Source organism: Arachis hypogaea, chromosome 1 (genome assembly GCF_003086295.3).
Source record: "Arachis hypogaea cultivar Tifrunner chromosome 1, arahy.Tifrunner.gnm2.J5K5, whole genome shotgun sequence".
Lineage (NCBI taxonomy): Eukaryota > Viridiplantae > Streptophyta > Magnoliopsida > Fabales > Fabaceae > Arachis > Arachis hypogaea.
In genome coordinates, this window is record NC_092036.1 from 110,639,195 (window position 1) to 110,711,283 (window position 72,089).

The 72,089-nt window shown below is 32.5% G+C and overlaps 6 protein-coding genes and 1 long non-coding RNA gene across 8 annotated transcripts; 4 read left to right on the top strand and 3 right to left on the bottom strand.

Annotated features, from left to right (window-relative positions):
• Positions 1–3,252: 3,252 nt before the first annotated feature.
• LOC112709943 (SUN domain-containing protein 1) lies at positions 3,253–7,995 on the top strand. Its single transcript, XM_025761953.3, has 2 exons — positions 3,253–4,520; positions 7,410–7,995. Exons 1-2 carry the CDS (start codon positions 3,447–3,449, stop codon positions 7,716–7,718), a joined length of 1,383 nt encoding a protein of 460 aa, XP_025617738.1. The 5' UTR covers positions 3,253–3,446; the 3' UTR covers positions 7,719–7,995.
• Positions 7,996–8,953: 958 nt separating this feature from the next.
• Positions 8,954–15,627, bottom strand: LOC112709951 (U11/U12 small nuclear ribonucleoprotein 65 kDa protein). Of its 2 annotated transcripts, none has more exons than XR_003156586.2 (11): positions 15,262–15,627; positions 14,077–14,148; positions 13,118–13,345; positions 12,289–12,370; positions 11,975–12,148; positions 11,598–11,762; positions 11,344–11,514; positions 10,399–10,486; positions 10,115–10,173; positions 9,914–9,992; positions 8,954–9,727 (listed from the first exon to the last, which is right to left on the bottom strand). XR_003156586.2 is itself a non-coding variant. In XM_025761965.2 (11 exons), the coding sequence occupies exons 1-11, from the start codon at positions 15,411–15,413 to the stop codon at positions 9,644–9,646; spliced, it is 1,341 nt and encodes a 446-aa protein (XP_025617750.1). In that variant the 5' UTR covers positions 15,414–15,627; the 3' UTR covers positions 8,954–9,643. The 2 variants fall into 2 exon arrangements, 1 of the variants encoding a protein (XP_025617750.1); XM_025761965.2 differs by having other exon boundaries at positions 9,914–9,979.
• Positions 15,628–17,779: 2,152 nt separating this feature from the next.
• LOC140183853 (uncharacterized) lies at positions 17,780–18,307 on the bottom strand. Its single transcript, XM_072233425.1, has one exon. It carries the CDS (start codon positions 18,305–18,307, stop codon positions 17,780–17,782), a length of 528 nt encoding a protein of 175 aa, XP_072089526.1.
• Positions 18,308–23,986: 5,679 nt separating this feature from the next.
• Positions 23,987–25,338, top strand: LOC112709957 (protein EMBRYO DEFECTIVE 514). Its single transcript, XM_025761985.3, has 2 exons — positions 23,987–24,505; positions 24,800–25,338. Exons 1-2 carry the CDS (start codon positions 24,143–24,145, stop codon positions 25,094–25,096), a joined length of 660 nt encoding a protein of 219 aa, XP_025617770.1. The 5' UTR covers positions 23,987–24,142; the 3' UTR covers positions 25,097–25,338.
• A 7,830-nt stretch (positions 25,339–33,168) lies between these two features.
• Positions 33,169–35,250, top strand: LOC112709961 (eukaryotic translation initiation factor 5A-2). The gene is made up of 5 exons (XM_025761998.3): positions 33,169–33,799; positions 34,103–34,225; positions 34,353–34,409; positions 34,706–34,780; positions 34,869–35,250. Exons 1-5 carry the CDS (start codon positions 33,677–33,679, stop codon positions 34,971–34,973), a joined length of 483 nt encoding a protein of 160 aa, XP_025617783.1. The 5' UTR covers positions 33,169–33,676; the 3' UTR covers positions 34,974–35,250.
• Positions 35,251–47,703: 12,453 nt separating this feature from the next.
• Positions 47,704–49,162, bottom strand: LOC112709978 (uncharacterized). The gene is made up of 2 exons (XR_003156590.2): positions 48,752–49,162; positions 47,704–47,935 (listed from the first exon to the last, which is right to left on the bottom strand). It is a non-coding gene; the product is annotated as an uncharacterized lncRNA (long non-coding RNA).
• A 3,386-nt stretch (positions 49,163–52,548) lies between these two features.
• LOC112709970 (uncharacterized) lies at positions 52,549–54,838 on the top strand. The gene is made up of 3 exons (XM_025762009.3): positions 52,549–52,917; positions 53,253–53,375; positions 54,248–54,838. The coding sequence occupies exons 1-3, from the start codon at positions 52,581–52,583 to the stop codon at positions 54,385–54,387; spliced, it is 600 nt and encodes a 199-aa protein (XP_025617794.2). The 5' UTR covers positions 52,549–52,580; the 3' UTR covers positions 54,388–54,838.
• The last annotated feature ends 17,251 nt before the right edge of the window (positions 54,839–72,089 follow it).

The following is a 72,089-nucleotide window of genomic DNA, read 5'->3' on the forward strand; positions in this document are numbered from 1 at the left end:
ATCCTCCGTTCGCATACAAGTGCAGAGGTCCCCAGATCTTGACAGTAAAGCACCAGCATCATCAAGGACCAGTTACTGCATTTTTCAGAGGATCTATGTGTGCTTGGAAGCATGCAAGCAGAGCTTCCAGCATTGCAAGGATTTCATTGGCCTAGATGGCTGCTTTTTGAAGACACCCCAGGGAGGACAGCTGCTAACTGCAATTGGGTGGGATCCCAATGACCAAATGCTGCCGATTGCGTATGCGGTTGTGGAAGCCGAGACGAAGGACTCATGGAGTTGGTTTCTAAGTCAGCTTGCATCTGATGTTGGGCTGGATAAGATGGGAAGATCTACCTTCATGTCTGACCAACAAAAAGTAAGCAAAGTACACTAAATTTATAGAGTGAATCACTTCCATTCAATTCTCCCTAATTACAATTTCCTTGATTTCATGCGTGCAGGGTCTGTTGCCAGCATATGAGGAGGTTATACCTGGTGTGGATAATCGGTTCTGTGTGAGACACTTGTAAAGCAACTTCAGAAAGAGGTTTCCAGGATTACAATTGAAGAAACTGATGTGGAAGTGTGCTAAGGCAACTCACTGGAGGGATTGGGAGAGGCACATGGCCGAGGTGAAAGCTGTGAATCAGGAGGCCTATAGGTATCTAATTGCTATCCCTCCTAGGTATTGGTCTAGATCTAGGTTCACTTATAACTCTAAGGTAGACACATTGGTTAATAACATGTCCGAGAGCTTTAATTCTGCCATTGTTGATGCTAGAGAGAAGCCTATAGTCACCATGTTAGAGGAAATAAGGGTAAAACTAATGACTAGGTGGGCAGAAAATAGAGAACTTGCACAAAATTATTTAGGGACAATCTTACCTAGGATTAGATTCAGGTTGGAGAAGAGATCTAGGTCAGCTGGGGATTGGAGACCATACTGGTCTACAGCTTCGAAGTATGAAGTGGTGAACGGATTAGAGAAGTTTGCGGTGGACTTAGGATCCCATGAATGTTCATGTAGAATTTGGCAGATGAGTGGCATACCCTGTGTCCATGCTATCAGTTGCATCAAGTTCAAGGGACTAGACATAGAACCTTTTGTGGCTGGGTGTTATAAGAGAGAAGCTTACATGAGGTGCTATGACTCAATTATACATCCCTTGAATGGAGTAGATCTTTGGGAGAGGACTGCACACCCTGATGTTATGCCTCCCCCCTATCGAAGGCCTAGTCACAGGCCGGTGAAAAAGAGGAGAGCAGCTCCTGGAGATGAAGAGCAGAGCAGCCGCACTCAACTATCAAGGAAAGGAGAGACACAAAGGTGCTCTCGGTGTGGATCTGTTGGGGACAAAAGAAGCAGATGCCCTAAACCTATTGAGGAGTTGGTATGATTTTTAATTTGTCTTTCTTCTATTAATTGTAGTTTCAGCTATTGTTGCTATCCCATTATTAAATTGTATTTGTTTGTGTGGCCCAGCAGTCAAAGAACAAAGGAAAGCAGCAGAAGGGAAGCACCAAGACAAACCATCTACCTGCCAAGGGAGGAAGGAAGACTGCCTCTTCCCAGCCCAAAAGGAAAGCTATTTCAGCAACTCAGCCACCCTCTGCAGCCCAATCCAACAATGCAGCTCAGCCCAAAAGGCCTAGAGGTAGGCCCAAGGGAACTACTAAGTCCAATTCCTCAACCCAACCTGCTCCACAGCCCAACAAGGTTGCCAGCCCAACAAGTTCAGCACCTCCTTCATCCTCATCACAGCCAGCCACCACAACTATTCCTTCATCTCAGCCTACCCTTACCACATCTTCAAGCCAACCTGTTAGTCACTTCTCTGCTAGGCTCTCTGGAGCACCTCACATCTCTCCAAAGAAACTGAAGTTAATGGCAAAGTTGCCTCCAAGAAAATGGGAAATGCTTTAGGATTAGGAAAATGGGATATGCTTTATTTTGGGTTATGTTGTCTTTTGTGTCTTCTGTTGGGTATTTTGTGCATGTTGTCTTATTTTGGGTTATGTTTCTGTGAACTTTGCTGGGAAAGTGCAGTGTGACTTGTTAGCTACTTCTTGCTATGTTATGTTTCTATCAACTTTGCCTATGAGCATCTATGTGTTGTACTTGGTTGCTGGATTGGACCAGCCAACCCTTTTGGGATTATCTATGTGCCTGAAACATTTTTTATTATCCATGTTATTATGACATTTACCATATTCACATGAGATTGTCTTTGATTCAAGTTTGTTATATTGTTAGGAAATTAGTCAGTAATGGAAAACATGTATTTACCAAGCAGAAATCAAATTCACATAATTGTCATTTATACATGTTGAGAACCAATTCAACATAACATATTCATACTAGGTATATCATTGTCACCTAATAACTTACCACCAAAACACTTCTCACCAAAACACAGTCAACAAAACCAACCCTAAAAGAATTTACCAACAACAACAACAGCATCATACCCAAACACCCTTTTCATACCAGGTTCAATGGAATTACACACTTAGGCCTAGACATAGAAAAATTCTGCAGCAACAGAAACAGGAACCCAGCCCACCCAACAAACCCTAACAGAGCAACGACCATTAACTTCCACTCTGCCGCTCTCGTCCTTGATTTCAGGGAGGCAACCTTCTTCTTCATCCTTGCAATTTCTAGGTTTCCCACCTCTGTCTCCGGCTCTGCCCAACGAAAGAAGTTGCAGCCTTCATGCACCTACACAAAATCACCGTCTTCAATCTCCACTTCTCAACCCAAATAACTCAACTCAGAAGAAAAGAAAGAAAAACAAACCCCATAATAAACACAGCCCCAAAATCTGCACCCGTAGCTCTCCTTGGTCCCCGAGGTACGCAGCACCGGCCTCTCACCATGGGAACAGAGCAGCAACGCACCATGCGAGGGAGATTTGCTCCGAGACGATATCGAGCTTTTGGCAGCCATGGCGTTCTCCCTCTTCGACGTCGACGACGGTGGTGTCGGCAGCAGTTCCAGAATCAACCAACTTGCCCTTCTTTTTGGGGGTTAACATATGTTTATTGCCTTTATTTTTATATAACCATTCTTCTAACTACCCTAACGATGCAAAGGGCATTTATGTCCAAAAAAAATTTTAAGGACGAAGTTACATACAAATGCAACATTAACAACGATTTTAATGACAAAAAAACAAGAGAGACGAATTCGATTCTGACACTAAACTTAAGAGACCAAAATCGTACTTACCCCATTTTTTTATTAGTATCAATTAGAAGACTTCATCTGAAATTGACTGCTCTTGAATTGAATTTCCACCGTGTCAAACAAATACAAAATAACATAGAACTTCATTTTAAAGAAAAATAGAGACTCTGGTGTTTGCCCATTTGCTTTCCGATCTCGCGCACTCTCGCTCTCACTCAAAATTCTCAATTCATCACCTTCTTCTTCGTTCGCAAATCATAAATTAGGGTTTCAAATGTCGGCATCTTCGGTCTCTATTATGGCCACGAACCCGGAAGCGCGTCAGCGCGCGGTCAAGAAGGTCACCACCGCCATCGAAATGCTCCCCACTGATGTCGCCGTCTCACCCGCCGGGACTGCCGGGGAAGGAAGGCAACCTTCCTCCGTCCGAGAAGGCCACGACCTCAGCCACCAATCGATCCGTACCGGTGCCGTTCTCCGCCGAACTTCAAACGATTTGGTCCCAGCGAAGAAGGCCTCCGCTGGAGGCGGCGATTCCACCGCCGCGCCGCAACGGCGGACCCGGAAGCTCGTCCCGAAGGCTAAGAAGCCGCGGTGGCTGACGGTGCTGAGCGTCATGGGCAAGAATATCGGGCTTCTGATTGTTGTTTGGTGCTTGGTTCAGTTGATTCGAATGTTCATGGCGAAGTCCAGCAACGCTGGCATGGTTTCCGGAGACGGTGCTGGCGTAGCTGGCGGTTACGCCTTGGCAGAATTCGAGGGCAGGATCGCCGACATTGACGATCTGCTGAGGATGGTACAGAAGCGGGTGGATGTTGTGGACAAGAAAATTGAGGAGAAGGGCGCTGCTTTGGAGAAGGAGTTGAAGAAATTGGAGAGATTGGAGAAACTTGAAGCGGCGAGTAAGAAATTGGAAGGGAATTTGGCTACATTGAAGGCAAAAGATTGGATTCAAAAGGGAGAGCTTGATAAGGTTGTTGAGGGTTTGAAGAAAGTGAAGGCAAGTGGGGGTTTGGATATAGATGAAGTGAAGGAATTCGCGAGGAAGATGATTGAGGAAGGGATTGATAAGCATGCTGCTGATGGGATTGGGATGGTGGACTATGCATTGGCGAGTGGTGGCGCCGCCGTCGTGAAGCATTCGGAGCCGTTTGATGTGGGAGGGAGAGGGAACTGGTTCTCGTTGTCTGCTAAGAATGGTGTTCACCCCAATGCCGAAAAGATGTTGAAACCGAGCTTTGGCGAACCGGGGCAGTGCTTTCCATTGAAAGACAGTAGCGGGTTTGTTCAGATCAGGTTGAGGACTGCCATCGTCCCTGAGGCCATCACATTGGAGCATGTTGCAAAGGTGACTTTCTTTGTTCTGATATTTCCTACATGCATTGTGCGATCAGTTAATATGTTGTGTTCTCTTAGGTGTATTCAGTAATGTGGTTTTCGAGGGTTAATGCACTAGTGTTATTATTATTTGCAGCGGGGTTTTGGAGGTTTTTTTCAATCACTCAAAAACCTCATTTTCAGGCTACCCAAATTTGAGGTTTTCATTTTATTTCAATTAAATTTATTATTTTATTCCTAACAAATTGTAAACATATATAGGAAGTACTTCAAACTCTTTCTTTCTATCATTTAGGGTGAAAAAATCTCAAACCCTCCCTTCACTTCCCCTTCCTTCCCCTTCAAAGTCTTTCCTTTTCTTTCCGCACAACTCGCCAACTCTTAGTGTTCCTTGGTTTATTAAAATTTTGGGGCAATTTGGATGTTTGTTTTGGGCATTGATGCATTGTGATTTTTCATATGCATATGGTCGTCCCATATTGATACACATGCCTGCTTTTTTAATTTTAGTCAGTTCATAAATTTGCAGAATGTGCCAGTGGAATTTAGTCTAGGCAAGATAAGTTTTGGCCTTCCTGTCAGTTATAGGCTATGGTAGTTTCTGAATTAAAAGTTGTTGTCTGCAGAATATGGAGTTTTTTCTCCTTGTACTTTTGTATTAGACATGACAATAATGTAAATATTGTCATAATAGCCTTTGAGATGCACACTTGATGTTTCTTAATCTAGTATATGGTTGAAGAAACAATTGAAATGCTATTTAACTCGTGAATATAAGGTTTTTATACTTTTTTATATTCCCTTTGAAAGAGTTCTGCATGTCAAAGGCAAATTGAGATATCTTAGTGCTTCTTTGGATTTTTCAAAGTGCAATGCGTGCGAGGTTGTCTTGTTGATGTAGTTATGTTACATGAATGATATTGAACTACTTACAGTTGTATGAGAGTAAGTATGTGAGACCTTTAGTAATGCAGTGGTTTTCCCTTTATGTAATTGCTTGAAGGTACTTAATTTTGAATAAAAAATTACTTCAAACTTTGTCATCCATCATATTATTTTGCATGTTTGTTGTACTAAAGTAGCTTTAGATGTCTGAGTGTGACTAAATAGTTCATCTTTTCTTTAAAAGTCACTACATGCTTCATAATTATGACAAATTAACATTTTAACTAGAAGTTAAATGTCTGATTTCTTGCTCATTTGGTGTCTATTCATTTCTTCTGTGAGCTGTGAACAGGACATTGTTTTTTGTTCACAGTATGTATGACAAAGATAGTTTTCATTGTAAATTCATTTGATGAAGGTTCGCATTATTTGGTGAGTGTTTGCAAAACCAGTGCAGTTTCCAGTGCTAGATTGGTAGTTCTTTTTTAGGATTTAGGTAAGGAGTGTCCTAAGAACATTGGTTAAGAAAGTAAAAGAAGAAAGTCTTGGTTTTCCCAATGCATTAAATACATAGAAAACTTAAAATATTAACATTTACTTTGTATTTTCTGGAAATACTTTCTTCTTAAAGTATCCTTAACTAGTGCCCAGAGCACTTGTTAACAAGATCCTTTTTTCATAGTCTTACTAGCACGAGGTCTTTATTAATTAATTGGGCTTCGTTGTTTTTTCTAGAAGCGAATGTAATCAATTTTAAGTGGTAGTTTGTCCTCTCTTAGAGTACCCATCATCATTTCTATCAAGCGTTTACCACAGGTTGTACCAATTCATGTCGATATTGGATATAAATAATGAAACTAATTTGAAGGACCAACTATAACATCTCCTAGCTATCACGGAGCAGTAACAATTGAATTAAGTTGTATTTTATCTGAAGAGGATTAATCTGTGCTTCAGGATTTTTTTTTTTTTTTTTTGCAATATAGTCAATAAAACACGCAAAAGAGGGGGAAGAAGCAGATTTAACGATTTTTGAAATGATTATGTACTCTGTTTCGATTTTTACATATATGAATATTTTTGCGAAAATTGTTGTTGCACATATTATGGGAAGGATGCTAGAATCTTGGTAGTTTTGTCATGCATAAAGAAGTCCAAGGAAACTTCTAAGCAGAACTATCAAGGTAGATTTGGATTTTACTGATTTTGATTATAAGCATATAGGATACCCTGCCATACCTTAAGACAAGGGCTTGATTGTTGTGTGAATATACCATGCCTTGCTATTTGAGTCAAACTATTAATATATAGATTTTAGTAGTTCAACTATGGGTTAGGATCTTCTCATGTTTGCTATCAACGTGGCCTGCCTTGTCATTTCAGAGATAGATGCTCATAGATGGAGCACTCTTATAAATTAGAATAGGTTATGGATGCACTATCACTTTATCAGTCTATCATTTTTTCTGGTTAAATCATATCTGGTCAATGAAATCTCCGAGATCTTCCACCTCAATTGATTTCCATCTCAATTAATGTAGTGTTGTTTGTCTGTTGGTATCGTATTTGAGTTGTCCTGATCTTCTACATTTTGCAAGTGGCAGTTACATTTTTTTTAGCCCAATTGGAGAGAATATCTGCTATAGCATTAAAATTGCTGAATTCAGTGTGCAGTATCGAGCATTTACTGTTAGATCGTAATTTATAATTGCTAGGTAGAGCTCTTATTTAAGCATATTACCAACTAACAGCAACAACAAAGCCTTATCCCAATGGGTGAAGTCGGCTGATATTACCTACTAACTGCCATGCTTTTACAATCAACATAGTTGAATTTTTTATCATTTTATTTTATTTTTTATTTAATTTTTTTGCAATGGGCAATTAGTTTATGTGATCTGTTTTTCTGTTGTCTTCATACACAAGTTTTTGCTACAATATTTATATTTCATTAATTTTTCCACATCCTTTTAATGCCATTAATTTTTGGTACTAATATTTTTCGTTTCAACAGAGCGTTGCATATGACAGATCAAGTGCTCCAAAAGACTGCAGGATCTCCGGTTGGCTACAGGGGCGTAATATGGATTCCGTTATTCATCCAGAGAGGATGTTTCTCCTATCAGAATTCACATATGACCTTGACAAGAGCCACGCTCAAACTTTCAAGTTGCTGGACTCGGCAAGTTCTGTTGTTGTCGACACAGTACGGCTCGATTTTACCTCAAACCATGGAAGCCCTTCACACACTTGTATATATCGCTTGAGGGTTCATGGTCACGAGCCCGAAATAGTTTCAATGATGGCTACACAATCATTATAATGCATATCTTATTTGCTTGGAATTTGATCAAATGCCCGTGTAATTTTGTTAATGTTCAAGTATTATTTGTTCAGATAGAGATTAGGAAGGACTCTGTTATTGCACTAATGGTCCTTACAGTGTTTCTGCTTCAGATTGATTTTGTATGTAGTGTAAGATCCCTGAGTTAGGTAGATGGTTGATTGAGTATCGCGAACTTTCGTTAATGTGTCTTATTTAACCTTTCGTTCAACGATGAGCCAAATTAGCCATCAAAGTTAAGCCACTTCTTTACTAATGTGGATGTGTTTCTATACATTTTGTACATTCAAGATTCAACATGTCTGTAGATAAATCCTGTTTTCTTTCCCCTGGTTGGTAAACTAAACCCATTGTTTTAAGTGAGGACACCATTATTGACAGGAGTGTTAGCTACCTGCTTTATACATGGTTTTATAAGAAAAAGGGTTAACCACTAAAAACGTTCTCAAAATAATGCTCCTAAAATCTCCTAAAATATTGTCATCGACAAAAATAACTTCCATTTTTTGTATTGGTAAAAATACCTTTTAATAATTTAAAAGAAGGTTTTGAAAGTTCAGGATGAGAGTGGTGTTGGGGATCTAAAAGATTTGGGGATCACCATCATGAATCATTTTGAAATCGGGGTTTGTCTTAATTAAAATTTGAAAAATTAGTGTTTTAAATTAGAATAGAGTGTGTGGGCCATGTCATCCTTTCCGATGGTCACATATGCCTTCTCTATTTGCCTCATCAAGCATTCACGTTAATAGAAAATGTTTCTCTTGACAGATGAGTACTTCATCCACGTTTTCAAATTATTGAAGGATATTTTTATTGATATAAAAAATGAAAGCCAGAATATTTCGAGAACATTTTAGTACCCTAATAAAATATCAATCATTCATTTAAACAAAATTATACACAAACAAAAATGGTTCGCAATTCATATATTTTAATTATTTTTAGTTACTTTAGAAACAGACTTTCACCGATAATATAAATTACATTTGTAATAGCTATGTAGTGAGAATAAATAAATGCAAGTTATTTGTAAAATTTATCAAAAAATTCTTGACATAATTTATACTTATATACTAAATCACAAGAAAGCAATAATCATTTGCATTTCTTAAATTTACGAAGGTGGTCTTGTGATATGTGACATTATAAACATTTCAACAATAGAAAACATCAAGAAATCAATGCTATTTAGAGGGAGACAAGATATCAGGGGGAAATGAAGAACTGAATTCATCAAAGACTAAACTATTCCCCAATTTTGGTTCAATATATTCTGGTCACTGTGCTTTTCCCACAATGTTATGGGTCCATTTATCCATCTATAAGAAGCAAAGATTTAAAGAGGCAGCTCTATATCCCTAAATCTACAATTTAAGCATCATGTTTTGTATGCTAAATTTAACCAACCACATGATCCTCACACAAAGTGCAGAATCTAGAATCTATTGAGTGTTTCCTCAGTTGTCTCCTGTACCAGTAACGAATTAACGATGGCTTATAGAAACAACAATTCTACTTGGCTTATCCTTTGTAGAATGGATTCTATAGCAACAAGCAATACCATCAGTGCTTAAATATAGTAACCTTAATCCAAATTACAAACCTATCTTGCGGAACTTAACATCATTCATCATACAAGTAAACTTTTTACAACCCAGAATCGCCCTTCCATGGGAAATGTAAATGGCAGCATCAAGATCAATGCTATATCACAAAACATTCCAAAATGTCGTCTGGAGCTATGTAGTTCAAAGCGGAGTCATCTCCCGGTCGACATAAAGGTGCAGCATTAGCCATCTATTGTTTTACATTTAGACAAGGGGAGATGAGTAAACGACTTCATGCGATTCTCAGATCTGAGATCACAAAACTAGTGGTGCATCCCTCCTGTGCCCACAGAATCAAGTTCCTTTAGTGGCACCAGGATTCCGACCAAACTGGATTATCATTGGCTTGCCTTTAAATACATATCCATTCACTAGATTCTGAAACCAAAGGTATGTGATATAAACCATTTAATAAGATAGCCCCATCTCATGGTTTAGCAAATTCTGGAAGAACTATATGACAAATGAATAAAAAATATCGTAATGGAAAATCAGAAAACGAAATCATCTTGAACATATCAGAAATTAAAACACAGGAAAGCGAGTCTGCTGTGAGAAATATACCAGTCCCTGATGAGCCAGCTCAATTGATGGGAATGTTAAAAATGCTTGACCTCTCATCCTTCCTTCCTGAAACTCAGAACTAGTCATTAATTTTAGTCATGCTTATGCTACCAGCGAATATTTGTTTTGGAAGTCTCCTCGTATGGCATCAACAACAAATTGAAATTCATATGCGGTTTTAAAAGCCAATCAAGGTCTTACCTGCATCAGTTTTACATGAAGGCAAGACTTGGCAGTCTCAATACTTCCAAACAAGCACCCTGCCATAGCAAAAGACATATGCAGAACTCAATTGACATCCGACGATAATTATGTTATGATGAACTCATTATGTCACATATTTGGTAAAGTTATTATTCATTTTAGGCTACTAAGATGCTCATTAGGGTAATTATTATTTTTTTTAGAAGTGTATGTACTAGTCTAAGCACAAATCATGTACCGATAAAACCAAACCTGAAACAGCTAAAAATGTAGCAGCTTACCGAATATTAAAAAAAAATCTTCACCAACCACATCTTTTGCCAAATTCTTAATATACAACACAGGAGCTGGATTTCCAGTGGTATAGTTCTGCACCATCCATCAATTCAAAAACACAAATCCATTACACATGCAATTTTGCACTACAATGTTTTCATAACATCCAAGTACGTGACCACTAGAAAATCATGCACATCTCAAAAGAAATTTTTGTTGAGAGAAAAGCAATAAAGAAATGTCAGACCATATAACAGATTAGATGCATTGAACAATTAGCAGTTGTCAAGTTCCTTTAGATTAACCACAAACTGATGAAACAAGTGGGCGAACAAAGAATTTTGTCACTTGAAACAAATTTGAGATTGTATACAGGAAAACTTATAAAGGTAGCTTCAATAAGATCAAGACGGGGATATTTTAAGCTACTCACAATTATTTATTTCAAAACTTGATCTCTCAAAGTAGTTACCAATTCCCATAATAGAGGCAAGACAGTTTGCAAATGCTAATGGAAAACTGGAAAACATAATCAGTTAATATGATAATCTGATAAGATATGCAAGTCTGTCTACAAATAGCCTTCTACTAGAAACAATTTATCACAAAAAAATTGCTAGACATTACTCAATGGAGGCAAATATAATGACAATAGATACAAGATACAGCAACATGATACGCATGAAATTCCTTGAGAAAATTAATGTAATATAAAAACAATAGAATTTTAAGTGAAATATATTTTGTTTATTTGATCAAACTTGCCAGAACAGTGTAGGTACCACTACATTCATTGAACATATGTTAAATCATTATATTTATGGCATTGATGAGAATTGTTTTCAACCCAGCAGGCAGATACTATATTTGGAATGCAGCACTTTGACACCTAGAAGGATGAGACTTGGCAATAAAATGTGTAGATATTTAGCTACATTCAAAGTACAAACCTTAAACATTGGAAGAGATAATATTTCTTCAGGAGGCAATTTTCCACTCTCTAATTCTTCTGGAGTCAAGAATTTATGTGGATCTGGACTATCTTTTTCTGGCTCCTGTAAATCTTGGCTTCTGTCATCATTTTTACGCTCATCCTTAATTTCTTTGGGAGCAATATTGATCTGCAAAATCATCAAGAAATGCAACAACTGTAAGCTACAATAATATGCTACAAGAACCAATCAGATGGAAAGTAAACAAATACCTGCAAAACAGGGTTCTTCTTCTTGATTAATGGTATTTCTTTTGGGACTAAGGTGGCTGGTTTTACTCCAACATCCTCATGAGCTACATCTTTATCAATGGCAGGGCCAATAATTGTCTCACGCCTGGCACGCTTCTTAGGCTTTTCTGTTGTTGGCTCTACCTCCTAAAATTCTTTTTTTTTACTTTCCTATGGTAACTTAAGAATAATGAATGAAAAAAAACACACACACACACACACACACTCACACTCTTGTTGGTATTAAAAAAGATGTGCATGAAATAAATGCTTTACACGAATTTGAAGCATTTAAGCATTTTCCATTGCATATATACATCGCAGTGGATTAGATGCTAAGGAAGCAATGGTGATGATACCTCTTCTGAAGATTCCATCTCTGATTCACCACTTGACAGATCTGCAGACTGAGGCTTCAAAGGTACCGGAGGAGGGGGAGGTGGTGGTGTTGGCACGGCTGGAGGTAATGGCGGTGTTGGCAATGCCATACGAAATGGAGCTGGAATGTTCATTTTGTTCATTAAGTGTAGAACCTATATTAGATAGGTAGAAAAATTGTGATCACTATTTGCTACTCAGCAGAAAAATAAAATAAAATGAAAAAAAGAATTCCATGGGTGCTGGAGAAAGAAACCAAATGAATTTTTGCATCCTCAGTTAATACTGGAACAACCTGAGTGTAAAATCGGGGAACAGCAATCAGAGCATTAACAATGTTGGTCAATATATTTCCATCCGGCGGAGGATAAGCATACCTGTTAAACCAATTTGATTTGAGTATACCAAAACCAAACCAAATTTTTATACACCACACTGCAAAGATGGTTCGAAAACCATGCATCATACTTTCTACAACTAAAAAGTAGGATACATGACAACATACTATAAGTACACATAACTATCATTCATAGTTATTCATGTATTCAGCAGCAAAGCACTAAAATAGTAAAATATAGATTAAAATAACAGTTGTCAAAGTTAGTTATCAGTGGTTATCATTTGATGTTTCCATAGTAAATTGAACATTAGGGCAATAAATGGGTACAATGTATCACCAGATAATAATCTATATCTTTTTTCATAATGTGAAATAGAAGAACAAATATACAAATTGTAAGAAGTAGCAGGTTGCAGTGGCATTCTGCTTTGCCTAATATGTTATTCTTGAATTGCATGCAATAAGTAAACACCAAACACAACTTGATGTTAAGGGAGACTTGAAAAAGATGAAAAGCAAGAGGGAGAGCGATTAAATGAACATACAAAATATAGACTTGATTGAAGAAATTCTCATTGAAAAATTTCATGATTCTATACTCTCACAGCCTCAACAACATATAAGTAGAATCAGACTTTTAATCTACTATGATTTTTTTAGTGTCTTTTCATTAAACTGTTTTTTATTTAATCTTCTTGACCTATCTGCCATATTTAAGTGCCAAGGGGAATCTTAAAGCAATAAAAAGCAACAAATACAAAAGACTGCAATGTCAGAAGTGTACTCAAGGTGAGGTGGAAATGGATAGTCAACACCAAGTCTTTCAGCAATTGGCTCAGCAACAGGGAAACATCCTGATTTTGTATCTCCATCAATAGCTTTGGTTACAGTTGTATCTTTAACCACAGACGCTTTAGAGTCCTTTCCCAGCTGAGCTACACTGCCTTTTTCGCCACTTTCCATTGGATTATTAGCTCTCTCTGCTGACAATACTTTACCAAGAAGCCTCAACCTAACCAACCCCATGAAAGTGAAGTCACAATCATACAAAGAATACAGTTTCTAATAAACTTTACAACGTTATATTTATATTAACCAATTCAGGGCAAATATTTTACTCATAAAGTTGAAAATCAGGAATCAATTGAAAAAGGATATCAGGATAATGAATATGAAGTAGAAATATAGAATTAAGAAACAACAACAAAGCCTTGTCCCACTAGGTAGGTGGGGTCGGCTACATGGGTCCACAATGCCTTTGCGCCCTATCATTTATAGTGTTTGAAATAAGCTCATTTGGGCTTAAATTTCTCCTGATCACCTCATTTAGAGTATTGTTAGGTGTCTCTCTGCCCAGAACCATTGATCTATCCTCCTAACCGAAGGTTCTGCTAGTCTTCTCTCCACATGTTTATACCACCTAAGACAATATTCCACCATCTTTTCAATAATAGGTGACACCCTGACTTTCTCTCGTGTTTTCGTTCCTTATTCTGTCCATTCGAGTATCTATCAAAGCACTCTCATCTTTGGCACACTAAGCTTATTTTCATAGCTGGTTTATGATTTACATCAACCTCTATTTTTATATTGTTTTGAATAATACAAATAAGAAATATAGAATTAAGAAAATGCAAAACAAAATTAATATACACTAAGGCCATCTCTTCTAATATGCAATTGATTCATTTAAAAAATTGAACCAAAAGAAAGGTAACAAATGGTTCAAAGAAATTAAAATACCCATGTAGTTGACGTTGTGCTTGAGATGCCAAGATTTCATTTTTGAAATCTACGAAAGCACAATTCCTCAACCTGAATTATACAAAACAATTATGATTAACATTCATGAACCAAAATAAATTGGAACAAATATTATCAATTGATTAAATAACAGTGAGATTTTTTTGTGAGGCACCACAAACAACAACAAAGCCTTTTTCCACAAGATGGATTAGCTATAGATCTAATGATGTTGCTGTAAAAAAGTTTCACAAAGACATGAAACACCACCATCAACAAAATGGCATGGTTCAAGTAATTAAGTATCAGTGAACTATAAGCCGCTGTGCAATGGAATTAATAAAAGCTGCTAAAAAGCTGAGGCTAATATACAACATAGTAGCATAAAAAACAAATTGTTCTAGGAAGATCTCTCACAGCCACAATCTAAATTCGAAAATCGGGAGATTTGTCAGTCTCCCAAAAATTCTTTCTTTAATAAAAATGAAAAATTATATTAAGTTCACGTTGTAGCCTACTGCCTACAGTTTATTTATTTTCTAGTTTAAAACCTTTAAATTCAGTTACTTTGTTTTTGTTCATTATGCCAAAAAGCATTTCTACTCATCACCTTATTTCATAGGCCATGAATAACCAAATTCATCATCCAAAATAATTCACTAATTCTTTCCTTAAAAATATATACACAACAAATGGCCCACTAAATGGCTAATGCCTGACAAGACGAAAAAACACCATGGAACTTAGAAAAGCACCAACTCCACTAATTCGTTCCTTTCCTTCTTGTTCACCCTACCATTTCATGAAGGATAAAATAACATTTATGTTTTCTCATTCAATTAAGATCTCCAATGGACATGGAAATAACCCAAAACCAAAACCATCCTAATTTACAACATGTATGCTCGAAAACCATGAAACAACAATCAAATAAATGTAAAGCATTTCATCAAACACCTAACATGCAACACCATATCCTCATAACCTATCACTATGTTCTTCCATGTCTTACAAAGAATAGACTGGTGGCAAAACAAAGGGTCAAAACTCGCCAAGGCAAATCAATGGAACCTAATGATGGCACAAATCCTTGCATTACAAACTTATTGCCAAAGAGTGATATTAGTGAATTCTAAAATGGAGAAGCTTTAAATAAATATATAAAAGTAGTGGCAGTTAAATTACCTTCCAGTAGAGCAAGGACGAAGAGAGGAAGCACCGTAATGAGATAAGAGGCGAGAAAGGGTGTCATGAGGTATAGCTTCGGGAAGGTGCTTAATCAAAAGGGTCACTGGTGAATCCATAGCTGGAGGCTTTGAATCTGCAGAGTGATACATGTGGCTACCCAAGAAATGTTTAAGTGGGGATTACCAGCTTCAAATGGAGAATGGAGGCGGCGCAGGAGTTGAACGGACTCAGCGGAGTAGTGATCGAGAGAGAACGGAGCAGCGACGCCGGCGGCACCAGCTCTGGCTTAGAGAGCAGAGAAGGGGTCAAGGAGAAGGGGAGAAGAGAAACGTAGCAGCATTGCATTAATGATCCTCCAATTTCTTTTTTTATTTTTCAATTATTTGATATAGCGTGATTTTTTATGGATTTTTTAATTTAAATTAAATAAAATATAATATTTATTAAAAAATGTAATATGCAAGGTTTGATTTATTGGTCCAACCGGTTTAATCAGTGGTTCAACCGAAAAAATTGTTTTAGAATAAAATAATAAATAAATATCCTAAAATATAATTATATTCTAATATAAATCTTAAAATATCTTCGAAATTTAAAACACTACATAAAATATCATCAACATAATCCATATGATCTTATAAAAATACAAATTCAAAAATTAAATAGTAAAAGAACATATCTAAATATTAAATCCCAATATCATGATTTATCAATCATTAAAATTCGCAAGAACTTGTTGCAAATTTGCTTCGGTGGATTAAGATTAGGATTAGCAGCATCATTCGAAATTAATAAAACTTTTATTAATCTCTATTTGATTAATACTATTATCCATAACAGAAATTAATAAAAGTTTTATTAATTAAAACAAAATTAAAGACCAGCCACAGCACAATGAAAAATCAAAAAATTATCATGACCATATCTAAATTCTGCCACCAACATTTAGCAACAAACAAAGCCAGCAAAACCAGCAATAATTAGGAGCCAGCAACTACAAAACAAAGCAAAATCAACTACAAATCAAAACAAAACCAGCAACTACAAAACAAAGAAGTATCCATAACCAGATACGAAATTAAAGACTAGCCACAGCACATTGAAAAATCAAAAAATTATCAACATGACTGTTCATACCCTGGGTCGGGCCGACCGACCCGGGATGTTTAGCGACAAGGCGACCGACCTCTTCAGGTCAGACTATCCGACCTCTTCTCAAAAGAGCTCGGCTAAATCGACAGGAAAGCCCAATAAAGGGCCCAAATAGAGGAACACGATCCAAATCCAGAGGCAATCCCAGCCTACAGAGATAAAGGCGGTTCCGTTGAAGATAAGCTGACCTCACCTAAAGATAAGATAAGATAAGATAATTAACTTATCTTATCTAGAAATGTCACTTCTCACCATTATAAATACACTGGAGCACCCAGGTATAACTCATACTCTGATTTTACTCAATACCTGCTTAATACCCTTGCTAACTTAAGTATCGAAGTCCCTTGCAGGTACCCCCCACCCTCCGGGGACAAAGGAATCAGCACCACCAACAAGTCCAACAAGTCGGACACAACAGCTCCGGCCGTCTCCCACCAGCCGGACACGTTAGCACCAACCAGTACAGAAGATTGAGTTATCAAAATTCTTTTGTTGATTGGTAACTGAAAATTGCTAGTTGGCTTAGACTTCACTAAATCTAGTCTTTGATTAAAACTTGTGAACTTAAGTTGATTTTGCTCACTTGACTTTCCTTCATTATTAGAGGTTAACTAAGTGAAAGCAAAAAGCAATTACCACCATAATTGACGATGATAATAAGGATAGGACTTCTAATTATCAATCCTTTTTAGGATTTTTCTTAGTTGTTATTTTATTTCCTTGTTATTTACATTACTTGTCTCTTATCACTAAAATCCCAAAAATACTTTTTCATAACCAATAATAAATACACTTCCCTGCAATTCCTTGAGAGACGACCCGAGGTGTAAATACTTCGGTTAATTTTATTGGGTTTCTTAAGTGAGAAACAATTTAAACATTGATTGAGGTTTAATTTTCAGTTTAGAACTATACTTGCAACGCGATTATTTTTATGAAAATCTTTACCGACGATTTTTCCCACATCAGAGACCTCCTCTAGCAAATCCTCCCAAGATCATGTGAATATGCCTCTCCGGGGTTTGTGGTGGATCTCTTCGATCTTCCTCATCTCACTTTCTCTTGCCATGATGGTCCGACCTTTTCATGAGATATCTGTCAAGCTGACCTTCTCTGGCCAGCTTTTCTATCACATTCTTCAGGTCGTAACATTCATTTGTTGAGTGACCATATAGCTTATGGTACTCACAGTACTCGCCACGACTTCCCCCTTTTTTGTTTTTGATGGGTCTAGGAGGAGGTAGCGTTTCAGTATAACAAATTTTCCTATAAACATTAACTAGGGAACTCGTAGAGGAGTATAGGAGTGACATCTCCTAGGCCTTTCAGGGCCGACTTTCTCTTTTTCCTTTGGCTCCCTCTATTTCTCTTTTGATGAGTGAGAGTGCCCAGGTTGCCAAGTTGGCTCTCGCAGCCTGGCATTTTCTTTCATATTGATGTATTTCTTAGCTCTTTCCTGTACATCACTTAGGAAAGTCGAGTGCCTTTTTGAGATGGACTGGGAGAAGAGGCCTTCCTGAAGTCCATTCACCAGGCCCATAATCACTGCCTCTGTGGACAGGTCTTGAATTTCCAAACACGCTTTGTTGAACCTCTCCATGTAGTCCCTCAGAGGTTCTCCGATCTCCTGTTTTACACCCAGGAGACTCGGCGCATGCTTTACTTTGTCCCTCTTGATTGAAAATCGCATGAGAAACTTGTACGAGAGGTCGTCAAAGCTGGTGACCGACCTTGGGGGGAGGCTATCAAACCATTTCATCGCTGCTTTTCTCAAGGTTGTCGAAAAGGCCTTGCAGCGAGTAGCATCAGAAGCGTCGACTAGGTACATCCGACTTTTAAAGTTGCTAAGATGATGCTTTGGGTCAGTAGTCCCGTCGTATAGGTTCATATTGAGACTTTTGAAGTTCCTTGGAACTTTTGCCTCATTATGTCCTCATTGAACGGGTCTTCTCATTCCAAGGGAGAGTCTTCTAGGTCACTGCGAGAGTTTCGACCTCGAAGAGCATATTCCAATCTCGAGAGCTTTTCTTCAAGCTCTTTTCGTCACTCGACTTCCCTTTTTAGGTTTCTCTTTGCCTCCCACTGTCGTTCCAATTCTTGTTCTAGTTATTCCAGCCGCTCTTGGTGGCCGTGGAACAATCCCATGAGCTCGGGTGCATGAGGTTGTCCCTCTTTTCCTGATTCGTGCCCCTCAGAGGAGTTTTCCTTTGGGTCCTTTACCCATGAGGTGCCTTCTTTGTGCTGGTTAGTCACCCCTTGGTGAGTGATTATGGCTCTGTCTTTGTTACCGGCGTCTTGATTCTCTTGCTCAAAATCGAACGTTGTGTTTCCATCTTCATGTAGGCCATCCACCATTGTGGGTCAAACTCCAGCTCTGGCAACGGCGCCAATATTACGATGGGTAACCGGAGATTAATGAACTGAGCTTGTAAGATTGGCCCAAACGTCTGGATAAGGTGGACTCCGACTTGGTTTGCGTCTGGGAGTCGCCGTCCGACTTGTGCATATAAAGGAATGGGGAGTGATACCTGTAAAGACACTCCGATGCCTAAGTTAGCAAGGGGTTAAGCATGCTTGGAGAGTATTGAAATTTAGAGATATCTGAGGAGTGTTAGTGTATTTATAGTGGTCTAATAACTACCGTTGGAGTAGTTCCACCTTTTAAGGTGGATAACCGTCCCTTTATCTTAGGGTAGTTGAGATATGGCTCCAAGAAGTGGGTTGAGAGATTTTAAGGACAATTACTTATTTGAATAAGTGTTATCTGCCAGCTATCCTTCGAGTCCGACTTTTTTGGGAAGGGGTCCACGTTGAATTTGACCTCTTCTGAGGAGGTCGGTAAGTGGTCGAAGGCCAATCTTTAGATTGAGCCTTTTTATGTATTTGCACCTGGGCCACAGTAATTGGGCCGGAGTATAAACAAGTATAATGGAACTGTAGTAGCACCCCGTGTACCAATAAATAATGACATACTGACTGTAGAAAGTATAACATTATTGAAATTATTGTTGGTATTGTATCTATAAAAAGATTTTTATTAAAATATTATTTATTGTATTTTTTTCTTTATAAAGTCAGGTATTATTTTATCGGAACGAAAAAATAAATCAAATATTATGTATTTTTAGAATAAAATAATTGCACACATAAGTTAAATATATTTTTTTAAAAAAATAACTAAGACATTGTTAAAATTTATTTGAACAACTTAAAAAGAATAATTGACAAAAATAATATTATTTTAATATTAACTAAATTTATTGGCATAATAGTTCATGATATTTTATAATAAAATTAGATAAATTAATTCAAATAATATAAGAAGATAAATTAATTTTTTATCTTTTCAAATTTTAGGTAATTTAATTATTTTATCATACTATTTTTAGAAAAAGTATGAAATTTGTCACATTTTAAAAGGTATTAAATATTTATCTCAAAATATTTGTGCTCAATCTGAATATCAATATTCACTTCTAGGAGTAAGGTATAATAGAATTGTAGTAGCATCCCACGTGACAATGAGCAATGACATACTGACGTGGGCAGTACCGCAGTACAATATTAGAAGCATATAATAAAAGCAAAAGAATTAACTTTCATGTTGAGGATGAGTCTGAACAAAAAATTATAAGGCCAATTCGGAATAAAGTAGAGTGGACTAACATTTTGATTCTATTTTAATTGGTGGAGTGGATTAGAGCGGATCGTTTTACCACTTTTATCATAAAATAATAAAAAAATAGAATTTATAATTAATTTTTTATATTTTTTATTTCACTTAAGTTTTAAAAGAGAAGAACCAAAAAAATTGTGCCTTAATTAGAATTTAGATAATATTTTATTATAGTGTTTGTCTAAACAATAATTCAACTTCACTTATTGGCTTTTATTATTTTTATTATTGATATATAATCTCATCATAACTAATGAGTATGAAACTAAGGTTTCACATAGGATTGATAATATATAGGTGTTTATTTCAGTATGATGATGATAAATTTATATATATTAATATATAAAAAATATGAACAAATAACAATAAGATACGTGAAATTTTACATCAACATTATTTTTTTTAAAAAAATATATATCATATCACTAATTTTACTAAAATGTCTTTATAATTTAATAAAAATAAAAAATAATTTTTATTTAACTTTTACAAAAAGATTTAAATACTCTTTTTTTTTATATGTTAAACAAAAATTACTCTTTTAGATTAATTATATTATTTAATTTTACCGTTTCAAAATTTAAATAATCTAAAAAATAAAAACACAATTAATAAAATTATGTATCTCTCCATAAACACTAAGCAATCATTCATTAAAAAAATTAAACAAATATAAAAATACTAAAAAAAACACTTTATTCTTTGTTTTGCTCACTTTATCACCCAATCTTCATACCTCCTCTGTGTTTATATCTCCTTCTCTTCTCTTCAATCTATCTCTTCTCTCCAAAGACAAAGAAGCTTTCTTTATGGCGCCCTGCCAAGATCATCACAGCTTTCGCGAGCGCCTCACTCAGCCGAGGAGAATGTCATCGCGTTAGAGAGCGTCGCCGTGTTGTGTGTTCCGGAGAGTGTTGCTGTGTTGTGCATAAGTGCATTCTAGAGAGCGTCGCTGTCTTCCTGATTTCATAGAGCGTCGCCGTCTTTCTCGTTCTTCATAAACGTCGTCAGCTTCTCCCTTTCGGTAATTTCCTCCCTTTGATTTCTGTGATTTTAATTATGAGCAATGTTAGGGGCCAGCAACTTTTGTGATTGGTAGCCAGCAAATAGCCATCAATAATGATTTAATGGTGTGAGATTTCATCCAATGACTCACATTTCTCTACTGGTTACATGCTGGCCAAAATTAAACAAAATTGCTGGCCCTCTAGACTTTTCCTTTAATTATTATAGCATTAGTGTGATTTTTGTAATTAGTGTAATTTGGTGGCCAGCCTTTTAGTTTTATTTTGGGAAAATGATATGATTTATGTTTCTCATTCTAATTGAATTCTTATCTTATCAATAAAAAGGAAAGAATTCTCCGTTTGGAAACAATTAAACCAATAGCTACTCTTTTGCATTCAGAACTATTTTTTTATTTAATTGTTTCCCAAATTAAAATGCTTTTACTAAGAATTTTCAAATTGTAATATCCCCATTTTTTTCTTTTGAAGCCATCATTAGAGTACCTTCTATATCTTCCAATTTTCTAACTGAATCAATTTTTTCTTGAAGGGGGATATGTTCCTTCTATTTTGGTTTCTGAAAAAATTGAAAAGATTTTCATCGACAAGCATATGACTTCTAACGTCCTATCAATTTGGAATAGGTATGCCTCCAAGGCTGCCAGTTACGTTGTTTCTCTGTTGTTAGGACTCTCAAAGGGTAGTTTGTTGGCAATAGTTACCTTACTAATTCACTTCTAATGTAGTGTTTTGAAGTATTATTTTTTTTTTCTTGTTTCATTTAGCATGTGCAATGCATGAATAGACTCATTTAATGCACTTGGTTCTTCTTTGGTGTTTATGTTGAATCTAAGTTGTTCAGGACTTAGTGTAAAGAACATATTCATTCCTTTCAGCTTTTCGATCGTGATAGAAAAATGATACTAGATATGAATTTTTTGCAACATAATGTGCTTTTGGCTTCAGCATTTGAAATTGTCTTTACAAGCTTTTTTTTTTGGATTTTTGGGTTGAATATACAATTTTAAATTTTGAGTTTGAGCAGGATTACTAACTAATAAGCCTGAGTAAAAGTGTTTCTTAAGATATGGTGGCATGATTTGGATGACAACAAATTATAGCTTAGACTTAATTTTCATATCAAATCTAAAATCTTTGTCTAGGCCTTTAGCTTCAGCTTGATATTTAACCACACCTTCTTATCCAATTGTATTATATATGGCCTTGTTTATTTCATCATAAAAACCAACGAAAAATATTCTTAACCACTTAATATTAGTTTTGTATTGACATGATGAAGTGCATTTGTTGATGAACTTCAAAGGCTAAATGTTATTTTTGGGATGAGTATTTATGTCACACACACTGGCAATGATTTGGAGTTATATTACTTGCAAGCATTTGCTTATGTTTATTTCTTCTTTTCAGTCTTTATCTCCATCAAGAGGCGTCATTTTGAGCAAGTACAAGTGACTGTTCTGATTATTCATCATTTTTAATGTGTTGAAGGCTGTGACTTTAGATTCAGATGACGCAGATAATGCAGAACCTTAGGGTGTATTTCACAAAACTGTTGGGATTACAAATTCTATTTAAGAAGTTGGTCTGTTAATTTAAAAGATTTGTCCCTCTTATTTGATAAAAAAGTTTTAGCTGTTGATACAAATATTTGCGAGCAGTTTATTATTATTATTATTATTATTATTATTATTATTATTATTATTATTATTATTATTATTATTATTGTCCAAAGAAAAATGCACATGAAATTTTGTAAGAATACATCCATAAAAAAAGTTCCAGACTCTAATAATGAACACATCCTGATATCCATTTTAAACTTCAGGTGTTCTTAAGTTGGTGGAATCGATTCTAAGACCCCCACAGAATGGATCTCTTTCTCTCCTTGACATGAGTCATGCGGTCTATTGATTAGAAAGTTTAAGTTAACAATATCGTTTATTAGGAAATTTTTAAAAATATTTAATTTTGACATATTGTATCACACACAATTCATAAGGATCATATTTTTTATTTTTCTAATTTTTTTAATTATCTCTTATTTATTTATTTATATCTCAACATTTTATTTTTAAATTTTAACCAATCTTTATCTTTAACACTGTATCTATATATTGCACACATTATTAATTTATATATTCACTTGATATTTTTTAATTTATTGCAGCACAACTATTAATTTTTGGTATAAAAAATGTGCAGTTTTACTTCATCAACTAATTTTCTTCTCTTTCTATATATTGATATTAATTAAGAATGTTTAATTAATACATTAACTTAAAATTATTAGTTACATCATTGTTATCATATTTTTAAAATTAATAAATATATATGATAAATATATCATTATCTAACTTTTATGTGTTGATCTCATATTATTGTTATTAATTCCACAAATTCAATCACCCATGCGTCGGCCTCTTGCTAGTTTAGTCAATTAAAAATTAAGGTAGAGTTTGTTTTGAGATATTGGGATAGAGATTAGAAGACTGAGACATAGTATTATATTTGTTGGTTCAGAGTCTAATACAAAAAATTTTTTGTACTAAAATTTTTGTTTTTATTCTTAAAATTTTAGTATTTTAATACCTTCAAAAAGTAGGAAGAGACTGAAATTTTTAAAAATGGAAATTGAAATTTTAATAACATTTTATACCTAAAATACTTTCATTTCAATTAATTAATTCTAATTTTATCCTTTTTACAAATTAAATTAGAATTTTATTTTTGTTTTAATTTTTATCTCTCACTTTACACCAAACAAAATACTGAAATTTATTTAGATTTCTGTCTCTTAATTTCTGTGTGTTAGTCTCAGTCTTGCGGAGACTATCTAAGAGGACAAAATGAATTGCAGTCAATTATCAGAAAATTTTGAGTATTAATCGGATACAAGCCTCTTTCGCTTTCAGAGCAGAGAGAAAAAGAGAAAAAGTCTTGACCTTTTTCCTTTCAATTTGTCTAAAATAAACAAAACTGCAAGAAATCTAGCTAGGGTTTAGGTTAAACCTCAACAACCATGGCGGAAACCACCGCATCGGAAGAACAGCTCGCGGAACAAAACACATCCTCCTCCTCCTCCTCCGCCAAAGAAATTGACGTGGACAGCTCCAAACCTGAGGCTGGTCGCGAGGCCGGTGACGACATAGCTACTGATTCCAAGAAGCGGAAGGTAGATGACGGAAAGGGGAAAGCCAAAGTTGATGAACAAAGTGAAGACAAGAAGAAGAAGAAGAAGAACGAGGAGGCGGAGGAAGCGAGCAAGGAGATACTATCGGGTCCAGTGAAATTGGGTTACAAGACCTTCGATTCTTCGGTGGAAATTTTCGATTACTTCTACAACTTTCTTCATTCCTGGCCCCTTAATCTCAATGTCAACAAGGTTCAATTCCCAATTCGTCTTTTCTTAGCCCCAATCTAACAGAAGAAAATGGATTATTAGTGTCTATGCTTATTTATGTTCTTGCATGTTTATTACTAGCTTGATTAATTTCCTGTTCTTGCATTTTATTTTTCTTGGAAAGATCTGGGATCATGAATAATGATTCACCGATGTTTAAGAGTTCTGGATTGAATGAACTGCTTGCTAATTCATAATTGCCATAACAGTTAAACTCTTGAATCTTGAATTTACTGTGTTTGTGTCTTTGTTTCATGAATGGTTCTTGTGTGGCAGTATGAACATCAAATGTTGCTGGAATTGCTCCAGAAGGGACACAAGAATGCTGCCCGGAAGATTGGAGTGGGAATCCGCTCTTTCCAAATCCACAAGCATCCCAAGTGGATGGGCAGGTGCTTCGTCCCCATCAGGGAGGATGGATCTGTGGATTATTTTCGCTTCCGCAAATGTGTGCATCATATTCTTCCATTGCCGGATGAGATGCTTCCACTACCTGGAGTGGACAAGCACTTAAGCAGCAAAAAGAAGTACTCGAAACAGGGAGGGCGCGGCCGTGGCGGATCTGGAAAGTGACTGCCAGAGATCTTCAGTGTGTTGTTTGTGCATACTTGATACTTCCTCTAGCTGTGAAACACTAAAACTGCACTACCCAGATCTTTGATACATGATGTTGTGTTTTTGTCATACTCATATTCCTTTGTAAAGTGACGCCTTACTTCATCCAAGTTCATACCCCCAATGCTAGAGCTTTTGAATGGCTGGGAAATTGGAATAGTATCATTTTTATTTGAATGAAATTCTAGTTGCCTTGGCCATATGTTTTTTAGATTTGACAAATGGAGAAGGGTAAATTGCTTACATGAATGTTATTTTGAGTGAATACCAAACACAATATAATCCGTAGGGAAAACATAGTACGGATGCTATAACTTGTTTGAGGTTACTAAACAAGATTTTAGTTGGAATTCAAAACTAAGAAGCTATGAGCTACTGGTAAGTGGTCAAATACTCAAGTCACCCACACAATATTCAGGCTCAGCTGGTATTTAAACCTGGGTGCAGCTTGCAAGAGGCACGTAAGTATGCCATCTGTGCTAGGTCTCATCCTCGACGAATTAGTCTTACCTGTCAGCCAAGTGGATACCGTGGAAACAAAAAAAAAATGTAATGGCTACCCGAATTTGGGCCCTGTTGACCTACCTTGGAGCACATTAATATTTGGGCTGGCTATAAATTGCCCACATAGATGAGTTCAAAATGTAGCCCAAAATAAAAAATGAATGGTTAAACTCCTCCTATGATACGTGTCCAAAAAAAATCTCCATGACCTATTTCATGACAAAAGTATTAAAAAACAACCTATTTCATTTACGAGAGTTACAAGTTACAAGCAAAAAAAACTAGGAACGCAATACCCAATTACCCATAGATGTGGCCATGAATCAACAGACTCTGTTTATCCCTGCATTCTTGCAAAAGCAGTAATAGTGATAGTATAAAATAATAAAAGTGGTTATTGGCATTTAATAGCTCACTTCTCTTAATAATAAAGGGATGTAATGAAAACAATCAATTACTCTATTATGATTGGGAGTAACTCCCACCATGAAAGCTAACCATCAAAGTTCACTTCATAACAGAAACAGAAAAATGATTGGCCTTTTTTATGAGTCCGTTACATCTCATCATCACCATGGATATTATACTAATGAGTTCATTTCTTTCGCCTTCAATTAAAATACCAAACAAATAAATAAATTTCAATAAAGCAAAAACAGAAAGAAACTACTATTGGGCCTCAAACAGTAATGATTAATTAGAGCATAGGAAGTTGGGAGAGAGGCTAATGATTGTAATTTGTTTCAGATATATTCTTTTGCTTGAAAGAAATAGTAAACGTGTAGTAGCAACCATGCATACATTCTCAGGAAGTAGAGTGAAATAATTGGTCAGGTTTCACAACATTATTTAGCTGCTAGTCTGCCTAGTCATTCTTGTTCTCATTTCCAATCAAATTTCATCAAGCCCTTATTTATTTATTTTTCTTTTTTTTTAATTTTGTCTATTATATTAGAAATAGCTACATTAATCTCTAGTGATAGTAGTCACTGTTTCACTAATCAAATTATGATATACATGATTAATTTATGTATTTTTACGAAAATAATATATTTTCTAAAAGAGAAATTCTCCGTATACAAGCATTTTTTTATACAAGTCTTTACAAGTTATTATATTAGCGCGCTTGAACGTTACTGCACGTTCTTCTTCCTCTTCCTCTTCTTTTTCTTTTCTTTCGTTTCTTACTTTCTCTTTCTCCTTCTTCAACCGTTACTGCACAATTTCACTGCACCGTCTTCTTCTTCTTGCTGCACATTCTTCTTCCTCTTCCTCCTCTTCTTCTTCTTCTTTTCTTTCGTTTTTTGCCTTCTCTTTCTCCTTCTTCATTTACGTGCTTTTCTCTTTGTTTTCTTTTTTCGTTATTCTTGATTTCCATTATTTTTTGATATCAAGCTCTGAAATCATTTTTGAAGAAGAAGAAGAAGCAGCAGAATATGAGGAGGAGAAAGAGAAAGAGTTCTGAATTATGCATAAAGTGTCCTTTGGGTGTATTTCTGTAATCGTTTGGGTGTATTTCTGAAGTTTCATTATTTTCAAAACGATTTCAAAACTTGATTTCAGAAACCATGAAAATCGAAAAAAAAGAAGTAAGAATACCAGTAATAAACGAGTAAAACAACTAATGAAAAGGCAAAGAGAATAACGAAGAAATATTGTTTGGGTGTATTTTCTATAATCGTTTGGGTGTATTTTCTATAATCGTTTGGGTGTATTTCTGAAGTTCTATTATTTTCAAAACGATTTCAAAGTTTGATTTCAGAAACCATGAAAATCGAAAAAAAAAAGAAGTAAGAATACCAGTAATAAACGAGTAAAACAACTAATGAAAAGGCAAAGAGAATAACGAAGAAATATCGTTTGGGTGTATTTTCTATAATCGTTCGGGTGTATTTCTGAAGTTCTATTATTTTCAAAACGATTTCAAAGTTTGATTTCAGAAACCATGAAAATCGAAAAAAAAGAAGCAAGAATACCAGTAATAAATGCAAGTAAAACAACTAATGAAAAGGCAAAGAGAATAACGAAGAAATATCGTTTGGGTGTATTTTCTATAATCGTTTGGGTGTATTTCTGAAGTTCCATTATCTTCAAAACGATTTCAAAGCTTGATTTCAGAAATCATGAAAATCGAAAAAAACGAAGCAAGAATACCAGTAATAAACGCAAATAAAATAACTAATGAAAAGGTAAAGAGAATAACGAAGAAATACATGGAGGAGGAGGAGGAAGAAGAAGAAGGAGAAGAAGAGGAAGAGGAAGAGGAAGATGAGTTGTTCATAATCCACGGTGAGTGAGGAAGAGGAAGAGGAAGAGGAAGAGGAAGAGAAAGATGAGTTTTTCATAATTCACGGTAAGTGAAGAAGAGGAAGAGGAAGAGGAAGAGGAAGAGGAAGATGAGTCGTTCATAATTCACGGTGAGTGTAGCGCTTTGGAAACTAAATAACGCATTAAAAGACTCTAATGTGTAGCAACTTGTAAAACTTGTAAGCCAAAAAGACTTGTATGTGTAGCAAGCCTCTTTCTAAAACTCCTATGGCCTATTTGAAATAATAATTTCACAAAAAAAGAAAATTATTTTTTTTCAAAGAAATCAAGCAAGAGAACATAAGATGAGAAGACACCACATTCAACTCAAAACCTTAAGGTGACAAGTTAATGGGTCTCTCATCTTATAAACTCCTCACTCTTCCATGCTTTCTTTGATGTGGGACTAACTTCAACACTCCTCACACTTGCAACACTTAGTAGTTGTTACTTGGTATACATTTTATTTAAAGTGAGATTTTACAAATAGTTATTTCATGCATTATATAATTTATAAAGTAAAGTTTTATTTTTTTGTTACAAATGTTTAGGATAAATATTAAAATAGTCACTTATGTATTTTTGTCTTGTTTTTCTATACATAGGGTTTTAAAAATGATTCAATTTTAATCTAATTTTAAATATCATAAAAAGTACAATGGTGTACATCTTGTCAAACTAAAATTATCGAGTTAAGTTTAAAATATGTAGGACACAACTAAAATGATAAAAATGTTAGAAAAATATTATTTATTCCAATCATTTGGAACAAAAGTTATATTTTATCCTAATTTGTGTCACAAGAAGTTTAAATTTTCAGTAATCTTGTTTAATTAAATAATTTTTTATTATGTTCTAAATATATTTATTGTTTATTATAATTCTCTTAAACTATCTGTTTTTTATTTTAAGATAATTATTGTGAACTGGATAGAGAACAATATAAAAGTATATTTGAACTAAATTATTAATTAGTGTGTTCTAATTACGCATAGGTTGCAGAGTTACATTATGGGCTACAAATTAGAGGAGATTGGTAGACATAATCATCTTATCTAAAACTTGGAAAACAGGCCAAAGGGTCATAATCCAATGCTTACTAAAGATCAAAATATTTCAAATGCAGCATGCACACGAGGAAGAGGATTCCCGAGATAACTGTTTAATGCAATTCTACAACAGCACGTCACACGAGATGATATAATTAAGCTTAAGGGCTTTTTGGGTCAGATATTTTTTTTTATAAAGAAAAATTAAGTGACTTTTTAAAAAAAATTAAAAAATTTTTTTGAAATAAAAAATGCTCAACACATGCAGGGTGGAACAAAAGTCTAGTAACAAAAGACAACTTAAAGTACACACCAATATCTTTATGATCAATGTTTTTACTAGAGATTCGATCAGTCGAAAATGAATTCTCTCCAATTTTTTCAACTCTTGAGAAAATACAGTGTGATCTCTTACCGTTAATTTTATAAGTGGGGCCAAAATTAAATATGAAAGAGAGAACAATGAAAGATAAAAGATCACAATTGACATCATTCAATTTTTTTTTCATTAGAGAGGATCTACTCCTCCATCAATTCTATTAGGAGTAGTTACCAATGTTTTTAGGATTTGAATCCTCTAAAGTTTGAATTTTATTTTAAAGAGTAAATTGTAATCTCTCACAATTTATTTTATAGGTGAGACAAAAAATAAATATGAGAAAGAAATCATTTAAGAATAAAAAATCACACTTTACTCTCTAAAATAAAAATTTAAACTTTAAAAGATCAAAATTCATATTTTTATGATGAATATCTTTATGATCAATGTCTTTACTAGAGATTTCATCAGTCCTATTAGAAGTAGTTACTTTTTCAAAAGAAAAAGATAGTTATTTGTTTTAAAAAAAACAGAAAAATAATAATAATAAAACTAACTTCTATGATAAGAATGAGCGTGGGAAAGAAAATTGTAAATACGAATAGTTTTTATTAAAGAAAAAAAAGAAAGAAAATAATAAAAATTAACTTTCATGATAAGAATGAGTATGAAAAAAAAGAAAAAAAATTAAATTTTTATTCTAAATATTTTACTTCATCTTTAAATTATTATTTTTTCTCTTTTAGAATTTTGTTATTTTCGCTTTCCAATTACTACAACCATCGATTATGACCATTATAATTACGACTTTTATCATTATTTAAAAAATATTAAAAAAACGTATTTTAAAAACATTTTCTAAATTTGACTCAAAACTAAAATAAAATAAAAAATATTTATAATATTAGTGACAAATTAAGATTCAAGGCTATGTTATAGACACAACAATAACAAAAATTGTTACAATAATAATAATAATAATAAAACTAGATTGAATGGAAATCTAATGGCTAAGATTGAAAGAGGTGATTAAAATTATATATTGATGATGAAATTAATGGAATACTTGTAACTCTCACAACTCATAAGCATAGCATTAAAAGTCATTTAACTGATAGAAGGCTGCGCACTTTCTCCAAGTAATTACCCTTCATTTTCACCCATTCATCATATCATTACTCTCTTTTCATCATTATCCCTATATATATTGCCAACTTCTCTTCGTATCCCTCACTTACTCACTTACTCATCATCATCTTCATGGCTTCTTGCAATTACTTCTTCAACCCTCAACAAATAGATGAATATCCTTTCCCTCTTCCCATTCAATGTTCCTTATATGATTATGATTATTACTATTATTCCAGGTAATCTAATTAGATTAAATTGTTACAACACTCTATATATACTTTGTCACTGTGCTGCATTTATTTATGTTCAATCTATATTTCAGTGAAAACAGTAACGAATATCCACCACTGGAATGTTGGGCACACGAGTTTTCAATACAAGACATGGAGTGTTACCCTTCACTTCCTTTTTATGAAACTCTCTCCATCGAACCAATTTCAACTATTAAAGGTATATATATCATGGTGATGACTGATGAGTTTCTTAAAGTTTTTATTTTCTTATTAGATTCTTATATTACTGCAGCTACATATGTTATACCTTGTCCTTAAACACATGCAGACTATGACTTTTATGATATTAAGGAAGGGTTTTCTGTCTGGAACGAAGTGGATGCCGGCTTTGATTGTTCAGAAAAAGTTTCATCATCATCATCACTTTCCAACAACAACAACAATGAAGAAAATAAGAGCATCAGGAGGGTCATTAATAAACGAGTTTGTAGAGAAGAGAGAAGTAGCAACAGTACGAAAATGTTATCAAGGAAGATGATATCGGATTATTTCTACATGCCGATAACTCAAGCAGCGAAGGAACTTGATGTGGGCTTAACACTTTTGAAGAAGAGATGCAGAGAGTTAGGGATTCGAAGGTGGCCTCATCGGAAACTTATGAGTCTTCAAACCCTCATCAATAATGTTCAGGTCCTTTCATTACTTCACATCATTCTATTCTATTCTTATATATAATATGCTAAGAAAAAGTTCCAGCATGTAATTAGCAGAGAAAGATGAGCTATTAGATGAAATTTTACATCAATCTTATACTATCAAATAATCATTGACGGTTAGTTGATGACTACCAATCACAAATGTTGCTGTCCCTAGCATTGCTCATATGCTAATTCTAAATGCTATTATGAAAACATTCTTTTATTTTTTTATTGTTTCATTTTATGGACACGTATACTAATGTATTGATGTTGATACTATTGTTTTTGTGGTAATAAATTAAAGATAAATTTGGGATTAATGTATTGTATAAAGTAATGTAAAGTTTACATTATTTTTATTATTATTATTAATATTTGATTATTTTAGTAATTAAGGATACTGATTAGTGCAATGTGTTTTTTTTTTTATATATATTTGTTTTTGGGTGTGATGGGGGTATTGAAGGAGCTAGGGAAGGAAGAGGGGAGAGAGAGTGAAGAGAAGCTAAGGAGTGCAATTGAGATATTAGAGAAGGAAAAGAAGCTTCTGGAAGAAATGCCTGATTTGCAACTTGAAGACAATACCAAAAGACTTAGACAAGCATGTTTCAAGGCCAACTACAAGAAGAGGAAGCTAATAATGGGTAGTAGTTCTTCAAATTCATCCATGGAATCTTCTTCATCATATAACATTATTGGACATAATGCAACAAGAATAACTAGTAGTAAGGGAGACACGATGGATAGTGTTGGATTTATTAGCTTTGAGGATGAAGAAGATCAAGAACGTGACATCAAATATGCGTTGTCTTTGCCTCCTTTGTCCCATAACATTCAAATGGTCTAGCTATATATATGTTTAATCACACAAATGATCAATTGGAAAGTGGCGTTAGTTTTTTCTCCCTTTTGTCAATTAATGGTGTTGCTCTCACCTTTGAGCTTGAAGTGAAACACTTTATTTTTCAGATATTGGTTCTTTGTAAGTTCGAATAAATTAAGTACTTTCATGAAAGTATCTTTAATAATAAAATAGACAAATTTAAGATATTTGGGATAAAAATAAAATGTTTCAAACATTATTAGAAATAAATTTTAATCAACATATTAAAAATTAAAATAATACTTTAATATCTTCACATAAAGATATAAAATTAGATATTGAGACATGCTTTTTACAAATTCAATCGAAAAATATCTAGTTTTTCTTTTTATGCGAGATTACCAACCAAATTTTTCTTCATTTATCTTTGTTTAACCAAATGAATTTTTACCGTAAAATCGATTAACATGAAATGTATAATATTTGAACTTTAATTTTTTATTTAATATTTAATTTAATCCCTGAAATTAATATTTCAATTGTCTATGTTTAATTATAAAATTTTGTAAATATGCCTTGTATTAGCCTATGAGACAATTTTCAGTACAAAAACGTTAATAAAAATATGATATACTCAGTCAAATATCACACTAAAATTTGTAAAATGATACAGTTTTGGCTTTGATATTCAAATAGCAAGTCAACATGTATAAATTGTTTTGTTGTTTTGTTAGGTAAAGTTTTAATAAATATGAATTATTTAAGTACCAAAACTAAATCGATATCATTTTATAGAGTTTGGCATAACCTCCTGTCTATAATAATGTTCTATTAACATACGTTAAAAATTGATTTAAAAACTAATATGAGCTATGTTTCTAAAATATAGAGACTAAATAAAGATAATTAAAATTTTAAGGACTAAAGTAAGATTCAAATACAAGTTTAGAAATCAAATTGAGCATTAATTTTACATAAAACAACTTTGAATATCATTTTTTTTTCTTGTCTTGATTTTTTGTTTTGGACGTGGGTCTTGACTTTGAATATCATCTTGTGTGAGGTTTCAGTTTCACCTTGTGTTTTTGGCTACAAAGCAGAAGTTTAATTAGTTTTTGCGCTTCTTTTTCCGTTTTACTCGTTTTCGGCTAAAGCGCAATCATGGTTATGTATGGTCTCGAATTGAAGAGAGCGTCTGTTTAAATTGGGCCTGAGCCCATAAGAATCAGCGTAGAAGGGACGCAGCTAGCTGCTGATATTTATGATCCAACGGACACTGGTAGACTGAATCCAACGGTAGTGATTGGCATACCAAGATCAGCAATTGAAAATGTGAAACCCTAGATTCCGTGGCGATTGCAGTGAATATAAACGAACAAAAGCAGAAAGAAAGATACATCTACTCTCTCTCCCTCTTCTCCTTCTTCTCATTTCTCTCTGACTCACTCCAAATTCAGTGAAATCACCGTTGGATATGTCGGACGAGGAGCACCATTTCGAGTCGAAGGCCGACGCCGGAGCCTCCAAGACTTACCCTCAGCAAGCCGGTACCATCCGCAAGAACGGTTACATCGTCATCAAGGGCCGTCCCTGCAAGGTTCTCCCTTCAGTGTCTTCATTTCCCTTTATCAAATGATTAATTCACTGATTAATTGAATTGATTTATAGTATGGTTCTTCTTTCTAGATCTAGTATGTGTGCTTTGTTTTTCTAGGGTTTGCTGATCTAATCTGTTGATGGTGACTTATTGTACTTGCTTGCGTGCTTGATTTGTTATTTGCATCCATAATTAATTGATTAATTAATTCTAGTGTTGTTATCTATTGAATTCAATTTGTGGATTGATTTGCCGAATTTGTGTGCTGTGTTATCGATGGGCTTTTTTTATTTCTGTGGGCAGGTTGTTGAAGTTTCGACTTCAAAGACTGGAAAGCACGGTCACGCTAAGTGCCACTTTGTTGGAATTGATATCTTCACTGCCAAGAAGCTCGAAGATATCGTTCCCTCTTCTCACAACTGTGATGTATGTGTGCTCCTCATCGTTTTCTTTGTTTCTTTCCTTGCCACTTTTTGAGGTGTAATTTATTGTGTGTGCTCCATGAAGTTGCACATCATAATAACATTCGGTAATTGCTATTTCTTCTTGTCAGGTTCCCCATGTGAATCGTACTGACTACCAGCTCATTGATATCTCTGAGGATGGATTTGTAAGTTTCCAAGAATTCCATTTGATTAATTGATTTACTCATATTGTTGTTATTACTTATTACTATTATTATGGTTTTGTTAACTTGAATCTACTGATTAGGGTTGCTGAAGGGGTAAAATTAAATTTATAAATTTTCAATGCACTGGAAACTGCAAAGATTTTATTTCTTTTATGAAAACTTACTGCATTAGTGTAATATTAAGGCATTTACATTCTTCTGCATATTCCTTTTTACTGTCATTATTAGTGTGTTTGTATTCTTAATGTGTGCTGTCTTAAATGGTTGTATTATAGGTGAGTCTGCTCACTGAAAATGGAAACACCAAGGATGATCTCAGGCTCCCTACTGATGATTCTCTCCTGTCTCAGGTTTGTACAATTTAATGCAATTCGTGTATGGTTGTGTTATGTTCCTATAAATGGTGTATTTATGTGTATCACTGATTGGTTGATGCAGATTAAGGATGGGTTTGCTGAGGGTAAGGACCTTGTTGTCTCTGTCATGTCTGCTATGGGTGAGGAGCAGATTTGTGCCCTGAAGGATATTGGCCCAAAGAACTAAAGATTTGATTCCATTTATGGCAACATTGGCAGTTTGTTGTTTTCATTTTAAGCAGAAAAAAACATATTTTTGTAAGCCTCTTTTATCATATAGCCTTTTGTTCAAAACCGGGCTTATAAATTCTATCTAGTCAGACTAGTAGTCTCTTACCAGTGTTGTTTATGGATGTGGTGGTGACAGGATACTATATTCCATTTTTATGTTGTCTTTTTCTCTGTTGTCCTGTGACTTTCTTATAAAGAAGGAGGAGTCTATCATGAAGAGAAGTTTGTCCTTAGTTTTTCTTTTTATTTTTAACCCCCCAATTTGACTGTTATGCCCTTTATTTGCCTGCGCTGTTGAAACCTCCGTACTAAATAAGGTGTAATATAAATTTGGAATTTCCTCAGTAGTATCTCAAGTGAGATCATTTATCATCCATAATTCGATGAAACATGTTTTCAAGTAAACCATGTGCTATGGTATGGATGTGAAAAAACATGCATACATGTAGAAATAGCGCGTTTCTCCCTGTCAATGACCCCTGCCCCTGGTGCTGCTGAATTGAGTAGTAGCTGCGCTGAAGATTTTGAAGAAAAAGGCAGCTTTAGCTGCATGCTCCTCCAATTTGTCGGATGATTAGTTGAGTTTAACAATGGCATTAAAACGTTAAAGACTAACCATTTTTTGTGGGATATTGGGCCAATCAAATTGTATACAAATGCATTCAGTAGGCCGAAGGATGGCCTTGAATTCTCATGATGTTATGCTGAGATTTTGCTGTTGCTATTGTTATTAGGTGACCATAGCGCGGGTTGTGCACTAATTTAATATTACATATTGTTGTGCATTAATTGCTGGTAAAAACGTCAAATATATCATGCATATAATTCAAATAATATATTACTTATAGCTATTGGCTGGCAGAGAAGTGCTTGTATAAAAAATTGAAGTAAATTTAATTAGGTCAAGATATTTTATAAACAATTGTATTTAATTTGTTGGGCAATGTTAACTGTTAGAGATCTAACAATTATGAATCAACATTATTATCATTGTCAACTTTAGCAATTGTGAACCAACCCTGGTCAATGTAAATTCATCATATTTTTAACAATTAAAGAAATATTTAAATAAATTTGATTAAAAATATTATAAAATCAGATTAGAAAATTGAGATAGTAATTTTAAAATCAATAGTAACTAATTAAAAAAATTTTAGTACATCAAATCTTATATATGAACACCTATATCTAATATATATACAGGAGATATTTAAGTCTTAGTGAAAAATCAATAACAATTTTAATTTCAACTTGTAAAGAATAAATATTATAGTTGTATACTTTCACACCATTAGCTATTATAGTAAGTCTTTTTCATAATTATTTATACGTGTGCACCCTAACAACTATTTATACTTCCCATGACCTTCGTCTACACAAATGTCATAAATCTACAAAGTAAAATCAAAGTAATAAAATAAAATTAACAATAATTATTCGATATTTCTTTTATTTACATATATGTTGTGCAGAAAATATTTTAAACCATAATTTGATAAAGTTGCTGATTCCTAAACTTTTCTTTAATATATACATCTAACCAAATTCAAAAAATAGTTTAAATTAAAACAAATATTAAAACACGTTTAAAATAAGAATCGTTTGATCATAAACTCAAATTTTCAATCAAGTTTGTTTGCTTCAAAAACTATTCTATTTCTACTTTTTTTTTTTTTTAATATTCCAAACTATCATTCAATCAAAATAAACATCATATATAGAGCTCCTAAAAAATTAACCTATTAACTTTTTTACCATTCCAATTTTTTAGAGGTGTTCAACCTTCTTTGTAAAGGTTATTAGGTGAATTATAACATGTAGATGTTGTTTATAGAGATTCTTTATGCATTTGTAGATAGCTTACACATGGTAGTATAAGAATCAGCACGACAGTTGGTTGCACGTGTGTCTGCGCTATATTTGTTTGAAGAAAAAATAGAAGGAAAGAAAAGAAAGGAAAGAAAATAAGAAGAAAAATGATTATTTTTTATTGTTTGGTTGAATAGAGAAATGGGAGAGAAAGAAAAAGAGATGAAAAAAAATTGGTGGAGAAAATGGAGAGAAAATTAATTTTTTCTCTCTACCAATATTACTCTTTTACTTTTTTTAATATCTTTTATAATATAAGGATAAAATTATTTTTTTATAATATTTTTTTTTATTTTTCTTCCATCCAAATACATATAAGAAAAATAAAAATTTATTCAATTTTTTTTTCTTTTCTTTCTTTATTTTCTATTTTTTTTCTCTATTTCTTTCCTTACAACCAAACATGAAACCAAACATCAATTGAGAGTAAGAAAGTGAATTACTAATGGGCTATGTTATTGCAAAGATCTCTATTTGATTGATTTTTTTTGAATTGGACTTGTATTATCGATGAAGTATCTATCAAAAGGGCCTTATTTCAGAATAAAATACGACTTCTATAAAAAAAAGAAGTTCAACCTGAGATTTAATTAATTAGTTTCGAAATAAATTGCTTTGATAGTAAATAAAATTTTTGCAAATGAATAGAAAATAATAAATAGTTAAAACTTATATTTAGAAATACGTAGAGAATTAAAATATTGAATTATGTTGAAAATAAAAAGAAAACGATTATAAATTATTTTTCTTATTTTAGATTAATATACCTCATTTTTAGATAATTAATTTATTAGAAATTTAAATTTAATTTATACGTATGTATATTTGTGTATATAATTCTACTTTATTGTCATAATATTATAAATTATGATACAAAAATTTATAGAATAAAACTACTTTTACAAAGAAATTATACGAGACAAAAATTTTCGTCGGCCATAGTTATCAGAACCGATCCGGCAATCGACTCAGACAGGTCATTGGGTCATTGGGTCAACCGGTGGGTCACAGGTTCAACCGGTTGACCCAGTCATAATTAAATAATTATATAAAATTTATTTTTTTTATATCAAATTAACTTATTTTTTGATTCATTAATTAATTAGTATCTATTACATTATTCAAATATATGTTAAAAAATATTAATATTAATAGATGTTATATAATTATCAATAACAAAAATATGTCATTGATTAATAAAATTCTTTTGCTTATCTTTTTTAATTTAAAGATATTTACCAAAGTTTAATTTTTATGTTAATAATTATATATAATTAAAAAATAATTCATTTTTAAAAAAGTAAGTATAAAATAAAAAATAAATTAAATTAATATGAACACTATTCATTAGAATAAAAAGATAAAAAATATCTTAAATTTACATGACTAAAAGAATTAATACACTAGTTATTAATTAGGATATGTCTAATAGTTAGTACTATATTTATTAAATGATACTATATAATACAAAGAGAAAACTTGTCCCAATAACTCAAGTTCGAACTCCAACGCCTAGTATATATTCTGAATTTTTGAAATTGAGTGATGCTGACATCAGCGGGTCAACTGGTCCGGTTTGAGTCTCGGTTTAAATCGAATTTGATCGGATTTTTTGAGTTTGACCGATTCATTTATTTATTCGGTTAAAATGTTAATACGAACCAATTTAGGATTCAGTTCACTGATTTTTCGATCGAACCGGCCAGTCCGGTCCAAATCTGATAACTATGCAGTCGGCTAAGAAGACCGAAGAAAAAAGAGAGATAAAAATAAAAGAGAGTCAGATATTATTAGATATTATTTTAATTTTATACTCACTTATATTTAAATAATGATATTTTTTACTATACATAATAATTAATATAAATATTATTAAGCATATATAAATACAAATATCAAATATTTTTATTAATTATATAATTATTCTTTTTATATCAAATATGTTATTATGTTTTTTATTTATGTGAAACCGAGTCAACTGGTTCAATTATAATCTATCGGTTGAATTAGTGAACCACTCGTTTAGCCAATTAGATCACCGATTTAATTTTGACAATTATGCTCCCGAGTACTTATTACTATATTTAACTAGTTACGGAGATCTAATTTGAGCCAATTTAAAAGGGGATACGTGAAATTCATCTGCATTGGACATTAAAGTAAAACCCTAAATTGAATTTTTTATCCTAACAATAGATCTAGGTTGCTCTTACTTACTTTGAGGTCTTACCACTCCCGAGTATATATTGCATTAATATTTTGAGTCACTGTTATAATAAATACTATATTATTAAATATTACAACATTTAATATATATAAAAGTTAGATATATTTTTTTATAAGAGATTTTTGTATTCAAATTAAGAAAATTTTTAATTATTTTTTTTAGTTTTAAATATTATTTACTGATACAATAAAAAATTAAAAAAAATTCACATAATTAAATAAATAAGCCTAATATATATATATATATATATATATATATATTTTTTTTATAACATTATTTATTATATAATTTTTTTCATCTTAATACTTAATAAATTTAAGATATAAATGTTATTTATACTATTTAATATATAATATAAATAATTTAAGTTATCATTTATCTAAAATAATATGTATAATAGTGCAAATAACTATTTTAAAAATATTATTTGTGTACTAAAATTAATTATTATGTATTGATATATGACAATAGTTCAGCAGTTGTGGCTTGTGGGAATTTATTGGGTAAGTTTAGCTAGAAAGCATGAGGAATAGAAAAAGGCACGGGAGGAGGAAGAAGACCATTACATTACATTGTTATACAATAATAATCTTCAAACTGGAGATTGGTTAATCATTTAATTTTAGTTGTTTGAATCAGATGGGAAGGATCTTGATTTTCTTTATCAAACTTTTGTTGACTATTATTCATATTCACTTATTATGTGTTGCTAGGTATATTGGAAAGAAAATAATTAGAAATAGACAAAAAGAAATGAGATTTTGTCTCACTTCTGCATGCATTTAGTTTACTTTGCAAACTTAGTTTCATTTTCTGATTTTTTGTGTATTAGAGTGTATATTAGTTGTAACATCTTTATTATTTATATTCATGCTTTTGACTGCGTTATTCTGATAACAAAAAGTATTACAACTATTTTATATACTTAATATTTTTTAGAATATAATTAGGATCAATTAGTATTATTTAGTATATCTGAATATTTGTTATAGGATATTACGTCTTTATTATTACGATTCTCTTAGTACCTATAAATATCCTTTTATATTGTATCATTCTACACAACTTGAATAGACAACTTGAATACACTCAATAATACACAAATCATTTCTCTAGTTTAGTCTCTTGTTTCTAACATGGTATCAAAGTCATGGTATCATTCCTGAAAAGGATATGTTGTTTTCTTTGCGGTGAAATTACAGTAGTTTTTGTATTTTTTTTTTCTATGTCTATTTTTTCTTACCTTTTGTCACTCCTATGATAGTTTTTCACCTCACCGAATAGCCTGTTCTCTCTGTCTTGTATCTTTCCGAATCGAATGATCAAACACCATTGTCATCCGCTGCTTATCTATTTTCATGAAGAAATCATATAGTTTTCGCTCTCTTTCGGCAGTTCCGTCTGCATTCTCTCGTGGCAGTTCCGTTTGTGTTCTCTCCTGGCAATTCCGTCTGCATTTTCTCGTGGCAGTTCCGTCTGCGTTTCTTTCTGGCAGTTCCTTCTACACTTCTTTTAGATAAGCGGCAGTTTCGTCTGCGTTTCCTTCAAACAAGCGTCAGTTCCGCCTGTGCTTCCTTCAGACTAGCGGCAGTTTTGCCTGCGCTTCTTTCAGACTAGTGGCAGTTTTGCCTGCGCTTCCTTCTGGCAGTTCCGTCTGCACCTGTTTTACCGTTTGTGCAGTTTTTTTCTCTTTATTTCGTTGTTTTAAATAAGTTTCAAACTCAAGAGGGGGGATGTTAGAATATAATTAGGATCAATTAGGATCAATTAGTATTATTTAGTATATCTGAATATTTGTTATAGGAGATTACGTCTTTATTATTACGATTCTCTTAGTACCTATAAATATCCTTTTATATTGTATCATTCTACATTACTTGAATAGACAACTTGAATACACTCAATAATACACAAATCATTTCTCTAGTTTAGTCTCTTATTTCTAATAATGTTAAAATAGGAGCTTTTATTCGATATCATAACGTTGATTTCTTTAAAAATTGGAAAAATACTTTATCTTAAAAATAAACAAGCATAACTTTATATACAAGACTTCTTACATAGGTAGTTTATAAATATAATATACATATAAAACATACAACTCTTATCTCTCTTACAATATAATAAAAATAAGGGCGAGGAAAAAATCTATAACATATATAAACAAACGAAAACAACATATCTAAGTATCTAACTAAAACTCTGCAAGCTTCTTCGTCCATCTTGAAAAGATAAAGCTGTAAAGGGGTGAGAACATCGTTTTCGCTTGTTCTCAGTAGAGGTTTTTGAAGAATTGTTATTTGAAGAATTGTTATAAGATATTTTAAATAAAACTATTTTCAGTCGCAGCAAACATCAGTCCATTATCCAAATTTAAAACATATATTTTTCTTATAAAACTTCACACAAAACTACACCCCATACGTTGCACCGCTTACTAAGAAACCATTTTAAGCAAACTTACCGTTGATCCAATCAATCCCCGCCTCTGCCCCAAATCAAATCAATCAACTCGGCCTCCGACCCAACTCAAAACAAATCACCGCTATAATCAATCCACCACCAATACCGCAAAATAGAAATCAATCACAAACACAAACAAACACAAGGCAAACACATTTTAAGAACAGTTACAGGAAGTATCACAGTTACCAGTTAAACAGAATTCATCAGATAGGTAAACCAAAATACTTAAGCACACCCAAATAAAGCAAACAAATGCAACATGATGTATGCCTGTCCTACGGTCGATGAGTCTCATCTGTCGGTTATATAGTCAAACCTGACATGTTCAGTAGTGAACTCTGGACAGAACACCAAACACGGAGTAAGTGGGACAACGCTGCAATCTTTGCATCTTACCCATGTACTCGGAGCAAGGGGACAATTTCACCCTTGCCTCTTACCCAGGTGGTGTTACAGTTCTCAATTCGGAGCAAGCGGCAACAGAACTCAACCCTTGCATCTTACCCGGAGTCTCGAACTTTTTCGGAGTAAGTGGATTACACCGCTGCATCTTACCTGATTTATTGACTTTTACCCAGAGCAAGTGGATAAGACTACTGCATCCTACCCGGAGTCACAACATATACCCAGAGCAAGTGGATAATGCCACTGCTTCTTACCCGGTCACATATATCACATTATCATTCAATTCATCTCTCAGTCAATTACAATTCATCAGTATCATCATTGTCATAATCATGTCTGTCTCATTCTCACATTCCTCGAGCTAACTTCAAAACCCTTTTCAAATTTAAACTCTTTTCATAAGACAAAGGACAACCATTTATTAGTTAAACCCCTCGGCAAGACCTCTAGACTTTAGGGGGCGACAAACCAATCTCGTTTCAGAACTAACTCATTTAAACAAACATAATTCACTCTTTTCTTAAATAAATCAAAATCAAGTAAAAAATTCTTCAATCCAAATTAACCAAAGTAAAATTTTTCAAAATTCTTCTAGAAATTTTGGCAGCACATTCCCTAAAACTCGGACTTTGCCACCCTTCTCGGGTCCTATCTAAACCATTTCTCAAACTCTTTTTAAACCGATTCCAAAATCAAGTTATTTTCATATATCAAACCATATCCAATTCTCAGAATAATTTTTGATAAACCAAACAAAATCAACTCTAATCTTCTTAAATCATTCTATCATAATTTAGAAACCAATTTCAAGAAACCAGCCCAACAATAACCAACTCAACAAAACTAAATCAACAAATCAGAATAACCAGCATCCTCAATAATTCAATAAGATAAACAATATCTTTTCTCTCTCAACAACTGGCGATGACGACTTGGTATGGCGGCGGTCGAAACTCAGCGACAACAGAGACAAGGTGCGGCAGCTGTAGCTCCTCCCTTTCCTCTTCGAAGGACATAGGGATCGTCGAAAAGGATTTATCAATAAGGGAGATAGGTTCGATTGACAAGACTTATCGAAGGAAGAAAGGCTATCGAAAGGAGAAGAATTAACAAGTGAAGATCGTTGATGGTAGTTAATATCATTCAAAGCACGGAAACAATTACTTAAGAATTAATGCACATGAAAAATACATTGGAATTTGATTGGTCGAAGAGTCTTATAAATAGCCAAAGATTGGAAGGAATAAGGGTCGAAATCTTATTTTAGAAAATACTCTCACACACTCATATTCCCAACAAATTTCTGAGTCTACAAAGAGCTTCCTTTTCTTAGGGTTCATTTCATGTCTTTTACATTTACTTTACTTTGTTTATAATTTTTCCTTTTTCTGCAAATCTATTGCTTTCTTTTAAAATTTTTAGTATTTGTATTTGAATTCAAAGTCTGTCGATTTGGTCGAAGACAATTTATTATTTTCTTTAAATTAAATGTTATTGCTTTCATTTTAAGCCATTTTATTTTCCAAAATTATTTTCTTTACATTTCATATTTTTCTTTGTTATTTTAATCAAGTAAAAGGATCTTTAATGCACTTTTGAAAATTGGTACCTAAAAGAGGAGTAGGTTTTACTCCCAGATCACTAGATATTGAACCAACCTAGATTTGTTAAAAATCTGCATAACAAATTGGCATGCCTGGTGGGATAGTTTTAAAAATTAAGTGTGTCAAAAGTTTCTATAATGATCTAGTGTATGCAACTTAGAAGTGGAAAAATTATATATATGGTTGAAGAAGTTTCTAATACTAATGGTGAGTCATCTGTAAATGATAATATTTCTATAGTTGCACAAACTTTGGTGGAGAAAACGTCGCATTCAAAAGGTAGTATGTTAGGAGAGAATGCGACGGTTACTAATCCCTCAGTTGGGAATAGTAGGCAGAATCCATGCCCACAAATTGCTCTGACACAAAAATAATCGCCATTAATCATTGGTTGGCCCCCTTATGGGCTTCCTCCGGGTTATATTCCACCAATGGGTGGTTATGCTCATCCAATTTGATTTGGAAATACATCAGGAGTAATTAACAATCCAGTACCTCCATTATATCTTGAGTTTACTCATGATTATCAAGTGGGTTCCACATCGAATGGTCCTGGTTCGATGGCTACCGTTCGACAGCATGTTGATGAAAATCATCATGACTTGGTCAATTTATTGACTTAGCAAATGACTACCATTTTGAACTTTATGATGGCTGATCATGAGTCAAAGTTAGAGCGTCTTGCTAGACAAGTTGAGTGGATTGCTCGAATTGTTGATTACGATGAAGGTGATAAGCAAAATGTGCAGGTAAATCTAGAGGATGTGATAAACATGCCCAGAAATAGGAATGATGATATACACCTTGGGGAAGATATTCCTCGAGTAGTTTGATGAGATCAAAATGCAGATGAAGTGTTGGCTCGAATTCGAGTCAATTAACATGGTGAGCAATACCAAGTTACTAGAATTGTTAAGGATGTGCTTAACAGAGTCAGATTCAACATAGGTTTTATGAATCGATCATATTTTGTCTCTGCCCTTCCTACTATTGTACAAGCACCAGAGGTGCCTAGGGGTGTAAAAAATCTTAAGATAATAACAAAGTTTGCAAGAGAAGTTGGTGAATCGACTACTGAGGATATTGCTCGATATATGGTCGAATTGGGAAATCTAGCAATTGATAAAAACTTGAAAATGAAGTTTTTTCCTTCTTCTTTAACGAAGAATGCATTTACTTGGTTTTCTATTCTTAGACCTAGTTGAATTATAACTTGGGTACAATTGTAGAGTGCTTTTCATTTCCATTTTTATAAAGGGGAATTGAATGTAACAGTCACTGACGTGATGGCTTTGAAGCGTGATGATGGAGAATCAATTGATGACTTCATGATTCGTTTTAAAATGCTCGAAGTCGGTGCTATGTGGCCCTTCTTGAAAGCGAAGTGGTAAAAATAGCAACTATGGGGTTAAGATTTTTACATGCGTCGAAAGTTGCTCAATATTCATATATCTGACTTGGCTCATTTGGCTGAAAGAGTTCGTCAAGTGAAAATTCTTCGAAAGGAGAAAGAAAGATTTAAATGTGAGAAAAGGCTAAAAAATAAACCCTTTTCGCGAAAAGAAAAGATTTCATATATCAAAATAGAATCCTCAAATGAGGAATCTGATTTTGAATTTCTTGAAGTTGATTTGACTGAATTAAAGAAAAGTCCACCTTATGTTTGTTCTTTGCTTAAAAAAATCACAAGTGTTGATAAGTCTAATGATACAAAGTATAAGAGTGGAAAGAAGTACAGCTTCAATATTTCAAAATCAGATCAGATATTTGATGTGTTACTTAGAGATAAACAATTGGATTTGCCAAAAGGCAAGACATTGATTTCGATAAAAGATTTAAAGGGGAACCCTATTGTAAATTTCATCAAGCAACTAGCCATTTGATTAATAATTATGTCCGTTTTAGGGACTTGATTCAAAAGCAATTAAGGAGGGAATATTGAAGTTCGATGATGGCAAAAAAGATATGAAGGTTGATTCTGATCCTTTCGTTGCCGATGCAAATTTTGGCAGAGCCCTTTATAGAAAGCAACATGGTTGATTTTACTTATGAATTTGATACTGCTTTGAGGGATTTCAAAACCAATGTTCAAGCAGTGTATCGAGGTGTTAGTGAAGGATTGTTGGGGTTTCTTATGCAACAAAAATTAAAGAATCGAGATGTATCTTTGTGCCCTCGGTGTAATGCTGTGTTTGATGCCGACACTGCGGCTATATTTGAGAAAGAAAGAATGAAAAAAGAATTAGCTCATAAGGAGGAACAAATTCGTCAGAGGCAACTTCCTCGACATTAAGAGGGACAAAGTTCTTGAGTTTCTCAAAGGAATTTTTCCCCGTCGATGAGTCGTTCGCAAGTCTTAGGTGTGCAATGAATAAGAAATAGTCAAGAGTTTTGTAATCGAGATGCGCAGTATAGGCGTAATCCTCAAAGAGGTCATCGAGGTTTTAATCGAGGTCGTTATCCATATCCTCGAGGAATAACTAGAGGAAATCGAGGTGGTAGCTATGGACGATAGATGGTGCAAAAGGAATTATCGAATTCCAAAGACAAGGGGGCAACTGCTTCCGTTCATTCTCGAATATTTTTTCATCTGATAGAAAAACTGTTCCTAAAGGGATTCCTTCACCAGCTAAATTTGAAAAAGGCAAGGCTGTTGTTGTAGCTCCAGTTGATGATAAAAAAAAGGATGTTGACTTCGACAAATAATATTTCAATGAAGGAGATGAGGAAATGGTGAGTACTATCTCGATTATACCAACTGAGTACTTGGGGGAATATAAAGGGAAACCGAATGAGGATTATGATGTGAAAGACGAAGAGGCTTTTGCTTTTATTCGTTCAGAGGACGAATTGGAATATTTCCCAACCGAAAAGCAAAAGTCACACCTTCGACCATTGCATGTTGCTGCTTACATGAGTGGTATTTGTGTTAACAAAGTTTTGGTTGATGGAGGGGCAGCAATTAGTTTGTTGCCAGAACAGATGTCGATTAAGGTAGGGAGGAATTCTAATGACCTGATCCCTACTAATATTTTAGTAACTGATTATAGCGATATATTGACCCCTACGAAAGGGTTAGCGACTCTCCAAGTGTAGGTGGGGTCTTCGTATCGAAACACTGTCTTTGTGGTTGTATCTTCAAAGGCTCGTTATAATGCCTTGCTTGGACGAGATTGGATCCATGGTGTTGGAGCTGTACCTTCGACCGTGAATCAGAGCATTCTTGTTTGGAATGATGAAGAGAAATCTGAAGTGATAAAAGCAGATTCGATATTTTATGTGGAGCAGATACATGCCGATTTTAAAGTGTATAATGAAAAACTGAAACCTCTTAATGTCGATAGAACGTTTAATTCTTATTAATGTGAAGGCTGTTTCTAACTTCAGATGGACTTAATGTAAAGCTTCGTCAACCAACACTTGATTTTCCTCCTACTGGGTGGGAGTAGTTGTTCTTAAAAGATAATAGTTCGAGCATATTTTGTCATGGCCATAGAGCAAGATGTCTCAATAGTTCTTAAGTAATTTTAATCCCGCAAAAAAAATTTCTTTTGCTAGAAGTGATTCTTCTAATGAAGTTGAATCACATAGGAGTTTCAATTCAGTTTTTTTTTTCAATTCCTAGTACAAATTTTACTCCTAAGGTCGAATCTAGGCGTAATTTAGGTTCTACTTGTATTTCCATTCCTAGGATTAGTGTTATTAACCAGTCTTTCATCTATGTATCTTAAAATCTTTGTATTGAAAATGATTCGATACTAAGTGTCCGTACGATGAAACGGCTAATTAGCGTAAAAGAATGACGTAGTTGGGGAAGGGGTAGGTCCCCCTCCCTTTAACTGTACTCGTCGAGTGGGCCTTTTGTTTAGGCCCTTGTGTTTGGAAGCATCCGCCAACTATCCAGACCTTCACTAGGGGATGACTTCGCGAGAGGTAGGTTAGCTCGGGCGGGTCGGGGACCTGCCGGGTTCGGAAGTAGGTTGGGTGGACATCCGTTCCTTATTGGGCTGGCCAGAACACCCTGCAACTGGCCAATTAACCGGAGGGCGGTTTCCTTCGGTAACTTTTGGGGCCTCACTTGGTATATACATATATTGATTTATACTCTCTACAGATACTATATAATTGGCTAGAGTGCATTGAAATTGAATTGAAAATACTGGGGAATTGTTCAGTGAAAGGGCATAAGAGCTCCAGCATTAAATTCTTCTTGAAAAAGCGATATTCCTCATTAAAGGTCCTTATTGTCACAGCTCTAGCATTAGTTTCTGCTACATGATTAGCTACAAATGATTTTGTTGTGCCATTCAACCTCATCATTGCTTATGCAGTAGCAAAGTAGTATTTCTGTTTAAAAATGAAAACAACAAAAGTACTTATCATGTCAACAGTAATTCAGTTCCTCCTAAGTCTATGGTATAAATGGCACTAGAAAATGCACGTCATTATTTGAAATTTCTAGTTTTAGAGCATTTTAAGAATTGCATGTAAGGAAAGAATCAAAAGGAGAGAAAAAAACTATTATAGCTTAACATGTACGTGAGACTTAGATTTACAAGAATATCAACATCCTAACAAAAGGAACATGGGAAAAAAATAAAATGGTGATATTTTGCTACTGTTGAAAGTGCTGATACAATTGAAATTGAAACATCCAAATTAACACACTTATGCTGCATTTGCTTCATCAACCAATTAGAAAAGGCACTTGTTACTACTAAGCTAAACATGAACAATTCAGGTTTAATGACTACTATTGCAAATAAATCCAATGCCTAAATACACAAACAAACAAATAGCACACTAACATACAGAAGACTCCTTCCCCATTCTGTTACAGAAAACATAGTTCATCATGTTTGAATTCATACAAAAAATTAGTATTTGAACAATCAAAACTGACTCAATAAACATGTTTAAAAAAAATTCTGACTCCTTATACTATTGTTTAAGAGAAATTCTTTCGGATTATGTGATTATGTCACAGCATGACAACAAGTAGAATAACAAATTTCTTATTCGATTCAATTTTAACAATAGGTTAAAGAAGAAGTACCTAAGAATCCCTCAATTTTTCTTTTAATTTTAACATAATAATTACCTAATTATCAAGCAAGAACACGCACAAAACAAACTACCAATCAAAACATGTAATTGATTTACCTTACTCTGAATTCGTCGTTGTCTTCATCGTCGCAGTTCAATCTAGAACCGCACCTTGGCGACACAAAGAAGTTATCGAGCGGGAACGAAGTTGAAGCGAATCCAACAGAGAAATTGAACTCCTCACCGTTACGCACAACTTCGCAGTGGCAGAAGAAGAAACACGAAGGCGAACAAAACAAGTGCAGAAGCAGTAAATCTTCCTTCTAGAATGCAGTGCACGGTGGTCGTACAAATCCAAATCGGCGTTGACTCGATGCTGGTGGAGCTTGCATGAATTTGGAAAAAAATATTGCTAGGATTTGGTTTTCATGGAGAAGGGACTCTGCTAGGGTTTAATTTTCTGATGAAATAAGAAGGAAAAATCTGAAGAGGAAGGATTAGGGTTAGGGTTAGGGTTAGGGTTAAGCTAGTAAAGATAATTTAATTTTTTTATTTTATTATACGCACTCTATTTTTATTGAAATTAAAAATAATCATAAAAAAATAAAATGAAATTAGTGGTATTTTAATTTCAGAGAATAAAAATGACCTGAAATATATTTTTAAACTTTAAAATAAATATAGGAATAAGATATTTTTATCTAAAAATTTTTTAGAAATATTCTAATATTTTTTTAACCATATATACTATTAGAATTAAATTTGAAAAAAGAGAAATAAGGGTAATTTTATAAAAATTTTAGATAACAAAAATTTAATTTTGATGATTGACTAATTTTGACAAATAAATGATTAAAAACGAATCATTCAAAATTATAATTTAATTTTCTTTCTTTCGTTTTTAAATTTTTCTGTGTTTAAATCTTTTAGGATCAATTTTGATAATTTATTAGAACAACTAAAAAGACAAACAAAATTACAATAAAATAATTAAGCATGTGTGATGTTTGATGCTTAACCAGGCGTATAAAGGAAAACTAAGGTTCAATTTGAATAAATAATTTAATTAAGTTATTTTTAAAAAAATAGATTAAACAATAAATAGTTATATTAAAAGTAGTTTATAAATAAATTATTTTATATTTAAATTTTTAATTTTAAAAAAGTACTTATATTATAAAAATGTGATAAAAAATAATAATATTATAAAAAAAATTATTTATTTTAAATTCTATAAACTCTTAAATAACTTTTTAAAAAATAGTAATTTGATTTTAAAAATCGTACTAAATATTAATAGTGTCCGATTCAATGCTCTTAATATGTTTTAGAATACTGAAACTCCTCACAAAAAGTTAAAAAAGTTATATTTTATTATTTTTTATATTTTAAATTTAATTGGACCAAATCTGTATTTTATTTTTTATGTCAAACTTGGTACCATGGGCTGGCCCAGATTGAGAAACCGAACCCGACCCGGACACATTCAGAAACACAGACCCATTCATCTAGTTTCATTATCGTGCTGTCGTCGTTCCTCATGGTGGGAGAGAGAGCTCTTTGTTCTTCCTCCGTTCACCACCGCAAAGGAGACTGTTGGCGCCGTTGACACCTCTTTCACCACCGCTGATGCCTCTGACGCCACCAATGGAGGAACCCACCTTGGTCGAACGCAAATCTCTTCCTATCCTCCCTTACGCAACTGCTGTGGAATGACCTCCGGGATCCTGAGTCATCGTCGCATCACAGACCGGGCTCGAAATGTTTTTCCTAAGTTAGTGTGGGTTTTCCTAAAAAGGCTTATTGGCACAAAAAAATCTCTACGGTAATTAGCTTGAGAATTCCCTCTGCATTTCTTCCGCGAGCTCCATGGCAGTAGCGTGAATGGCATCCGGCGATGAAGATTTATCAGCAAATTATGGGCATTCTATATCTTCTAAATGATCATTGCTACAATTGCTATCTGCCCAATCAATTTTGTTCATAATCGAAATTATTTGTAAATTGTCAACATATTTTCTTTGAATCAACGAGTTCTAATTTTTCAAACTGGTTATGATTTGAAACTGTGAGAGGAAGAAAATTTGGTATACTAATCGATCACAATTGTCGGGACATTGTTGTCGTAGTTTCAGGGATCGCCAGTGATTTGATGGCATGTTCGTTTTCGGACGGTGGAGTTTGTTGGTTATTACGTTTGCCGTCGTCATCGCCGCTGTTGCGAGTTTCTAAGTTTGTCGGAATTTTTTTTACCACAATTAATATTGCAGAGCAGGGACACGGTACGAAAAAGAAGGAGCATGAGGTATGGTGGAATAGACACGGTAGACAGACGGTGACTCGGCACGACGATGTTCCATCCAACAAATTATAACAGTAGTTAAAATTTAGGATTTTTACATTTTAGATAAAAGAGATGGATGGGAATTTGCAAGGAATTGAAAATGAAAAGGAGGGTTAAAATGGAATTTTCATAAAGATTTTTTTTTTGAAAAATTTTATGGAGTTTCAAAACTCAAAATAGTTACTTTTAAATCTTTTTAAATGGGTCCTAATTAAGCCATTATACTATACAACTTCCTTGTATGGCATTTAGAATTTGAATCTCGCTTATATATAATAATTTATTAGAGTAATTATTCAAATCAATTCTTATGAATTTTAAAAGTAGATATTTTAATTTTTTTAAAAAATTAATACACAAATTAATTCTTAAGATTTTATTTAAACAGATAAATCAGTTTCTAACTTATTTTTTAGTAGAGTGATTATTTATATAGTCTCCAGAATTTTAAAATTATATATTTTAGTTTTAAGAAAAATTAATATATAGATTAATCTCCAACATTTTTTCTATCAGACATGACATAATAATTTTTTGTCCATTTTACTTTTACTGTAGGTCAGTTTTTATTATTATTAGCTTAACTTTGTGCATGTAAATGATGACACTAACATATTGATACACTCTTTTCGTTGAAAACAGGTAAGGTGAATAATGATACTTTAAAATCTAAATTAAAATATTTTCTTTTAATACGAATATGCTTTAGGACATCTTTTTATTATATTAAATTCAAAATATCAAATAATTTTAACGTTAAATTTCTTATAGAATAATCTTTATTATCATTATTATTATTATTATTATTATTATTATTATTATTGAGTTACTATATATACATTTTTATATTTTTTATGCAATTTTTTTATATTATAAATACATATATAAGAATCTAATGAATAAATTTATCATTATTTTTGTCTAAAAAATAAAAAAATTATGGTATAGTATTATTGTGTAATTAATAATTATAATAATATTTATTTTATTTTATTATATTTTTTTTAATGAATGGGAGATTGTCATGTCTGACGGAGAAAAACGTTAGAGGTTGATCTGTATATTTTTTTTAGGATTAAAAAATGTATGCTCTTAAAATTTTTGGAAACTATTTTTGGTAATTATTCTGTAAAAATAAATTAGAGACTGATTTATTTGTCTGAATAAAATTTTAGAGATATTTTTATGTATTAATTTTTTTAAAAAACTGAAATATTTGCTTTTAAAATTCTTGAGTACTGATTTAAGAAATTATTTAATTTATTAATTAACAATAAATTATTAAATAAAATTTAAATTTAAGACAAATTAATTATTAGCTCGTTGGATTGTGGATAATAAAAAAAGAATTCCGCTAGGGAGCATGTGTACAATGAGCTCTTTATTTAGCTTAATATGAGTTAAAAAATAAATATTTATGATAAAATACTACTAATTTTTCAAACACATTATACCTGTACTATTCAAAATAACCATTCGAGTATTAGGGATAATCAACATCTGATACCTTACTGAATGAATATTCTAAACTCCTCTTGTACACCATTGATTTCCTATACTTCTTACTTCCTCAATAAAAAAATAATTATTTTTTAAAAATAAATGGGCCATTATTGCTCTTTTTTCCTTCTCTGCCTCACACTGCTCCACCGAAAAAAAGAAAAAAGAAAAGGAAAGATAAGTGAGGACTCAGGAGGGATGAGCTCCTCGCCCCATCGTTCTCGCGGCGGCAACGGGAACGGAGACGGTGGAGATAACAGGCCGAGATTCTTCGACCCAAAAACGAAGATCAAGTGTTGGAACAACGCCGAAATCGTTCCCGGCCGCCACCCTGAGAGGTGGCGAAAAGACGCCGCTGGCAACATTGTTTGCAAGCGCTTCAAAGACTGCCTCGGCTGCCTCTGCTACGAGTACGATCACATCGTCCCCTTCTCCAAAGGTTCCATTTTTCTGTTACCCTTTTTGCTTCTATTTCATAATAACACCTCATTTTCTTCTGGGTTGCTGTGTTTTCGTTGGAAAAAATGTGGCAATAGATGTAGAAGTCAAAACCGAAAGTTGACTAAATTCCGATGTTTTATCTATGTAATAGTAGTTGAAAGTTGGAGATAGAAATGAAGATAATGCGTGGATGAAGTTTTGTGCTTCTTTGTTTTGATTTCTTTAAGGATTTATCATCAGTTGAACATATACCATATAGAATTGTAGATTGTAATTTGGCTCATTTGAAAAATGATTTAAATTGACATGTGAGATTTCCATGTTGTGTTTTAGGGGGTGAATCCACTGAGGAAAATTGTCAAATACTTCAGTCAAGAGTGAACAGATTCAAATCAAATAAATATCAGGTTGATGCTGATCAACTCAAAGGATACTCTTGTGATGTTATCTTTACTGGTACGCATATGCATCTTTGTAATTTGCATGAACTATTCCTCTTATCTATTATGCAATTTAGTTAAACCTAATTGGCTTTATGGGGTCCTTTATTCAACCCTGGCAATCATAGTTGGGACAAATTGCTAGTATCGTGTACTACATAGAAGATTGAGATTTCCAATAAGATTAGAAGCCGCTACAATTTGTAGATAAGAATCATATTTTGTATCAATTGCAGCCTTCTTTTGCAGTTTATGGATCCTGAAAGGAATCTATGTTCGTTTTTCTTACTGTGTATTTGCCAAGTGTTTTAAATTCATGTGCTCCAACTGCGGGTGGATTCTTTCGATTGCATCCTAGAAGTGATATTGACCTGTGCTGTTTGTTCCCTATAATTTAGATCGATTTTGTTTGATAGACTGTTTGACAATAACATTTCTACGCATTAAGGAAACCATTTATCTCAAATTCTTTATTCCATTTATGTGGTGTGATTGAAAGTGGCCACTGATGGATGTTATTTATATTACTGCTTTCTGTTAATTGACCCCATTTAGGAAGGCATGTTGTGTTCTATTTACTGAACCTTTTTTTCGCAAGGATATCCAAAATTATCCGCAGCGTCTTTTATGGTAAATGTTAAATGGAATTTTGATGAGAACTTAGAAGCCAAGCCCCTGAAGGCGTTTTGCAAGGACAATGTTGTTCTCACTCTGTTCATTCATAAGAATTTCGATCCAAACTGTAGGATCATGTTCTGTTCAATGATGAGATGTAACCATTAATTGATATAATGTGGCAGGAAAGTGAAACTTTGCTCAGATTTCTCTCATTTTAGGAGCTCTGTCATGTTTATTGACGGATATTATTCTTGTTTTGCCAATTACCAGACAAGGAGCTCGACATAATCGAGATGGCTGTTTATGGCGATGTTATCCGGCCAGGAAACCAGTGCCGATGCAGAACTGTTGCCGAGATGCTTGGCAAATACAAGTCTAAAGATGAGACAACTGCATGCAAGTTGCCATAGAGAGGAGGATGATTCTTAGCTGTTGCAAGCAACATTTCAAGATTCATGGATTCGAAAGAGAAGCTTACAGGCACTCTCCTTTCTCATAACTCAGACAAAAAAATAACAGTTGCTTCCACCATTTTTATCAGTTGGCCTTGTTTAAGGATTTTGACATTTAAATGGTTTTTGTTATACACAATTCTGGGAAAATGTTACCCTTTAGTTACTGTACTATCAACATTATAACCCATAATGCTGCCATTAGCAACCTGTTAAAGATTAAGGTCATTCAAAGGACAGTAGTATTCTTTTTTTTATATTATATCTTTGGCATATGTTGTAGGTTGAGATGAGAAACCCACTGATATGGTTTGTCACCATATTAAGTATGTAAAACCCATCCCATTTAAACAACATTTAATTATGTATTAATTTATCGACAAAAGTAATTGATTTAATTATTTATCAACTTAAAAGTCTCATAAATATAACTATAAAAATATTTGATTGGATGCCAATTACATAACAATTAAATTTTATCACATTGCAAAAGAGCAACTTAAGAAATGTTGTCTTAATAACATTGGAATGATCTGACTCTTCAAATTGTTATCGAGTTGGATTTCGAGGAAAAAAAAAGGTTCTAATTAAAAAAGTTTTAATTATTTTGATTGTTTTTATAGTTTTATCAAATTTGTAATTAGGTCTTTATATTTTTTTAGTTGGATCTTTATACTATTAATTTTATAATTAGGTCTTTTTCGTATTAAAAATATTAAAATTAACGGAATATTCTTTTTAAAAAGTATGTGATTAAAGATTTAATTTAGGTTCTTAATTCCTAATATTTTTAATTTGTGAAAAAATATTCTTATTAACTCTAATATTTTTTATATTAGTACGGACTTAATTACAAAATTAAAAGCAGTTTAAAAATCCAATTAAAAAAAAATATAAGAACTTAATTGTAAATTTGATAAAATTATAGGGACTAATAAGTAATTAAACCTAAAAAAAATATAATTACAATTTTTTTAAATTATTAGATAATTTGATATACTTAATTAAATTGTTTAATATAATAGTGTTTGATTGTATACCAAACGTATAAATTTATTGTGTATGAATAATTTTAAGATAGTCCAAAACATGGTAAAAAATAGTAAAGTTCCTCCTATAAGTGTTTTGCACCAAAAGGATAAAATTCAAAAAATAAAAATAAAAAACATTCTAAGGAATTGAATTTCTTTTTAAGTGAGAAGAAAATTGGTGGAAGTGAAATGGTTGTATTTAAAGTGTAGAGAATGTCATCTAATTAGAAATGAATCAAATTAGATGTTTCTTCACTAATATTACATGTCATGAATATTCTTTTATGCGAATACCTCTTTGGCACGAACATTTGAAGCAGCGTCAAAACTGCTATCTTAACATGTGAAGATTAACTTCCTATATCTATTTTTAGTTGAACGAACTTAAAATAATGAGGGCACTCAAGGCACTATTTGCTGTAAAATGGCTTAAAATTATAAAAAGGGTTTCAACTAATCAATCTTCTGTCAATGAACAAAAAAAAGTGAATTTTACTTGCTATAGAAAGTTTTACAAAGTGAGTAAATACTGTGGTTGTCAAAGAAGCAAATGTTAAAGCAGTGATAAGATTCATCAAAGAAAACATAACATGCAGATTTTGGTTGTCGAGTGTTTTGGTGTCTATAATGAATCCACTTTGTTAATTAGAGAGTGTTGGGTATTTTTGAACAATACCAAATTAAATATCACAATTCTTTTTCCTACTATCTACAAGACAAAGGCTAGGCAAAATTCACTAATAAGAACCTTTTAAAAATACTCACAAATATGGTGATCAATACTCATAAAAATTAGAGTGAATATTTACCATTTATTCTTTAGACTTATAGAACCTTTTCATTGGTATACGGGACTAAAGTTGTTCTTCTAACGAAAATTGAAGTTACAATAAATCGTGAAGCTAATTTACAAGAATTGCAAGTAAAAAAAGAAGCCGTGTGAAGTAGAATAGAAGAATACCACTGAAGATTAGCACTAGCCTATAACAAACATGTTCGGCCCATGGTGTTCTTATAGGGAGACCTAGTATTAAAATCCATATATATTATAATCAGAAGGATGTCTTTGTCGAAATGGACTTCCAAATAAAATTTTTCTACATTATTTCTAAAATACACCCTACGAACATATTGCATTATATTGGATCCAAATCATAGAACAACTATTGGCTCCATCAATTTTATGTATATCAAGAAGTACTATACCTAGTTTCAGATTTAGGAGTTAAATTTTAATTTCTAGAACACTCCTTTGTCAAGAGCTAACTAATATCTATGCGATATAATTTTGAGAACATCATACAATGCATGGAAGAATGTTCTTAGCAATTATGTATCCAAATGTTGTAAATAATGCATGTTAAGAAATTTTTAATACAAAATATCTTTAGAAAATGAGATGGTCTACTGTGTGAATTTTTTTTAAAAAAAAGCAATAATAGGGCAAAAAAATTTTAGGCATCTTCAATTTTTTGCCTTTAAAAAAGAAAGTCTAAAAAAAGTAAACAGCAGTAAACAATTTAGGTTTTCTCATAACAATACCTTATTTCTTGGGAAAGCAAAATATGTGTATCCAAAATAAATTGATCACATAAGCAAACAAAGAAAATAAAACTCCTTAAAAGAATATGCATAGTATTAAACAAAAGAAAAAACATGACACCCAAAAAGATGTGTAACAATAAAAGTCATAGAGACAGCAAAACAAAAAGTATACTTTGTCAAAGTCTTACCTCTTAAACAAAATAAAGAGATGAAAAACTATAGTAGCTACAAAATATCTGTATAAAATATCACAGAAGAAACAACGTCCTTAAGTTTGGCAGATTGCACTTGTTCCAGGCTTACATAGCTAACTTAACTTTTATGGTGTCCAATTTAAATATAAATTTGTCAACTTTTTCTTGAAGAGCAAAAATACCGAAAGAAATGGTATGATACTTTTTAGACAAAAATTATACAAAGTCAAGTATCCCAAATGAAGGCTTCAATTTAGAAGAAATATTCTCAAGCAAAGGACTACTACATTTAAATAACTTAAAGTTGTTTAGATTTTTTTTTACCATATCTCAATAAACACCGCACATGTCTGCAAGGGTGTTCGAAGTAAAGAACGTCCATGCGTCTAAAAAAGTTTGATACCAAAATTTTTTGAAAAGACAGTTGAGATTGCTAAGAGGCATGAAGAAAGGGTTCTAAGATGCAATCTCAAATAACAATACATTCACATCATCATAGAAATACTCAAACTCATCATGAGAAGAAGCTGGCAAGCAAAACAAACAAGTAAAAGATATATTTATTTTGTCAAAAACTTGTAAAATTCTGTTGTAACTTGTAATAGAAAAATAAACATAAAAAGAATGATACACAGCAAAAGAAGCACTAGCTGAAGGTTCTTTTGTAATATTAGAAGCGCTTGATGCTTGAAAAGTGCATCAAGAATCAATATAAAAAGCTAAAAAAATAGTGATGGATGCAAACATATATATATATATATATATATATATATATATATATATAGTATAAACACGAGTATGTATATATTATATTCTGAAAAGAAAAAGAATAGAGAAAGATAACAATACCTGCACCAGCAAATACCATTTAGATAGGTGTAGAATCACTTTCAGCAAGCTTCCTTTGACAAGTAACACCTGGTTCAATGCCAACATCGTTCTTACTACTTACGACTACTTGAGAGCTATTTTGAGGAGCATTTTGGATAGTATCCTCACCAGAGACATTTCCAAGAATATATGAACTAGAAAAGTCTCCACTGATCTCGTCTTGGGAACTCACATCATTCACATTTACTGGATTAGAAAGTGCATTAAGAACTGTCTTCATCTTATCCAAAAGACAATGAGACCTATGCTTTATAGCCCACAGACAAGCTAGAGACATTCTTAACAGCAGACTGTGATGATTTAATGAAGCAATTAGCAATACAAGAATTCTTGGCTTTGGTTGCCGAAAAAAGAAAAACCCTCGAACTAGTAAAAACTTGTAAAAGGGTTGCATCAAGGGGAGATTTAAGTGGTTTCTTAGGAGATATCATTACAACTTTAACATTTGAACCCTACACTTTATTCTACTTAGCCACTTCAGCAATAACAATGAAATAGTCAAATTTTATCTTTGAAAAAGGTGAAAGTTTGTAACATCTGTTATCCAAATCTCCAAAACACCATCATGAAAGACACAACATTCGGAGACATAAAATACAAAAAAAAAGAAAAAAATAAAACAAGAACCAACAAAAAAATATTACTTCCAATAGTCGAAAGAGAGAGGTTGCTAATCATAAAATATGGATCCTTGATCAAAAGTTCAAAAGTGAAACAAATTATTTGACATATGCAATAGAGGTACCCTCGTATATTCTAATATTCTAATGTGTTTTTTCATATGCTTAAGATAATTCATATATTTTATTGTAACTCCTCCAACCTTATTAGAAGGAACAATTAAATAAAGATTGTACTTTAGAAGTTTATTTTGATATAAAACCTGTTTCTTTAATTTTTCATAGAGAAAAGATATGCTCCACATTTTTTGAATCTTAGTCCCACACTAATTAGCGACCTATCCTATCAAAATGATAAATGACTGGACAAATCAAAGCTAAAAAAAAAGAGTCTCTATCCATAACAACCAAACTAAAAAAAGGAGTAGGAGAAGTATACAGTAACAAAAAGTCATAGGAACTCTCATTGGCAGTAAAAATGTCATTATGGTCATTCTCAAGATTTGATGCACTAGGATGAAAAAAGCTTGTGTATGGGTGAAAATAAATTTTTTTTCCTCCAAGTTAATAATATCCTCTAAAAGTCTAGAAGGATGAGCAGAACCCCAAGTCCAAGCATGAAGACTTTTCTTTTTATCAGTGAGGAATCTAAAAAATTTTAACAGTGAAAAAAATTTATATAACATAATAAATATATGTATTATTTAACTTATTTTCAATGTATATTTTATTTTTTAATATATATTTTATACAGATTATTATTTTTTATGTACATTTAGTATGATTGTTGTTATGATTATATTTTATTATTGTAAAATATGATTAGTCTTCAAAATATCTAATTTATAAATTAAAACACTAAAATAGTAATTTAAAAAATAATTATAATTAAAAATTATATTTTTTAGGTTTTATATTTTAATAAGATAAAGCAATCTTTTTCTTGACAATACAATTAAAATTTTTCTCTTTCTATATATATTACTAAATAATTATTTAAAAATTCACTTTTCAATACAATTAGAAAATGACTCTTATTAATATTCATAACTAGACAAGTTCTTTCAATTAATATAGTTACTATGTAAAACTAAAATTAATTTCAAAAGAAGATAAATAATACTCTTTTAAATCAAATTCTAATAAAGAATATCAATCTCGTTTAAATTTGAGAATCGATTATTCTGACGAATATCTAATATAAAATTCTTAAAATGACTGTTAAATACTAAAAATTGAGTAAAAAATTATTGTAAAGTCACATTTAATAAGTTAATCAGGACAAATAAATATTACTATCATATACTACTCAAAAAAATTTTAAATTCTAGTGAGAGTGCTTGCCCCCCAACTACACACCTAGAACCGTCCCTGCTTTTTATCTAGAAGAATTGTGGGAAGATTACGGGTGGGAGCAAATTAAGAAAATTGCTCAAAAATAAAGAGTTGAAGTGTAAAACTCATACAAATAATAATTAATTAATTAATTAATAATTAATAATAAATTAATTATAAGTAAAAAAGGTTAAGAAATTAAAGATTTATAAATTCGGGATTTACCGATGAAAATTTAACTTTGAAAATAGAATTGAGCACAAAAATATAATTAATTGCGAAAAAACGCATACCGACGTTAACATTAACTATACTAGTTTAACTTTGTTTGATACTGCATGTGAGAAAATTAAAACTGTGAAAATGACAAGAAAAATATTTAGAACGAAAATTTAGACACTTATCTTAAAGGTTTTGGCCTCGGCTGAGGTAGGGCCGTCAAAATGAGTCAAACCCATCGAGTCAGCCAGTTTACTCATTTAAATGGATAGGCTTTGCATCCAAAATTAAGCCCGTTTAAATTTCGAGCTGAGGCCGATTAACCCAAAAAAAAGGACGGGTTAAATGGGCTAGCTCGCTGGCTAAACGGGTGGCCTGTTTATTTTTTTATATTTTTTCAAAAAATAGCACTTTTAGTCGATATTTTTTTCGATGCGACCCGAAAATCTGACCCATCAACTAAAAAATATTATTTTTTAAAGATTTTTTTTACTAAAGTGATATTTTTTGTCAAAATATTTTCAAAAAATAAAATAAAAGAATAAACGGACTAGCCCGTTTAACCCATCGAATTGACCAGAAATGGTCTAAGCTGAAAAATTTCTCGGACTTAAACGGTCCAACCCACTTAACCCACAGACTTAACAGGCTGGGCCTAATTGGGTCAAGCTAGCACGTTTGATAGCCCTAGGGTGGGGCCAAACGGGTTAAAAATTGCATTGGGTCTTCACTTGGATCTAAGGCCCAAGCCTAAGGCTTAAGACCCCCTCACTTAACATAATTCAGCTATCCCCCTTCATTGAGAGTGAGAGAGCCACAAATGGAGAGAAGAGAAGAAGAGTTGGAGCCCTAAAATACTATTCATCCATCACAATTAAATCTACATAACATCCAAACCGAAGCTCCGATCGATGACTCATTTGCGACCATGCATTTAGCTCGACTCCCTCTTCATTTCTATCTAGCTATTGTGGTTAGAAATTTTAAAAATCTTATTCTATTTTCTATTTCTTCTCTGATTTTGAGTTTGTATTTGGAGGTGTTGAAATATTGTGATTTTGATACTTTAGAAAAAGCACAAGCACAATCTCTAGTAGGCTTTTGACCCGATATTGAGTGGTACATGATAAAGAAGTTCAATCCCTTCATTATTCCTAATTTTGAGTGAAAATTCTAGTGTAATTGTTGAATAATTGATGTAATTAGATTATATGAGTAGCTTGGATTGTTTGGTTATTTTGGTACGTGATTGGGGGCTTGGTATGGTTACGGAGCTTTTGTTGAAGTTTGAATTGGCTGAAATGAAAGAATTCAAGTGTTGAGAAACCACTATAAAAAAGGTATGGATTTTAGTTTTTGGAAGACATTACATAAGATTATGTAAAAATCTAGGTTAATTTTTCCTATTAATGGGTTGAATGGGAATGATTGTTGTTGTGATTAAGTGGTTCGATGGTAGCTTGAATTATATATATATATATATATATATATATATATATATATATATATATATATATATATATATATATATATATATATATATGGTAAGATTGTCTATGAAGGGCTACGAAATGAAAATTTGGGCTAGATGCTGTGATTGGGTGAGGTATCTGCTATTTGGTAAGTTATGGTAAGTTGGGTAATTGTCATGTTGTGATTTGTTGTTGAATTAGTGAAATTTGATTGAATAATTGGATTGTTGGTATTGATTGTTAATGAAAAACTTTGGAAAATGATTAATTGAATCAGAATTGGGTTGATTAGGTGTTGAATGGTTATAAATTGATAAATAAGTGCTAAGGATGCTTAGAAATGGCTTTGGGTTGGTTTTGAACTGAATTGGATTGAGAATTGGTAAAAATGGATAATTGTGTGAATTTGGGTAAAAATTGAATTTTGACCAACTTCGACGGGTCATAACTTGGCGCTCGAAGCTTGAAATCATATGAAAGTTATCTTAAACTAAAGCTAGTAAAAAGAACTTTAAAATCGTCAAAGAATGGAGAAAAACGGAATTTTGTAAAGGAAGTTATGAAGATTGAAAATTAGGGTCTAAAGACTAAAATATGAGATTATGTAGAAAACCTAAAGTCTTGGCCTGTGTGCACACGCACAGGGACATGCATGCGCACTACTCAAAATGATTGCAAGGACTCATGCGTACGTACGACGGTGAGCGTATGCACACCAAGAAATTTTTGTAAGTCGTGCACATGCATAGGGGTGTGCGTACGCATGCAAGGAGAAGTGTTTATTAATCAATGCATATGCACAAAGATGTGCATGTGCACAGATCCTTTTTCCTTGAAAAACTCTATTTTTATGATTGTTTACCTTTTTCGATTGTAAACCCGTATAACCCCCCAAATGAGGTTCGATAACCATTTTTTAGGCTCTAAAATCAGTGTAAGTAAATTAAATGGATTGAATTAAATTATTCCCATATAAACGCTTGGTTAATCGGATGATGTTGTTACGGGGATGATGGTTCGTCCTGCCCGCGGTGAGGACGGTGGTGTTATCCCGCTCACGAGATAATGGAATTGATGAATTAATAACGAATTGGAGTTAGTGAACCTAAGTTTAATAAATTGATAATGAATTAGGGTTAATGAGTTTAATAGCTTATGAAATTGCTAAAAGACATTGATATTGATTGATGGCCTAAATGACTAGATTGGCAAGGATGGAGATTTGTCCCACTCTTTGTGGTAAGGTCTGGGTGTTATCCCGCTTGCGTATTGGTTGATATTTGTTTCTGGGCAAGGATAGTAGTGTCGTCTCGCTTGATTGTGGTTCCGAGCAAAGTCCATGGTTTTATCTTGCTTGTTCGTGGTTGTGGTGATGATGTGAGCACGGTGGCGCATTCTCGCTCATGGGCAGACAAGTTAAGGTTGATGATTCCCTCTCTTGTTGTGGTGGACAAGTGAAGTTGAGAATTCCCTTTCTTGTTACATCAGAAAATTGGATGGAAGGTTGATGATTCCCTTCTATTTAATTTATGTTGGTGGTGTGTGCGAGTTAGGTTGAGGATTCCCTTCCTTGTTGCATTACAGTTTCTCTTTGTTTGAGAAGTGTGGCGGACACTATATTCCAAGAGTGTGGCGGACACTATATTCCAAGAGTGTAAGAGCACTATGTCACAGAAAAGGTATCGGGCACTGTATTCCAAGAGTGTGGTGGATATTATGTCCCAAGAATATGGCAGACACTATCTCCCAAGAGTGCAGCGGACACTTTATCCCAAGAGTGTGGATACATAACAGAAAGATGATATTCGAGTTAGCTACCAGATGTGTCGGGTTCTGGTAGTTTAATCGACATGTGAGCTCATGACCAATAGGACAGACATGCATCATATGCATCTATGTGAAATTGTTTGAGTGTGCATATTGTACTTGGTTTGCCTATGTGAATATTTCTGTCTAATTGTTAATTGTCATATTTGCTGTAATTGCTCTTGAATGTATTTGAATCTTATTACTTGTGTTGCTATTACTATACTAATTATTGAATACTAGTTTACTATGATATTGAAAATTGGAGATGATGATAGGTGTTGGAAAGAGCTGAGATTTAGTTTGTTTATCCTATTTGAATTAGAAAGGACTTTAGGCTTGAACCTTGTGCAATTGGAGATTAGGATTGCCTAATGGGTTCATGTAGCTTTATGTAGTCTCTATTTTGAATTATTACCCTACTATGAACCTTTAGGTTCTCACCCGTTGTGAAAATTGTTGATTTTTCAGATACAGGATGTGACGTACCTCGCTGAGCGTGCATGACTCCTTTTGGCGAAAGCGAGGACTTGTCTTATGAATTTCATTTTGTACTTAGATATTTATTCTCCACTTTTGAATATGTATTTGTATAAACCTCTTAGAGCTTTTGAGAAAGGAGAAATAAGATGTATTCCGGTGTACTTTGGGTTGTAATATTGTCTAGTCGTGGCCTTTTCTTCGCAGGTTGAGACTAGTACTTATTATGTATCTATTTTGAATCTTTTGTATATATATACCTCTTGTTATATATCTAACACTTTTATCTTTAACGCTTTGTGAGTGATGCGGTTATTGTTTTCTTATCCTTTCTTCACAGTCTACTAGTTATATTATTATTCTTCGAATATATGTATGTATTTTTGTTTTTAGCCGTCATAATGCCTCACCACCTCTAAATTACGACTATAGAGTAAGGTTTTGTGTGGTAGGGTATTGCATGAAAAAATATTTTATCAATGAAAGTCAACACCGGAAAGTGACCATGAGCAATTTTGAGTTGCTTAGACAATTGATCAATTCTCGAAAACAAACTGGCCAAATAGAGAGAAACAATTGGGAGGTGTTCTCGTTGAATGATCTAGCAAGATAAAAGAAAAACGCCATGACTCATACACTCACCAGTCAATTCCAAAAATACATATTTACTTAACGAGTAGGCATTTTAATTGACCAATTAGAATTGCCTCCCAGGATCTATAATTGTCTCAAAAGGTCCAATATACATACATTATTGGACCTTTTTAATACCAGTCACGAAAACCTTATGAAAATAGAAGATTTTCGGATAGAAGATATAAAACATATCTTGGACATTTTAGAAATTCGAAATTGAAAGAAAAGCATTTTGCATAAATTGAAAATCCATTAGGTTTTTTTCATCTTTTTTTTTCTTTCTTTTTTATAAAAAAGAAAGAAAAAAAAGATGAAAATATGGAGTTTGAATCTTTATCTTTAGAAAAATTTAGAAAAAATCTACCACAAGAGTAGCTTCTCTAAGTTTTGAAAGAACAATAGGGGTAGGGACAAATTCACCATTGAGAAAGTCACCAAAAAAATAGTGTGACCATTTGGAATTGGAGTACTTAATGGTAACCTTCTTCTTTTGAGAGGCTGCTTCTGCACTACCCTTTGTTCTTGGAGGACCCACCATGAGTTTTTGGATGCTTATTTTTGGAAGGATGCTTCGATTCTCAACATGTCTACTCTTGGATAACTCTTTTGCATAACAACCAACATCACTTAAACTACTTTGAAGATGTCTTGCTAGTTTAAGCAAATCAAAATCTTGGCAAAGCACAACTTTCAAAGTGGGTGAATCACCCCCAAAAAGTTAAGGTGTGAGTATGAGAGTAACATCGCTGTCAAAGCAAACTCATATCATATCCATTTCATTGTACACCCAAGCCAAGAAAAAACACAATTATTTTTTCTTCAATGCATAGCAACAAAATGAAGAAATGATAAAAATCAGTTATGATAACAGGTCATGGAGAATAACCAACCTGCAGAAGTTTGGATAGTTTCATCAACACCGACAAATTTCAATCTCCTCAAAAAATCACTACCCTCCTCGAATAATACTGCAAATACGCAATTATACCAAAATTTATTAACATGAATGGCTGCTTCAGACTTAAAAGAAGTCTATAGAAATTCTTGATGCTTCAACCGAAAACGAAAAAGAGTATGACCCATATGATACGAAGGTTGTTCAGTGAATTCACCTAAAATTCTAGGTTAGAAGAATTAAAGGTAGGCTTAATAGTTTTGTTAGTGCCTAATAATGAGTTAGAAGAAGGAGGTTCTAGAAAAAAAACTTTTTAATAAGAGGAGGATCTATAATGTAGAATCTATAAAGTAACCCTATTTTCTCATGGCTTAACGCAAGGTTGAGGCAAAGAGAATCCAATAGCATACTCATGGGGAATGCCGTATGTATCATTCATAGAAGAATCAGTGCCCAAACTATCAATTGAGTCAATTATCCATTACTTTAGCAGTGAGTTTTAGAAACTAAAGTCCTAAAAAAACAACCACAAAGGGGATAGATATCAAGAATATATGAATCCCAAAATCTAGCAGTAGAATTGAAGAGTACCAACATTATCAAAATCTTAGGAAAAAAAATACAAGAGTACTAATATTATCAAAATTCCAACCACAAAAAATCAAGAGTACCAACATTATCAAAATTCTAGTAACTAGAAATTGAAGAATACACTACAAAAAATTTAGTCTATAATCACGGTAAAAACTAGTGAAAAGGGTGACCATAGGTCACTATTTTTTATTTTAGGTCACAATTTTTTGGAGTAGCCATAAATCTATAGTCACGTTTATCTATGGTCATGATTGTAGTATTTTTTATCTGACACTTTAGGCCACGCCGTGATTATAGATTACTCTAAGGTCACGGGTAAAAACTGTGACCTACCATAGCTTGCTCTATGGTCACGGTTTTAGCTTGACTGTAGCTTATCTATGGTCATGCTATTTTAAAATCGTGACCATAACTTACTCTATGGTCATCTTAGTTTTAAACCGTGACCATAACCTAATCTATGGTCAGGTTTTAGTGTGACCGTAACTTACTCTACGATCACGCTATTTTAAAACTGTGACCATGGAGTCTTTTGTAAAATCGTAACTATAACTTACTCTATGGTCACCCTAGTTTTAAATCGTGACCATAGCCTAATCTATGGTCACCCTAGTTTTAAACAATGATCATAGTTTATTCTATGGTCACTCTATTTCAAAATCGTGACCAACAACTCCGAATCGACCTTCTGGCAACGTCGAGAAGAATCGGATCTAAGAGAAGAGAGCCAAGCATACCTTCAAGAGGCCACGACGGCAACCACTAGTTATCATTATCAGCAGCGATAGTGGTGACATTCTAAAGTTTGACGGTGGCGATAGGTTAGGGTTCTCTTTCAACTCAGAGAGAAGAAAATTTGGAGGGGAGTTGCGACTCTGAGAGAGAGAATCGGGCGCTCTGAAAATGATGGTGGCTGCTGGCTGGCTATTCGGTAGGTCAGAGAGAGACCGAGAGAGACAACAGGGTAAGGGTGGGGGTGGGGGGTGGGCTCTGTGTGCTAAGATAGGAGGGGAGAAATTTTCCTCCTTTCTACCTTACTTCAATTTTGTTAAATCCTATACAAATCATCAAAATACAATGCTAATTGACAATAGCAAAATATAATACATTTTCAATTTTTTATTTTATTTATTATTTTTAATTTTTTTCTCTATTTTATTTTTAATTTGTTATTATCATAGTTATCAGAACTGAACTGATAATAAATCCGGTCAGACTATAAGATCATTAGATCATTGGTTCAGTCTGTCGATCACAAATTAAACTGATTGACCAGTCATAATTAAATAATTATATAAAATTTTATTTTTTATTTTAATAATAAATGCCTTCTTTCTTTAGTTTTATTTTGTATTTAATTAATTATTATTTTTAAATTTTAATAATCCATTAATTAGTTTATATTTATTATACTCTTTAAATATTTATAAAAAAATAATAATCATAGAAATAAAAAATATATTGTAACTAATAAAAATATTTTTTTAGAGTTGTAAATATAATTTAGTTTTATTTACCTAACATATTTAATAAAAAAATTTGTATAAAAAATAATTTTTTTAGTTTAATCAGGTTTAACTAGGTTTGACCAAGTTGTTTTAAATCGATTTTGAACGGACTTGACCGAATTTTATCGAAATTGACTAAAGTTGACTAGATTAATTGTTTAACCGATTCAAATAATGACTTAACCCAGATTGACGACCGTGTGGCTGGATTTTCAGTCCGACCGGCCGGATTTCATAAAAATGATTATTATTTTTTTATATGTTTTTAAATTAATTTATTAGATTAAAATATGGGATTAAAAAATAATTTATGACTAAATTAACTCAATAAAATTATTTTAAAAATACATAAAATTTTATTTATCAAATTACAAATTAATATCAAATAGATCTTTTTAGCTCACGCAATATAACTGTGGTCATAGACCTCGTTTTGGTAATTATTTTTTTCAAACCGTGACTATATACCCTTTTAAGTTACTCTTTAAAATCATAACTATAGATCTCTTTAGGTCATGCCTCGAAACCGTGACCATAGATCCTTTTAGGTTACTCTTCAAAATCGTGATTATAAATTTCTTTAAGTCATCCTCCAAAACCATGACCATAGACCCTTTTAGGTCACTCTTCAAAACTGTGACTATAAATCCCTTTAGGTCACCTTTCGAAACTATGACCATAGACCCTTTTTAGATTATCTTTTTATAAAACCGTAACCATAGACCCTTTTAGGTCACTCTTCAAAATTGTGATCATAGATCCCTTTAAGTTACCCTAAAAAAATGTGACTATAGACCCTTTTAGGTCATCTTTTTCTGAAAAATCATAACCATAGATCCTTTTAGGTCACTCGCAAAACTGTGACTATAGATCCTTTTAGGTCACTCTTTTTTAAAAAACCGTGATCATAAACCCTTTTAGGTCACTCTTTAAAACCGTAATTATAGATTCTTTTAGCTCACCTCCAAAATTGTGACCATAAATCTTTTTAGATTATTTTTTTTCTTAAAAAATTGTGACCATAGGTATTTTTTAGGTCATGAAAAAAAAACTATGACCACAGTTTTCAAATTTAACCAAAAAAATTGTGACCATAAACTAAAAATATTATAGTGGTATTGAAAATATTAAAGAAGTAGCAACAAAAACTAAAGAATACTAAGAATATAAAAATACAAGAAAAATAATTCAGAGTACTAAAAATTTCTTAAAAAAAGAAATATTCACAACGTATGGTAATAAGAAAAGAAAAAAATAAAAAATAAAAAAAAATAATAAACCTAAAAAAAGAGATAAAAAAAGAAGCAGAAAAAAATACTTACCAAATATGAAGACAAAATAAAGGAAAATGTAAAATTATTCTTTATCCTAGAAGAGGTAGAAAAAAAAAGTGAAAATGCTCCTTTCTCTTATTTTCTTATTTTCTTCTCCTTATCTCTTCAAAGTGAGTTATTTTATTCAAACTTAAAAACTCATAACAAAGTAAAATAAAATGTAAGTTTCATCCTTTTTTTATATAAAAGAATTTTAAAACAAATCTTTTTTTGTTCTTTATCAAAAAATGTAAAAAAAATTGAATCTACTTTTAATTTATTTATTTATTTTCCCTATTAACATTCAAATTCTATACACAATATTTTTTATTATTTTTTTTATGAATACATAATTATGATTGTATACTAAAAATAAAAATTAATTATGTATGAATGATTTTAAGATGACTTAAAATATGACAAAAGAAAGAGTAAAAATTATTTTATAGGTGTTGGGACAAAAAAAAAGAAACTCAAAAAGAACACTCTAAAAAGTTGACTTTCTCTTTAACTAGGAGCTAAATTTGTGGAAATAAATGTCATTTTGATATAGAGAATGTCATTTAATTAACAATGAATTAAACTAGATGTCTATTCACTAATATCACATATCATGAACACTATTTTACTTGAACAATTCTTTGATACGATCACTCGAAGCATAATCAGAACTACTACCTTAACTTGTGGAGATCAATTTCTTTCCTATCTCCATTTTTTGTTAAAAAACTTAAAATAATGAAAACACTCTAAAACACTTTTTGCTAATTACCCTTAGATATGACATTATAACTATTGGACAATGTATTTTCTTTCTAAAATGACTTGAGACTATAAAAAAATTTTCAACCAACTATTCAAAAAGAACCTTTTTTTTTCTCTAAAATTTGGTAAGATTATCTCTTTTCTTTGCTCTCTTTTAGTTCTTCTCATTGTTCTTCATTTGTTGATCAACTTCAAATAAGACAATTTATAAAATTAGCACTTGAGTAGTTAGAACATTCTACATCAAGTTTTACCTAAATTTTGTTAATTTTAAAAGAGCTTATTCATCTTCTTGTGACATTAGTAAAAATTTTAACACTTATTTTCCACCATTATTTCACATCTTTAATTTTTGTGTTGTTTATTTGCTAATAATATAAAAATATTTTTTTCACAAATTTATCTACCATTTTTTCTCTTAATCTTTCTTTAATTAATTTATTCTCATAAAATTACACATAAATTAGTGTTCATATTTTAACTATCATCTTGCCTTAAAATCATTTTTAAGCAAAAAATCGAATAGAAATATCTTCATGAGATTTTTCATTGATCTTAGTGATCAGTCCACTTAGTGTTGTGGTATTCTGTCACTAGCTATTTTTTTCCTCAAATTTTTTCATTTAAATATGTATAGACCTTCATTCTATATCACTCTTGACACTTTTATTATGTATATGCATATTCTTTTAAAATGTTTTATATTTTTTAAAAAAATTTAGAATCTTTTAGAATTTTTTAAAACCTCCTAAAATATTTTAGAACATTCACGTTAAAAAAATCTTATTAATTTCAAATATAACTCAACTCGAGCCATGACACACCTATGGCTATTTATAATTTCACTTTGCTAGATAGTTATGTTCTCCACTATGTCGGAAACTCGGAATAGAGTCAACATTATTATAGCACCAACTAAACGAACAGTTATAAAGCATATAAACCCTACTTGTGGTTGACAAATTGGGACAGTGACATCTTTTGTAACCAATCTTTTGACCTACCACAACCACCATCTTTTCTTCTTCATTTCTTTACTCTTTATTCCTTTTAATCACTACTACTACATACTCATAACTCATTGCTTTTCCATTCACTTTTCGGTGTCTGCTTTTTGTGTATTAGATTTAGAAGGTGAAGCATTCCCTCCACCAAGCATCAAATGATTTGAGAAATTAATCACTACAGACTCCATTAATTCACATGCTTTGTTCAACCTATCACACTTAATGTTGTTACTTCTTTTCTTTTGGATTTTGGTCTGCATCTTGCTCAATCATTTATTTTGTTTGCTTAATTAAACAATTATTTTATCATCTATTTTAGGTGTATATTAAAATCAATTACTAATATAAAATATATCTTAAAATATAAAATATCTTTTATTAGTATAAAATATATATTAAAAATAAATTAAATTATATATATGTATAGTGCTTGGACGCTATTAAATCGATAAAAAGATATTTTTTTTAATAATTTTTTTTATTATTTTTTAGTATGTTTGACAAATTTTTATTAGTAAAAATAAAAATATTAGAAAAATAAAAAATACCTTTTTTGAGAAATTACAATTTATATCTTTTTAAAAAAAATTTTCTTAAAAATAAATATATTTTTTATATAATAAACAAATAAAAAAATATTTTTATCTTATTTTATCTAAATATAATTAATAGATAAAAAAAATTATATGAGATATCCAAACATAAAATCACTTTTACTTAATAAAAAAATCTTTTAAAAAAGATCATTAAAAAAAATCCTTTTTAAAAATTGCATCAAAACAAGCCCTTACATATATACATCATACTATCATAGTTGATTTGGCGAATTTTTTTTTAAAATCTTGGTTTGGTGCAAGCGCTTTTTTCTTAATTGTTTCTTGTCATCTTCTCAAGCTGCACAGATAATGCATGAAAACTCGATTAATGAGTCTATTTGTAGCACTAATATAGCTTTTGTCATCATTGTCAAATGTCAAGTGTTTGAATTTCGAATTATTCATGGTGGAGGGCATAATAATAAAAATGTTTTTTTTAATAAGTCTTTTAAGAATGGTGAAAATTCAGGTATAATCAATTTCACATGAAGTTATAATTAAAAGTCGTTAAATGAAAATTCAGGTATAGTTAACTTCACATGAAATTGACTGGACTTGAGTTTTCACCTTTAAGAATACTTTCAAAAATGTTTTAATTTAAAGATTTTGTATGCACTAAATATATTGAAAAAATTAAAGCTTTTTTACCCGAAACTATTTTGTCATAAATTATACCTTTGTTTTCAAAACGCATTGAGTATGATCACGGGAGGCTCGAGGAAGCAACTATGGATTTTTATTATTATTGTTATC

Coding starts and splice junctions, on each gene's coding strand:
- LOC112709970 (XM_025762009.3), top strand. CDS start 52,581: ATGGGCCATTATTGCTCTTTTTTCCTTCTCTGCCTCACACTGCTCCAC. Junction 52,918..53,252: donor CATCGTCCCCTTCTCCAAAG/GTTCCATTTTTC, acceptor GTTGTGTTTTAG/GGGGTGAATCCACTGAGGAA. Junction 53,376..54,247: donor TTGTGATGTTATCTTTACTG/GTACGCATATGC, acceptor GCCAATTACCAG/ACAAGGAGCTCGACATAATC.
- LOC112709957 (XM_025761985.3), top strand. CDS start 24,143: ATGGCGGAAACCACCGCATCGGAAGAACAGCTCGCGGAACAAAACACA. Junction 24,506..24,799: donor TTAATCTCAATGTCAACAAG/GTTCAATTCCCA, acceptor CTTGTGTGGCAG/TATGAACATCAAATGTTGCT.
- LOC112709961 (XM_025761998.3), top strand. CDS start 33,677: ATGTCGGACGAGGAGCACCATTTCGAGTCGAAGGCCGACGCCGGAGCC. Junction 34,226..34,352: donor CCTCTTCTCACAACTGTGAT/GTATGTGTGCTC, acceptor TCTTCTTGTCAG/GTTCCCCATGTGAATCGTAC. Junction 34,410..34,705: donor ATATCTCTGAGGATGGATTT/GTAAGTTTCCAA, acceptor GTTGTATTATAG/GTGAGTCTGCTCACTGAAAA.
- LOC140183853 (XM_072233425.1), bottom strand. CDS start 18,307: ATGAACCTATACGACGGGACTACTGACCCAAAGCATCATCTTAGCAAC.
- LOC112709951 (XM_025761965.2), bottom strand. CDS start 15,413: ATGTATCACTCTGCAGATTCAAAGCCTCCAGCTATGGATTCACCAGTG. Junction 10,487..11,343: donor TATCTCTTCCAATGTTTAAG/GTTTGTACTTTG, acceptor TGGATGGTGCAG/AACTATACCACTGGAAATCC. Junction 9,980..10,114: donor TTCATGTAAAACTGATGCAG/GTAAGACCTTGA, acceptor TCTGAGTTTCAG/GAAGGAAGGATGAGAGGTCA.
- LOC112709943 (XM_025761953.3), top strand. CDS start 3,447: ATGTCGGCATCTTCGGTCTCTATTATGGCCACGAACCCGGAAGCGCGT. Junction 4,521..7,409: donor CATTGGAGCATGTTGCAAAG/GTGACTTTCTTT, acceptor TCGTTTCAACAG/AGCGTTGCATATGACAGATC.